The 72,089-nt window shown below is 41.6% G+C and overlaps 2 protein-coding genes across 2 annotated transcripts; both read left to right on the forward strand.

The window, feature by feature from the left end:
• The first annotated feature begins 19,526 nt into the window (after window positions 1-19,526).
• On the forward strand, window positions 19,527-49,141 carry fndc5b (fibronectin type III domain containing 5b). Its single transcript, XM_085377314.1, has 5 exons — window positions 19,527-19,602; window positions 23,212-23,330; window positions 29,284-29,482; window positions 37,934-38,023; window positions 49,002-49,141. The coding sequence occupies exons 1-5, from the start codon at window positions 19,527-19,529 to the stop codon at window positions 49,139-49,141; spliced, it is 624 nt and encodes a 207-aa protein (XP_085233440.1).
• LOC146613975 (E3 SUMO-protein ligase ZBED1-like) lies at window positions 46,287-48,419 on the forward strand. The gene is made up of 2 exons (XM_085377315.1): window positions 46,287-47,580; window positions 47,744-48,419. The coding sequence occupies exons 1-2, from the start codon at window positions 46,514-46,516 to the stop codon at window positions 48,417-48,419; spliced, it is 1,743 nt and encodes a 580-aa protein (XP_085233441.1). The 5' UTR covers window positions 46,287-46,513.
• Window positions 49,142-72,089: the final 22,948 nt, after the last annotated feature.

Here is a 72,089-nt window from a genome sequence, read left to right on the forward strand (position 1 = left end):
AACCCCTCCTCTGGCGCCAGTGCCCACCTCTCAATTTTAAATCCATGTAGACATTGAGGAACCCTCGGGAGGGGCCGTGCTAACACCTGCTGCTCTCTGGCAGCAGCACCATGCTCTCCCATTTTTTAAATGCACCTTAGAACAACACGCAGCAACACTACACATGAGCGAGAGGAGGGAGGTTTGGGGTCTTCACACACCCCCGTTCTCTGCTGGCCATCGGGGCGGGGGGGCTGGGAGGAAGCGTTGGCCGTTCGATTGGGATCTGGGATGCGGGGCCTCCCTGCTGCTGCGGAGCCCGGGGCGGTCTGCTTGCCTCCACCCCGGGGGAAAGGGTAACATTTCCTGGGTCTAGGTGCCGTTTCCCCCTCTGGGGGCGAGGGTACCTGGACCCGGGGTATAGAGTATGTTTGGGGAGGGTGATTGTGTGTACATGTCCATTTATGTCTATCCTTACGTTGGGTGAGTGCTGAGTATTTGTATATGTGTGCATGAGGGTGGGAATGCATGTTTGTGTCTGTGTGTGCCTGTTTGTCTGTGTCTATGTGATCAGGTCAGGTCTTACACTCCACCTCTCTGGGAACTCCCAGGCCCTCCAAAGTATGGAGGCCTATCTCCCCTCACCACACTCCCTGCCGGTGACTGATGCCCTCAGGGGTCGGTGCGTTGGTGGTTCTTGGTGTCCGGGGCTGGGCACTCAGGTATGTACCAGCTCACTCCTGGTGGCTACTTGGCAGGGCCGGCGCCTGTTGCTCGGTCAGGGCTCTGGAGTAGGGGGCCCTCCGGCCTCTGGGCCTGCGGCTTGGTTCACTCTGGCACAGCTGGCTGCCGGCAGAGCCGGCGGGCATGCCAGTGCAGCCCCCTCTAGTTTCTGCTCCGTGGCTACTGGGTGACCCCTCATCTGGGGCTCTCCTCAGCTCTTCCCAGGAGGGTGGCACGGATGCCCCTCTGGTGGTCCTCCTTGGGCTCTCACACTCTGGGGCCTCTGGATCTCTGGAGCCTGCTCCAGACATCCAGACATCCAGCCTCCATGCCTGCTTCATGCCCTGGGGGACAGGGCTATGGCTCTCTACACCCTATAGCAGACCATTACATGGGGAAACCTTTTGAATACAAGCGCACTGATCCACATGGGTGTGCACACGGGTGTTCACTGTTCATAGACATAAACGACACCTTTCTTGACTGCTACTTCAAAGCACATTGTGCGCTGTCGGTCCTAGATTAACGTGATGGTGTTGTGTTTAGTATGTTGCTCTGTTTTGTTTTGCTTGTTTTCTCTTCTTTTTCTCTCAACAGGTGATCCAGGAAATTTTTTTTCTTCTTTCTTTCTCCCTTTCCTATCCCTCAGTCATGTCTGTCCCATCTGTAACAACTGAAAATAAAATAAAATAAATAATAACAGCAAAGGTCGATCAAATGCACCAATACGGCAAGGCCGTCATGATCCATTTGAGAACCAAATGGGACAGGCAAAAAAAATGTTTGTATTTACACTCACTCTTTCAAATAGAGTCAAGTAAAACACAGCAGAAAATAAATAAAATCAAAGATTCAGCAGCAGTCCTGTCGCTCTTAAATCTATTTTCACCTGTTTAGCAGGAGTGGAGCAGGCAGAGGTTTGCTCTGGTGCATGTGTTACATACAGTACACTACAGTTATGATAGTAAAGATTATAGCTTAACTCACAAAACCAAACTGGGTCAATTAAAGTCTCGGTTGTTTGGGGTTCTCATCATAGTGTGATATGTAATATATAAAGTTCAGGTGCCAGCAGTTGATTTCATAAGAATTTTTCAATATCTACAACTTAAATTAGTGGGTGCTGTTTTGAGGGAGGCATAATAGTTTTTATTCACGTATCTGAAGTTTCCTTATTATTTTTAAATTTCAGAGAAATCTGCCCTGAATAAAATCAGCATTAGGTTACAAGATGCTGTTTTATGGTTTGTTTTTTTTATTAAGTGCCATAGCCCCAGAACACACCTGTGCACCTGTGTGAAGACAAATTGCTATCACAAAGCAAACAAAGCAACATACTTATTACCATTCGGTTTCATCATACCCACAAAAGTCACTTTATCTCTTTTCTGAAGTTACCTGGGGACTAAAAAAAGGCCAAGACTGTGGTTGTTATTGAAGTTATTAATGTTATGTCCTTGTAAGCTATGCAGCATCCTCACTGGTATAAAAATAGGCTGTGTGTCTTTGTTTACTGTAGCAATGACTGTATGATAAATTAGGCCTTGCTGTTCATTAAAACAGAAAGTGTTTATGAGTGCATATAATATAACTTTTTCCCCAGTGACACAAGCACCATAACGCCTGATTGTGAAAACAAAACTAACCTGGTTTATATCACTACCCCCACCCCTACCCCAACCTACCCCCCACCCCCCTCCCTGCACAAATTCAGGCTGTTCAACACTTAAACCCCCGCGGAGCCATCATTTTGCGTTTCTACCTTTAAAAGCCGGAGAGCAGTCAAATGCTGGAAGTGGAAGCTAAATTGGCTAGTCATTCATATGTATATTAGGTTGTTACCTAGGAATTCTGGAGGGAGGGGAGTGGGGGTGTGTGAGCTAAAAGCTGTGAACTTCCCTTTTGTGTTTCATCTTGATGCATTCTCAATCATCCAGGGAAATAAATCTCCAAAAGTCACCAACTTGGAGTGTTACAGTTTGCCATCTTAGGGAGAAATCAACACACATGGGTGTATGTCCTTTGTTGCTGAGATTTATTGATAAAAACAGTACAAAAAACCAACCATTTGTACACATATTTACAAATAATAATAAAAAGCGAGTGAGTACATTACAACATTTTCAGCAATCACTCACAATCCTGATGACAATTGCAATAAATGCCATTAGTTCAGGGAGGTCCATGAACCAATGAACATGCTCCGTTTGCTGTGCATGTTGAATAGTCCATTCTTGAATGCTATGAAGCATGTCAAGAGTGATGAAACACAGGAAGCTCTGAAGGCGACTCGAGATACTTCTCCTGGCCTTAGCCGTTGGCTCTCCATCTGCAGCGTACGCTTCTATTGGGGTGAAAGGGAGACAGGTCCCCACCTGTTCTTCACGCCACACTGTGCCATCTTTCGCTGTCTCAGTCCCCAAACAAGCTCTCTTTTTCGGTGGAGAAGCAGTCTCCTCATCTGCAGTGTGAACAAATTCAAATTGTGAGCAATGGGAAGGTCAAGCAGCATGCACAGCGTGGTTCAGACTGATAACACTACCAAAAGGAAGCCAAACACTGTCACCCTTTACAACAAAACAAAGTGTGGCGTGGATGTGATGGATGCCAGGATTGTGAGTGATTGCTGAAAATGTTGTAATGTACTCACTCGCTTTTTATTATTATTTGTAAATATGTGTACAAATGGTTGGTCTTTTGTACTGTTTTTATCAATAAATCTCAGCAACAAAGGAAATACACCCATGTGTGTTGATTTCTCCCTAAGATGGCAAACTGAAACACTCCAAGTTGGTGACTTTTGGAGATTTATTTCCCTGGATGATTGAGAATGCATCAAGATGAAACACAAAAGGGAAGTTCACAGCTTTTAGCAGCTCCCCCACCCCCTCAATCACACACCCCCACTCCCCTCCCTCCAGAATTCCTAGGTAACAACCTAATATACATATCTTCCACTTCCAGCATTTGACTGCTCTCCGGCTTTTAAAGGTAGAACGGTAGAAGCCTGGGACTCCAGGTGTCAAGCAACTGATCTGCTTGCTCCCTTTTCCCATAAGTATTTCAATCGACGCCCTTTAATGGGACCAGTAATGGATTCCAGTTGACACCAGCTCAATCACCATTACATATAAACTGCACTCCAGCCCGCCTCTCGCCGTTTCATTTGTGTTCCATAATGTATGTTTAATGACGGCGTTTAATTGTCATTCTGAGATTCTGTTGTCATCTCTCAGTCATTTCTGTTGTGGCTGATTATGACTTTAATTGAATATTGGCTCAACACACACACTCATTAGTGTGTTGAGTTGATAAGGTGCAAATTGCAAAGTAACTTTGCCAGAAGTCAGTTGGCAGCCCCGAGCATCAGCCAGAGAAAATAGTGGGAGTGTTTGGCTGCCAAATCACACCAGCTCTAGTGCGGCTGACTGCATCCCTCAGCAGTAAGCAGTGGGTTGTTGCCATTTGCATCCTTACTCATATTTTGACTTTAGGCTAATACAAATGTGAAATGCATCAAAAAAAAAAAACATTTACAAACCGAGCAAGTATGAAATTAGTGGAATGGGGGAAAAAAATACTTTCCACCTGTCAAAGGCACCCAGTGAGTCACATTTCCTGAACATTTTAAACGAGCGCTGATTTGGTCTCTCAGAACATCTCCGACTTTCTCAAATTCTCAGAAAGACAAAATGCAGCTCTTTAAGTGCACAGAGTGATTCCTGTAAAGCATATTTAGGTGCTTCAATACGAAACATTAACTGTGCTGCAATTAAGCCTCATTTCACCACACTTTGCACAACAATCACACGTGATGAGCACCATTCAGAGCTGTCACCCCGTTCAGCACCGACACTTCAAAAGCCACTGCGTCATCATTCGGTAACAGTCAAACTGTGAAGCCCCTTTGATGGAGCAAACGTGGCATGCAATCTGCTCCTGTGTCACCTTTCACTCGCCAGGCTGCTCGATGAAGAAAAGACCGTCTGAATGATAAGTAGAGAGCAGGGTGTTTCAGTACGAACACTGTTTATTTTATTGTTAAAAAATACCTGTAAGATTGGCTTTTTAAGCTTTTCAGGGAATATCTGAGTTATTCATTGGAGGGAAAAAAGATCCTAGAATCTCTTTAAAATCTAATCCATGCTGACCGAAGGCAAAAATACCAACATTTGTATCTATCATGACTTACATTTTCTAAAAGCACTAATTTGTACTTATATCAGGTGCACATCTGCATGTAAGTAACACTTGTGCTTGCATGTGTTTTAAACCTGAATGTGTTTTTCAGTTTAATTCCAAGTTTGATGTATAGATGGACAATTTCTACATGTTTAGGGCTGCTGTGCATGTCTCCAGCTTTCTATCCAAACTCTGTCCATCAATATTTCTGCCAATGTTTATCACGCTCTCTATAAATGAAGATCCACTGATATTGTATTGTTGTTGTGTATTGATATTGAAATCCACGTGCTTCTTTTGCTTTTACCCCACTAAGCATCACTCAGTACTCTTAATAAATTTCTGTAGATATTAATGTCTTTCTTTAATAGTAAAAACTATCAGCGCAACCAGACTGAGACGGGCTTTGTGCATGTTTAGAGAGACTGGAGGTTTTACATGACTGATTCAGTTGCCTTCACAAAGTGTTGGTTACTAATAAAATGAACAGGGCTCCTCTGGGTTGCCCTTCTTGGATCCTTAATAATTTTACCCAGGATGGACAGAAAATAAAGTGACACATTAAAAGAGATTTAATTGTGTCTCATATTAATCTTTCATTTCCAGTTTATTGTTTTGAGAAATTTAAACATACACAAAAGTCTGTACACACAGTGTATCCTGTGTATCCATTGTAAAAAACAAACAAACAAACAAACAAACAAACAAACAAACAAACACAAAACAGAAAAAGGGGGGGAAAACAATTTTTTTCATATTCATTATTTTATTATTTGGGTGTAGCATGAATAACCATGTGGGAGGTTTTTACCAGTAAAGATAAAGCTGTAAAATTTATGAAAATGTATGCCTTCCTTCATGTTTTCTAGTGGGGCCTGATTGGAGTCTGTGCTAGACCGATTCTGGCCCCTGGGCCCTATTTTTGAAGCTACTGTATTTTTCCTAATATTTCAAACAATAGGAAAAAACAACATGTCATAATTTCCAATCTCTAAATCTTATGGAAAATTAACAAATGCTCTGTTTATAAAGTTGTGGAAACCTGCTGAAACCTGAGACTGAAGAAGTCACTTGTGAAACGCTACAAAATGAACAGAATCAACTTTTTGGGATAAAACATTAACCTTTACAAGCACTAAATTTAGGAAAATTAAGATGTGAGGCCTGATGAGTTAAGCAAAAATGTACCTTTGAGTTAACATTGAAATACATCATCAATAGCCTCGAGAGTATATCCTCAACTAGAATATCTTATAAATAAAAAACATATATTTGATAAATACTGGTGTAATAAACATGAAGATTTTTAAGTCTCTAAAATAAAGGAGCAGACAGGGTATATATATTATGTATATATCGTTACTTTTTACTTAGGATTTAAGTATAGTAATAAAATAAAGTAACACTGTCACAATACTAAATAATACTGTTGACTAGTATCTTTCCACCACAAAAATCATACTAAAAAAAATCATACTAGTATATTTTTACGTGTTATTCTAAATGTAATGAGCTGACTACACCTGTGTAAGGCACACATCGTTCTTAATGTAACACAGCACCTGTGAACCTTTTAATACCCTGCTTTCTTTTGCTGTTTGCAGCCAGTTGGTGCGCTTTTTGAGCTCGCCCCCTGCTGGTTACATTTCAGAAGTACAATTTTTACGTGATGGAAAACAGCGAGTAATTCTCTTCCATATTCAAAAATACATGAAAAGCTTCTGGGAAGAAAAGATGTGTGTCTGCATGTGTTCCAGATGACTTGTGACAGCATGCAGTTATCCAATCCTCCCACTTCTCACAGAGCCACTGTTGTGAATTAGTAATGACTCCAGCTGGAGTCCCAGAGCTGCTACCTTTTTGATGTCTTGCTGCCAAATACGGGAGTAGAAAGAAGGGGATTATTACGCAACCGCCGCTGACCTCTACATCTGGACGCGCTTCATCAGTGTACAGTGCAGCACTGCGTGGACTGAGGCTGCACTACTGGTCCTCTGTTTTGATCTTCTGTTAATACTCGATGCGTTTTTTGGCAAGGTGCCTTGAGGGTGGTGGCAGTGCCTCCAGGTGGTGTCACGCGGAGCTGCCGTGGGTTTAGGTTGAGCTAATGCACACACGTTCATTTCTGCTCAGCCACGCACTTACGCTGCCCACGTGTCATCTTTTTCGCTGTCCTGCGCTGTCATGAGTAACATCCTCACATTTTTTCTGTGTTATCTCCTCCTCAGGATCACCTCAGTGTTAAAAAAAAAAAACCCACAGATATATAGAGTCATAGCATACATATGCACTTAAATATAAACGCAGTGTAACACACGTGTAGATAAAAAGAAAAAAAAAGATAAGAAGGCAACTTATCTTGCTTTCTTATCTTTATTATCTATATGTGTGAATGTGTGTGTGAATGGGTGGATGACTGGATATGTAAAGCGCTTTGGGGTCCTTAGGGACTAGTAAAGCGCTATATAAATACAGGCCATTTACCATTTATCTGACAACACATGAGGACATTAGCAAGAATTTATTGTGGGGTTTTGTTTGTTTTTTTTGATCCAGTTTTAATCTGAATCAGTGTGATGGCCTGTGTCTGATGCTCAGGACACCGCTTTAATAGTCCTTTAGATTAAATACGGTTTATGATGATTGCATGGAATTGCTGGACCTTCTTTACATGTTGTTTCCTTCTGTTTTTCACCCTTAAGCACCAACAAAACCCAACTTTAGAGGATTTTCTGGGTCCTGTTTCCATATTTTAAAATGCACATTAGAACTGCAGTGATCAGGTTACAATAGGAAGAATGTCAGCATAATGAGTTACTGCTAAATTTGCCACAGCAGTAAATATAGAATAATAAAAAATTATCTTAAAAAAACAAAACTATTGTTAACTTTCATTAAAATAGTTCTGTAGTTCACTAAGTTAACCGCCCCCTTGAATCTATTGTCTAACAATGTGGCTCAGGCATCAGCACATTTCTTTCTGACACTTAAAAGCTGCATAAAGCGCAGTTAAATACTCTGGATAAGACAGCTTAGTGACAAAGGGGACCCAGAAGTACTTTGATGTCATCCTTAATCTTTATGTTATACGAATGGTCTTGAGTTGGTAAAGCTGGATTTAGAATCACACATTTGTGTGGCTCCCAGGCTGTGCAGAGAAAAGGATTATGGGAATTCAGTCAATGCAGACACAGGAATGTGTTCATTCTTCTATAAAAAACACACACAAAAAACAGACAATGTATGTAAGCGAACACACACACACACACACACACACACACACACACACACACACACACACACACACACACACACACAAATGCAGAGCTACATATTTGGACATAGACAGAGTGACCCACCTCCTCTCTCTCCTCCCTTTGGATTTTATTACAGGTTAAAATTAGACTATTGGTAAACCTCAAAGTTCACTTTTTTCCCACTGCCATAGCCACACCACATACTTGTGCAAGAGGGTGAATTTCTAAGTTAAAACTACATGGGTACATGACACAGGCCAAGAAATTAGTACTATGTGCCTGATTTCACTCACAAAATGATGCTGATGTGAAAACTTGAGCAGTACCTCACAGGTAGCCACATAATTTGGCAAATCATTCCATTAAAATGCACCAAAAGGCACCAACCCCACAAAATGCAGCCGGCAGATACGTTTCAGTGATTTGAATTGGAGATGGTGAGTGATGGTGACATTAAACTGCAAATTGCTCTGTCAAGCAAAAGTTTCCCCAAAGACTAAATTTTTTATTAAACACCCTTTCTATTCTACCCGTTCTATTTTACTACACTGAGATTGCACTTTGTGTTTTCTGTTCATCGTGCAGTACTGTTGAAAATGTGCTTCTGTGCTTACATCTGTGATTCTATTAAGTTTACAATAGCTAACAAAAGAAATGAATTCTCCCTGATGCTGCTTTGCTTTGTTGGCAATGATACAAGGGCGAAAACCCCCAAAAAACTAATGCAGTCGTTGAGCCAAACCAGTTGTTTTAATTGTTAATTTTAGCTGACTGAGCACAACACATCCAACTGGGCATATTCACAGTTGAGTTACTGGTGGCTTGCACCTTTTGTCCATTTCCATCATTTGACCTAATGGTCAGCCCCACAGTGTGTTCAGCTGAAACCTAAAAACTCAAACGCTTTGTTTTGAAAAGTAAACTTCAGAGTTATGTCAGTAATTGTCGAGCTGCCGGCAATAATACGCAACCCCTGCAGATGAAGATGCAATGGTAATGATTTGTACTCCTGAGCAAGGAGAAATCATACAGATCGTATGATTTCTCCTTGCACCTTAATATGATGGACTGAAAAAGGCTCTCACATCAATACGCTGTTCCCAGCGGCTGCGACATTACTGAAATGCTAATGAAGGAAACGCTCGGTGAATAGTAGGATCATTAAACTGTGTGGAGAGGGAGGAACAGAGTGGAGAGGCAAGGAAAGGAGCCTGATGGTGGGGATGATGATGATGGTGATGATGATGGTGATGTATGGATGTTTCCTAGATATGAAGCCCCAATTTAAGCTGTATTTGCTCAGCTCAATCTGGCAAAGATGCTAAACGTGCCCCCACTCCACCCACCTAATGAGAGGACACTGGCAATAATGTTCAAGCCTGGAGCCAGAAGAGAGACAGAGAGGGAGAAAGAGCACGATGGCATGTGTGTTTGTCTCTCGGAGGAATCAGTGGTGCGTTAGAGATTGGAAAACGGGCCCGTGTAGTGAACAGATGAGAAAATCAAGATTGCTCAGTGTCAGCCTGTGCTGGTGCTCGAGTCTTAAGAGAGAAAGGTGGGGAGGAAGACGAAGGAGTGAGAGTCAGGATGGTGGGAAACTCCCATTCATCAAAAACTCTTCAAATAGTCGGGAATGAATGCTGGAATTGGTTTAAAAGCAGATATGACGACAGCAGAACCAGTACTGATGGATCCCTGGTTCTCGTCTGATAGACAGAGACACACAAACAGACACGCACACACACACACACACACACACACGGTCTCTTACTGAAGTGTGCTGTCAGCATCAGTACCGCAGTTATTCATCAAAGGCTCTCCCCCCCTTCGTCTCACCTCGCCTTCTCTCCTCTTCTTTACACACTTTCACATACATGATGGTGCAAAAAGGGGGCGAGAGGACACCCGTCTCCAATAAGGTTAGCGTGAAAGAGCAAAATAGCATCAGACTGCAAGGTGTTACAGTAGTCAATTTCAAAGTCAGTGAACACGACTGTTTGCTAAGCCCTCCCTACCCCCAAAAAGAGTTATTTTACTGAATTAATATTACATACGTAAAATTGTGAGTGCACTGAAAACTCATCTCTGGCTGACTTTTAGTGTTTCTATATAAGCGAATGAGTTCAACCTTTGGAGGCATCAGTCACACAGACCTAAAGACTCCCTGGCAACCTCCAGCTCCCAGTTGACGACTGGTTGCTGATAGCTGCTAGGTGAAATCAGTTGCAAATAGGTTCTCCCCCAAAAGTCTCCTTGTTAATACATGGTTGCTGCACCTGAAATTTTATCCTAATTTCACTCTTATATTGAAGGATAAGGCCTAAGTCCATGGAGGACCACTATAGAAAACACGAATGCCTCGTTTTTACCAACCCCTAAAAAGGTTTTAGGGTATTCTTCCAAAAGAACTATGTCATCATTTGTGTAAGATGTTACAACCACAGACTGTTTATAAAGGATGTAGTTATCACCCATTTTTTATTAAAGTCTCACCTTGAAGACTGTGTTTTGAAACCGTAAGCAATGAGTGAGGGGAATCAGTTCGAGAAACAGTACACCCTGTCAATCACATGACAATAAAACCAAGAATAAACCAAAACAAGCATGCCCTGCTTTGTCAACTCAGACAATGAACACCATTTTGCATTAAATAACACCTGAAGTTCAGGTGAAGTTATTAAGACTATGAACTTATTAAGTAATGAAGGTACTACAAACTGGTTTCGCCTTTTAAATCTGGAAGCTACATACAGCAAACTTATACTTTGACACCTTTGTACCAGAGTGCAAACATGTTAACACACCAGTTTCCCTCAGAGCTCACCTGTTTTGTGTTTTGTTGAGGCTTAGGGGCATGCTTTGAATGACAGGTGTGCCAAAATAGGCTTCCTCTGATTCGAGCTAATTAACTGGATCGCGCCACAGTATTTGTGGTCATGGAGACTTTAAAAGCATTTGTAATGCAATTATCTGGCTAATACAATGGGCTGCTGTGTGGTACAAACTAGAGATGGACCGATCCGATATTACGTATCGGTATCGGTCCGATACTGACGTAAATTACTGGATCGGAGATCGGAGAGAAATAAAAAAATGTAATCTGATCCATTAAATATAAAAAAAGCACTCTGCTCATAACCGTAGCATGTCGGAGCAGTGTGCTCACATCATAGAGCGGCTGTGTGTATTTGAAGCCTGCTACCAAACCAGCATTTCATCTCTGAGAAGGTTATCCCAGAGAGAAGTAAAGCAAGTGTGTAAGTTCATCTCTGAATGTTTGTAAAGCGTTCCTGCGTTAAGCTTAACAACCAATACCTGGAGCGACTGCCTCTTCTTGCTGCTACTTCAATCATGAAACTGCTTAATGATCAGCTGATCGGCTTTTCTGTCACGACTCCGTCTCTCTTGTTTGTTTATTGCCCACTTCGCGCCAGAAAGAGGAAACCAGCGGCTGAACAACAGCAGCACGTTTAAGCTTGATAAGCTGTTGTTAGAATTTATTTAATATTACTTTCTACACCAGGATCTTTTTCTATGCAGCTGACGGCTGGTAACTGTCCAGGGGCGGATCTAGCAAAGTTTAGCCAGGGGGGCCGATAGGGCATGAACAGGGAAGAGGGGGCACAAAGACATACTTTTCTTTCTTATTCTCATTTAAAATGTCTGGCTTTTAATCAATAATTATCTGAATCTTACACCCAAAGTCCATTACTGTATATAATAACTGTTAAGTCTAATATACCCTAGTAAGCTATATTACTTTTTCCTTTGGGAAGATACCATCTGTACAGTCTGCAGTTCTGTTGAAGGAAGATGTTGAATCTATTTAATTATTTTTCAAAAATAATTTCTTTCTGTGCATTTTTTTTCCACACTGCATCAAATTAAAGTTGATTACGTCGATTAAGCATCATGAGGTGGAGGTTTGGGGGGTGGTTCCCTATTTTTTATTTTTTTTTGCTGGGAGTTTGCAACCCTATTAGTTAGGTTGCTTAAGATTTCTGCTAAGTACTCTTTAAAATACCAGAATAGGAAGGATTGAGTAGGTTTACGTTTATTAGATTGATCAGTATTGCTGAACTATGAAATATTTTGGGTGCAGTGTATTTTTTTACATACAGGTATAACAGAATAGCTTTAGTGTTGTTGTTTATTTAAACTTGAGTATGAACTTATACAAAATTCAGCAAGATATTAAAAAACAGTTTTATTGATTAAAAAACACTATATCGGATTCATATTGGTATCGGCACATATCCAAATTTATGATATCGGTATCGGACATAAAAAAGTGGTATCGTGCCATCTCTAGTACAAACCACCCAGGAGAGTGAAATTCTAGTAATTTATTAGTCCATTACTTAAGCTGCATCCATAAACTGTACACACTGATCCCTTCGACTGTTGTTATTTAAGCTGGTTAGTGTTAGCTGGTAACTTTGCCCTTTACCCTCTCATCCAGGTATGATCATTTCTGACTCCATTAAAACCACACATGGCTCACCTGGAGTCAGATTGTAGATTCCCGAAACAAGCAGCAGCATGGTGGCTTGTCCATCTTTTATATACAGTCTAGAACCAGCCACCTCACTATGCTCAACATTAACTTAGCTGTTGTGTTAAAGTGGGAAAAACTTATTATGCATACTGCCCCAGAATGCAAAGAAATCCAGAGCTTTGCAGGTCGGTAAGGGCTTTAGTGGGAAAGCCATTTGGCTTGAATAAATCTTTGATGGGGGATTAGAGGGTTGAAGATGCTGATATGAGAGTAGCTATATTTGCTAAAGAGGAATTCCAGGTTGGAGGGGGCTCCTGAGGGGTTCTCCCAGCAAAATGAGTTTAATTCCATAATAATTTCATTTGCCAGAGCATATCCCATTAGAGCCTGAATGAGGAAGGATGATTTAATAATAGACATCAACATTAGTGGTATTATATCCCTGGATACATAGCTAACTGTTCTACAGTTTAATACCAAACAATCAACTATAGTGTGATGTGAGGGTTCAGGGGCTAATTAGATCAGTCTACTGGGCCTAATCTCAGATTAACTGGAAGGCCAAGTTTAGCATTTTTTGAATATAGGGATCGGCAGACATGCAACATTTCAGTCCAGCTCCATTATAGTTACAGTTAAACCTTTGAGTTTGGAAACCCTGCACGAGTTGAAAGTGACTTTAACATGTCGACACAACGTGATCATGCTATCGCACACATGCATGAAATGTGACAGCACCCGAGCCAGCGGCTTCCTGTTAGGTAACACAGGGGCTTCCACCCTCAGCGCTGGGCATCTGTCCTTGCAGGAAGAGAGACATAAAGGGATGCTAAGAAAAGATGCTTACGTCAGGAGCAACCGTGGACTTCTCTTTCTCTCTTTCTTGCTCTCATATGCTTTCTAACTCATCGCGCTCTCTCCCCAGCTTTCCTTGGTTTCTCCTTCTAAGGAGGACAGCCTCTTTAGCTGATGCCAGCACTTCAATCGGAGCCACTTAAGAAAATAAGCTGTTGCCATCTTTGTGCTGCTGGTTGGTGCTACGGTCACATGCTGTAACACTCTCAGGAGGCAGGTGCAGAATTCCTCATAGGAACAGTTTCCTGTCCAAGAATGAACTAAAATGCAGGTTGTTTACCACAAAACAACTGAAGAATTGTATGTGCTCATTATATTTGGTGCATCTCATAATGTCAAGATAAAGCTATATTCACTGAAGTGTAAGCGGCTGACTGAAATTATGATATAATTTATAACTTAGACTAAGATTGTGGCTCAAGAGTTGGGAGTTCGCCTTGTAATCAGAAGGTTGCCGGTTCGAGCCCCGGCTCGGACAGTCTCGGTCAATGTGTCCTTGGGCAAGACACTTCACCCGTTGCCTACTGGTGGTGGTCAGAGGGCCCGGTGGCACCAGTGTCCGGCAACCTCGCCTCTGTCAGTGCGCCCCAGGGTGGCTGTGGCTACAATGTAGAGTGGGAGTGACCGTGTCCCAGTACTGAAAACCACAGTATTAATGAAAGTATTGCCCAAAGGTAATGTTTCCACCTCTCTGCTAGACTGTGAGAATGGCTTTCTTTGGTTCATACTCAGCATTTTCCAAAATACAGGGGGGTTGAGTTGATGCCAAAGACTTTTACTTTAGTTTCATCTGACCACAGCACTTCTCAGAATCATTTAAATGTTCTAACCCTAAGATTGGCCTGTACATGCGCTTTGCAGGTTCCGGAAGATTCCATTATAGCACAGGTACGATCTGATATTGTTGTGTTGGAGTTGTTTCTGGATCAACGGCGGTAATGTTGATCCAAGTTCAACATTTCAAGGAACTAATCACATTGTAGTGATGTCATAGTTTAGCATCTTGGAAACACCATCACACCAAACCATAACCCTAACCCCAGAACTCTAACCCTAACCGTAACCACGATCATATCTTAACCCCAACCCTAATTTTGACCCTAACGGCTCCTTTTTTGGATTTTCTTCCTGAGTGGACATCGGCAAGTATTCTTCTCTAAGTCGCAAAGCTATGACATCGTAACAATGCGACTGGTCAGATGAAATGTTGATCCAGGAACAACACCAAAACGAGAATATCAGATAGAGCACAGCGTATTGTGTTACCAGGGGTGTTCTTGGTAACAGTGGATCCAACTGCCACATGGATACACAGCCGATCTGTAGCTCCCTCAGATGCCTCCCTGGGTAATTTCACAGAAAATCCATTTCTAGCTTTTTTTTGGCTGAAGTATTATTATGATTGTCTCTCTATATTAAAATTAAACTGCCATAAAAATTAGAGACTGTTCATTTCTTTGTATGTGAACAAATTTACAAATTCAGCAGGGGATCAAATTATTATTTGCCCATGTGTATTTGAGAGTTTTTACGAAAGGATGCAGAGGATGAATACATGCATAGACTTATTCAAAACGGTTTCATAACATACAGCATGTAAATACCATACAAACACTCTATACATAACAGGTAGAAGTTTACCGCATAAAAACAGAATTCAGAAATATTACAAGGAAAAAATTGAAATAATGAACCTTTTCAATTTCAGTTCAATTAAATTTTATTTATATAGCGCCAGATCACAGCAACAGTCCCCTCAATGCTTGGTAGACCCTACAATAATACATACAAAGAAAAAAACCTCAAAATCATATGACCCCCTATGAGCAAGCACTTTGGTGACAGCGGGAAGGAAAAACTTCCTTTTAACAGGAAGAAACCTCCAGCAGAACCAGGCTCAGGGAGGGGCGGGGTCATCTGCTGTGACCAGTTGGGGAGAGAGAAGAAAGACAGGATAATATTACAAAGAAGAACACATTTTTGTTGCCTTTGGTTCAGGTCAGATCATGTTGGGGAGTGCACTTATCCCCTACTGGGATTGCATAAAATTTACACATGCACCCCACTGTCAGTAGCATCCTCGGGCAAAACAATAACCTACTTATGTGACGTGGTGGAAAGCAGGCTGCATCAGTCCTACATATGACCAACTTCCAAACTTTCCATTTACGGAGAATAGTTAGTTAACAAAAGCTGTATTACCAGTAATTTATTATTGATGGGTTTTTTTGGCAATCCAGAGAGAGTGTAAAAGGCAGTGTACACTTTCAGAGCAACTAAATTCACTTGCAAACACAAAATATGTTTCCGTGTCCCTGCTGTGCTGCCTGCTCGCTCACCTGCAGGGAAGACAGGAGTAAGGTGAATTGCTTTAGTCTCGTGAGCCTTAAAATTGAATTGCATCGCCAAGGAGAGAAGGGCCAAATATTCAAGAATGAGAAGAGATGTGATGATGTCAGCAGCTCTGAGGCAAGCACTTTTCCCCTTTTTTTTCAGGATAGCAGCATGCATGGATGATGTGCATGTGTTTGTGTGTCATTGTAGAGATGCCTCTATGCTGAGTTGAACAGCCGGATGGGTTCAGGTTGTCATTAAGGGAAAGTTGAGTAAAGCAATGGGCTGAAACTCATTTTTATTATCTCCATATCACACTCTTGACACTTTTCCTTCTGCTTTTTTCCTCTTCCTGACCTCTCCCACCATTATTCCCTCTGCTGGACTTAAATCTTCCTCGCTCACCATCTGCCTTCACTTTTGTGTTGTTCGAATTTCTTTCAAGTCATTATTTTCCGTCCAATTTCCACCACAATTTCTCACCTCATTTCACTTGAGATCCTTTTTCGTCTTCATTTGCATGGCTCAACCATAAATATTCCTCTGTCCTAAACACATACACACACGCACACACACACACTACCATACACTGTAATTAAACTCCCCCAGGGGCAGTTTGGGGGTTAGCAGTGAGAAGAGATGAGGAGAAAGTGAGCGATAATGCCACTTCAAAGCGGCTGCAGACTGGCTCATTCCCCTCAAGCTTCAGATGGATTAAGGCCACTTCTAGCCTTTTTTGTACCCCATCAGCTCCACTTGAGTTCAACACAGAGCACCCTCTTCGACAAATGTATCCCGGTACACTCCAAACTCAACAGGCAACGGAAAACAACTCCTCAAGAACAAAAAGTAGGCACAATGAGCCGTACTTTGAGTGCTACACACTAATTGCAAATGTGGGAATAATTTAATGATTTGTTATTTTACTGTGAGGTTGACGTGATTCAGTCCAGATTCAACAAACATTTTTTTATAGCTTATCTAGCAAGCTAAGTAGTGAGATAAAGCTAATTCTCGCTAAGCTAAAATTGATTGTATATCCACACAGCTATCTAAGATCATCAAAACACTCTTTAACACCCACTGGACAACTGTTTTTCTCATGTTGTCCAACAAATCGATCATATTAAAGCTTTGTTCCTGCTGCCTGTGTCTGTAAAGTGAAGCCAGCAGTTTTATATAAATCACTGGCAGCTGCAGAAGCACCTTAAATCTGCATTCTTTCTAATGAACAGTAGGGGGCGACGTCTTTGTTTTAAAAAAAGATAAGCTCCAATCAAGTACCAGATCCTACATAGGACAAACAGTTGATAAGATTTGCCTACTAATTAGGCAATATGCTTGGTTTATTGACAACTACATGTGAAGCCATATTCTTTGATAACTGCATGCAGAGACTGCTGAGATTACAAGTTTATTCCAGTTTGCAAAGACGTTTGTATTGTTCATGTTCAGCTCAACGACTCTACACAGGGGGGTCATAATAACTGTGTACTGACAGTAAATGTAATACTATGACTGCAGTGTTGATCTTTACCATCTCCCTCTGATCTCTGGTAAATGATGAAGTATTCCTCTTATTTTAAACCTGACATTAAATCTGCATATGATTTCTTATCATTTCTCCAAACACATTAACCTCTAAAAAGAAGTTCTCCAAAAATAAATCTGTCAGCATCATGCTTCATGAAAACAACTGGCGTGACCACCAGTAAGGTGAAGATTCAAGGGTGGGGTTTTTTTTTTGTCTCTTCTTTTTTTATTTTGCAAGCTGAAACCAGAGGTCACTGGAGGAGACTGTGCTCGTCTGAACCTAAGTTGAGTGATAAAACTGTCAGCGGCACAGCAAAGAGATATGAATGTTGTCATCTTAAATTGTTCTTATAACCTTGAAAGACACTGAAGAGCAAAGAGAAGAAAGGAGAGGAGCAGGGCGTCACATCGGCATCTTCTCCCTGAAGCAAAAGAGACGTTAAAGGGGCGTCTGTTGAGAATGTTAATCATGTATTGATCTGTGTAATCTGTGTCCCTGAGTACCTATACATGAGCACAACGGACAGCATTTTGCCACACTCCAGGAGAAACACTGGCCCAATTTTATTCTTAATAAGGTGCACAAGCTTTGCAGGACCCTTGTGTCCCCTTTATTGACCTACTACTGCATGTTATTCTCTTTAAGAGACCATATAGGATACACAATTAGTAAGATTTTATGTGCCTGCCAGAGCCCTTTCATTTGATTGAGTGGGTATGGGATCAATAGGTCCTTCGATTGCACATAAGAGCCCTTTTACTGACAAATCGCACTCACAATTGATTTCCTGTTTATAGATTCATTCCTATTATTAATTTCTACACATATACAGTTCATGTTTTATTAAACGTTGCATGGGATCACTTTTTCCTTCCTTTAGCTTCTGGAATCCCATTCCAGCTTATGTAATGTTAGGAATCATTAAATGTCTTTAGAAATGTTTTACCTTTGTGTTGCATCATTTGTAAATGATGTACAGAGGATTCTAAATTAACGGTTGTGTCGCAAGGTCTAAGAGAGGCTGAAGCTATGGCATTTAAATGCATTTATTGCACTATCATAGACATCAGTGTTTCTCTTACATCCACAGGAAAGTGAAAGTTTTTAGTGCAGTTTTACTATTGGAAGATCACTGGCACCAGAATTCGGTAAGGCTGTTGGTGCACAAAAGATGATGGGGGGGGGCAAACTAACAATCCTAAACAGCAACAGTGACATCATCACATCACAAATGCATTTTTTTATTTAGATATTGTAACTGTCCATACATTCTCACCCAGCTACTCTTCGGTTAGGGTCAGGCATGAAAAACTACTTATTTGACTTGGGAAATCATAATGTAAGGCATAATATGCATTATGTGTTAAAAACTTAGCTTAAAGTGGTGTTAAGGCAGCAAGGTGACATGGTGGATAGCACTGTTGGCTCACAGCAAGAAGGTCCAGGGTTCAGATCCACTCGGATCCAGTCTCTGTGTGGCCTTTCCAGCGTCCTCTCAGATCCAGATGTATTGATATTGCAATAACACATGTGCACAGATAGAACAGTGAACGTCTGTGCTTTATAAATGATTGATTGGTTAAAGCGTTTCAGACTGCTTCATTAAAAATAGCTGACAACAGGCACGGATATGTTACTTTTTGTCTAAAATGATGATTTCTCTTTGGAGGATTGGTTTGTTTTTCGCAAGTAACTTATAAGCGAGGACTGATGCAAGTGTGTGCGTGTGTTTGTGAGGGAGAGAGAGAGAGAGAGTCATAAGCCGTGGCTGCACGTTGCACTCTGCAGCACTTGCGCACTTCTTCCACCTCTCCGCATACTGAAATCCTCTCTGCGCCGACTTTCCATCACAGCCAGCCTGGAAGTCCGCCGGTGGTCGAAGGGCCGTCGTTGTGAGGTGTCCACCGAGACAACTGAGAACGGCATCGTGCACCACCACCACCCCGTCCCTTTCCCCACCCTCCCCTTAACCCTCCTCCTCTCCTCTGGCCGTTGTTGCGCTTCTGCTGCTGCAGAGTCCAAGTTCAGGTGAGCCCGGTCTCCGGTACAACAAGTACCTCCTCTCTCCGGTACCCTAACCGGGGGATGCTCGCCTCCTCCCGTTAAACGCCATGCTATAAATGGGCCGCACAGGATGTGAAGCCTCACCAGAAGAAGCAGGAGGATGGCTAAACCAGGCTTGTCTGCGGCGGTGCTGCTGCTCCTGCTGGGCTTCCTCTCAGCGTCCTCCGTTAATGCCGGTGAGTTTTACCACAGGTTGATGAGCGATCGTTGCGAGTAAATGTGAGTTGATGCAGCGGGCCGATTAAACACATGTCGTTGTGCTTTTATTTTAGTATTATTTGGCAGCAGCTGACTGATGTCATGCATTTGGTGTGCATTTCATCCCTTTTTGGGAAGCCACCTGACGTGACACACTGCATGTGCGTGCATCAGCTATAGGTGGACACGGTGAGCTTTAGTGATGCCAAAAAAATGGCTGACACAAGTTGGTCTCACACTGCATCAGAGTGACAGTTTAATCCCAGTTTGTATAAATGTTTCTAGAAAAGTGTCATTCAAAAAAAACCCAGTCTTTGTGGCACCGTGTGATTGGCTCAGTAAGTTCTCAGATGACTGTTAAATTCAAGTAAAGACTAAACGAGCATTAGAGCTTTACATTTTAGTTGACTAACTGACCAATCAGTGGTCATTTTCTCAGATGTGAGTATTTGCCACTTTCTCTTGTGTCAGACAAAACAAGATATTAGTGAGCATCATTTTGGCTCCTGGAATATTTCAGTTGGCATTTTTTCACCATTTTCTGAAAATTCTTCATTGTTTGGGGAGATAATCTCTAGTAGCTGCTTTAAAAATGTGCAGGTTCATCCATCCAGTGTCCTGAAGGGATGTGAAATGTGATTGAGTTACTTCCATGTAAAGCCTCTACGTACAGCAGGTCCAATCCTCCTATATGTTCATGCGTGTGTGGGGTTGGGGGACTATCTCATCTATCTTGTACGATATCGCATGTTTCTAACCTGCGGCAACATATGTTCATCTCATGCGTAAGATCTTGGTTACACTGCATCCTGATGATAAGCTGATAGATGACAGTCGCGTGAAAAGCCCAAATCTTGGCAATAAACTCATGTGGGATTTATCTCGGCCTCTAGAGATTTGATATTTTGGCTTCCCGAGGCTGGGAATGGATGTAGTTTTAAGAGGGAATTTTTGTTAATCTGCAGCAAACGCTTTAAGAATGGACGGGAATCCCTCTCTGCCATTGCATTGTTTCTGTGTCTGTGTGAGAACAGGAAGATAAACAGCGAGAAAACGGCCAGTCAAACAGGGAGTCATAGCGATGGATCATGCCCGTACAGTACTTGGGAACACATCACACATTTACTCTGCATCAGCAAACACACACATACACACACTTTCACATGCAGCCTTTGGGAGCCACTCAACTGAGTTTGTCGCCTACCAAAAATGAATTTCACCAACATGATGTAACACACTGTACTGTGATGATTGTGTTATCAGCAAGCAGAAAGGGAGGGAAGAAAATAAAGTACATTCTTGTTTTTCCTGTAACAACACTTTTTAACTCCAAGAACAAGTCTCAAGATTGTGTGCTCAATATTTGCAGCGGTTTAATGCAACAGTGTCACATGACTGACGGCGTTTCTCCTGGTAACAATATTTTCAAAGAAAAAGCTTGAAAGGAGCTTGTCCAGTCAGAGCTAAAAAATGGTGCAAATAAAATCAAAAATTGTTTTTCCTGTGCAATTGTGCAACAATGGGCTGACTTCAGCGGGAGGACAGATGGTAGAGCGGCCAGGAGTTATAATAATAATAATAATAATGGATTGGATTTATACAGCGCTTTTCAAGGCACCCAAAGCACTTTACAATGCCACTATTCATTCACTCTCACATTCACACACTGGTGGAGGCAGCTACAGTTGTAGCCACAGCTGCCCTGGGGCAGACTGACAGAAGCGAGGCTGCCATATCGCGCCATCGGCCCCTCTGGCCAACACCAGTAGGCAAGTAGGGTAAAGTGTCTTGCGCAAGGACACAATGACCAGGACAGAGAGGCCAGGGATCAAACCGACGACCTTCCAGTTACAGATGCGATTCCCAACCCCTGAGCCACGGTCGCTCAGGGGTTGGGAATGACCATTAATTTCCTTTTTTAATGGCACGAAATGACAAAAATAGATAGTGAAGTACAAACTGTGCACAGGCCAGAAACAGCTATCCACTGCTGCTGACCATAGACTGTATATAAAAGACAGACATAGCAGTGGCGGCATCACCCATTGATTCCTTGCTCTCTGTTTTTTAAAGTCTTCTGGCTGCCATCGTGTTAGTTTTATTAGAGCCAGAAGTGAAGATATATGAACAAACACTGGTGTTCAGTTCACCGGTTCACCTTTTGAAATGTGTTTGGCTGCAGCAGTAAGACACAGGTTTCACTCAAGTGGTCTCCAGTTCTGGTTTTCACCTCATCTTTTCCACGTTTTACTACCACTCAGCAAGCAGTTGATGAATATTTGCAGACAAATCCTTCATGCAAGTTACAGACAGCCACCACAGTCTGCAAGCAACCAAAGCGATTACAAGGATTTTTTTTGTAAACCCATGGCATGAAGCTCCTGGTGCACAGCTTTTATGCTGATGTTAATATCAGAGGTTTGTAGCTCTGCAATTACAGAGTCAGCAGAGTGTTGGGTCGAGTTGCTGTGGTTCTTAAATATATATGTGCAATAATACTGTGTGCAGTTTATTGTTGAGTATCTTGAACTGGAAGAAATTTCAAAAACGGACTTGTTGGTATCATCCTATTACAGCGAGCTCTTTAGAATAACTTGTGCTAAAGAGGTAGACTGCATGAATGGGTGCTTGACCTTATTCAGCTATGGCCATGGGACTGAAAACACCTGAATTCAGAGATAAAGAGGTGTGGCCAAATATTGGGTATATGCAAATTAGTGCCAACTACCAGACTAATAAGAAGCACAAAATTCTTGAATGGTTTTTACTCCTCATAAACATCCACTAAAATGTCTCCAAAAGACTCAGCAGAAACACAGTGGACAGTTCAGTGACTCCAGTTATAGTTTGCAGGTGTCATTTAATCTATCAAAGATTTTGATTAACTGGAATTTCCGCGTATTCAACAGAATATTTATGTGACAAAATAGATAAATGTCCCTCTCAGTGACAGTTTCATGTGTGTGTGCACATGGGCGTTATCATCCTTGTGTGTACGATGTCAAGGTCTGATTCTGATGTTGCTTTACAAGTCAGGCTCATGGGAAATACAACTCTGTCTGTAATCGTAGAAGACCATGAGTTGGTCTTAACTCTCACATAACCATACACACTTTACTCTCTGCTACCTTCGCAGCTAAGAAATGAAAAATGTTAAGAAAGACTGTAATTTAGTCCGTCAAAGTTAATTTTCTGATTGATAAATGCATCGTGTTTTTGTTTTTTGTTTTTCCTCAAGAGTCATGGTTTAATGAGATATGTGGAGGAGAAAGAAGAGAGGAAAAGTTAAAGATGCGAAAGTGTGCGTGAAAGAAGAACAGAGAGAGAATGGAAAAAGTGTTTTTTCAAGGGAAACACCAGGAGACATGTATGTGCTTTATTAGGGCCGGTATTAATGAAAGGAGAGGGATTAATTTGTAGGAGGTGAAGAGAAGATCTTAAGGAAGGAGAGAGCGAGAGCACAGCGAGAGAGAGAGTGAGAGGGGGGACGATTTGTTCAAGTTGTAGCGTTTATAGTTATAAAGTGTAAAGAATATTTATGGCCTGTCTCTTTTTATTTCTTTCCTCTGGCCGTGCATGTGCGTCAGACACCCTGCTGTCAGCACCGCTCAATGTGACCATCAGAGAACTCGAGGTTAACTCTGCTGTGGTTACGTGGGAAATCTTGGAGGGAGACCCTGTCATCGGATTTGCCATCACCCAACAGGTACCGCTACATGTGTTGTAAAGCCCAGCAGGACTGATATAAATATCAATATTTGGTGATTTAGAGATGCGATTTACCGGCCGATATATTATTTTTTAACTTTCAGCATACGTAACATAAGTAGTTTTCGCTAACGTTTGTTATGTGTAGTTTCTTATAAGCCACTGATAAGGTAATATGACGATGCAGTTTAAAAATAATCTCATTTCATTGTCACAAGCCATGGATTGCGCATTTACATTCTGCCCAGCTATGCTCGCATCAGCTGGTTTGTGTTTGCGTGACAGAGTTACAGAGTGCCCTCTGGTGGACAAACTATGCAACACATATATTTGCAAATGCCTAATAACGCCCTACATATTGCCGATGCTGATATATTGTTATATAGTATATACAGGGAGTGCAGAATTATTAGGCAAATGAGTATTTTGTCCACATCATCCTCTTCATGCATGTTGTCTTACTCCAAGCTGTATAGGCTCGAAAGCCTACTACCAATTAAGCATATTAGGTGATGTGCATCTCTGTAATGAGAAGGGGTGTGGTCTAATGACATCAACACCCTATATCAGGTGTGCATAATTATTAGGCAATGTCCTTTCCTTTGGCAAAATGGGTCAAAAGAAGGACTTGACAGGCTCAGAAAAGTCAAAAATAGTGAGATATCTTGCAGAGGGATGCAGCAGTCTCAAAATTGCAAAGCTTCTGAAGCGTGATCATCGAACAATCAAGCGTTTCATTCAAAATAGTCAACAGGGTCGCAAGAAGCGTGTGGAAAAACCAAGGCGCAAAATAACTGCCCATGAACTGAGAAAAGTCAAGTGTGCAGCTGCCAAGATGCCACTTGCCACCAGTTTGGCCATATTTCAGAGCTGCAACATCACTGGAGTGCCCAAAAGCACAAGGTGTGCAATACTCAGAGACATGGCCAAGGTAAGAAAGGCTGAAAGACGACCACCACTGAACAAGACACACAAGCTGAAACATCAAGACTGGGCCAAGAAATATCTCAAGACTGGTTTTTCTAAGGTTTTATGGACTGATGAAATGAGAGTGAGTCTTGATGGGCCAGATGGATGGGCCCGTGGCTGGATGGTAAAGGGCAGAGAGCTCCAGTCCGACTCAGACGCCAGCAAGGTGGAGGTGGAGTACTGGTTTGGGCTGGTATCATCAAAGATGAGCTTGTGGGGCCTTTTCGGGTTGAGGATGGAGTCAAGCTCAACTCCCAGTCCTACTGCCAGTTTCTGGAAGACACCTTCTTCAAGCAGTGGTACAGGAAGAAGTCTGCATCCTTCAAGAAAAACATGATTTTCATGCAGGACAATGCTCCATCACACGCGTCCAAGTACTCCACAGCGTGGCTGGCAAGAAAGGGTATAAAAGAAGAAAAACTAATGACATGGCCACCTTGTTCACCTGATCTGAACCCCATTGAGAACCTGTGGTCCATCATCAAATGTGAGATTTACAAGGAGGGAAAACAGTACACCTCTCTGAACAGTGTCTGGGAGGCTGTGGTTGCTGCTGCACGCAATGTTGATGGTGAACAGATCAAAACACTGACAGAATCCATGGATGGCAGGCTTTTGAGTGTCCTTGCAAAGAAAGGTGGCTATATTGGTCGCTGATTTGTTTTTGTTTTGTTTTTGAATGTCAGAAATGTATATTTGTGAATGTGGAGATGTTATATTGGTTTCACTGGTAAAAATAAATAATTGAAATGGGTATATATTTGTTTTTTGTTAAGTTGCCTAATAATTATGCACAGTAATAGTCACCTGCACACACAGATATCCCCCTAAAATAGCTAAAACTAAAAACAAACTAAAAACTACTTCCAAAAACATTCAGCTTTGATATTAATGAGTTTTTTGGGTTCATTGCGAACATGGTTGTTGTTCAATAATAAAATTATTCCTCAAAAATACAACTTGCCTAATAATTCTGCACTCCCTGTATGTTGTTCAGGCTCTAATGTGTTGTGTGAGTATGTTATGTGTGGAGAGCGAGTCAAAAATGATGACTTAATCAAACGGAGTACGACTTTTATATAGTGTAGCCCCATTCCTAGAATATCAGTACTCCTGGAATTCTGAGTACTGATTTGGTACTAATACTTTGACTTTGGGTATCTGCTAAATATGCCAGTGATGCACTTGGATCCTGCAGCAGGCCAATGATCTGAAACACACCAGCAACCTCGGAGTCCTCTACCTTTAAATCTGGTTTAAGTCTGACGTCATTAGCCGTGTACAGGTCCAAACTCCTATTCAGGTCCCAAAGTCAAATGAACACTGCGGCATCACTGAAAGTTAAAAACTGTCTAAATTTTTTTATCTTTAATAAAATGATCAGTGTGGCTGCTTTACCAGGTGCAACAATTAAGCTTAACATCCAGACATCCATGAAAACAGAATTTATGAAATTTAGCAGTTAGAAGTTAGCAGGGAGCTAGCTCGCTAGTTTCCACCTAAAAATAATGCATCACGCTCTGACTGAAGGAATTCTGAAGAAATTAAAACGTACAGCTCTGCTATCGCTTCCGACTTAAATGAAGACAGAAAACTAAACAGTAGTGACGTTTGTAGGGTTACATGAAGTTGTGCTACGTGGTGGCTAGCTGCACAGCTGTGGTTAGCATAATATAAACACATTAGCACAGTGAAGCTGGAGGATGAACGCTAACTTTTTTCCACTCGATAAAAGTTAATGTGAGGGTTCCCGAGGGTTAGGGACAAATGCAATCGCATGGCAGGATGCTGTAAACGGACCAAACTTCAGTCAGGAGAACAACTGAGATAATCCATCCACAATACGAGGTTAGTCATTCATATACTGCTGGATTGGCTGGGCTCTAGTTACATTGTAAGGTTTTAAAATGAATAGTGGTAGATCGAGAGAGGCCGACAGTGATCACTGACTTTTTTTAGGGGCTTGGTCAGATTGAATAGAACAAAATACAAAAGCATTAAAACATGTTAAAAACACAACAGCCTTAATAAACGCAGAGTAGTTTGGACCCGGAAGCAGGATTCATACGTCACTTAAAGACCAGGTAGCTTAAGAAAAACAAAATGAATACCTTGGAGTGTCAACGTCTTGACCTGAATCCGATTGAGAGGCTGTGACATGACCCTAAAAAGGCAGTTCATGCTAGAAAACCTTCCACTGTGGCTGCATTACAACAATTCTGCAAAGATGAATGAGCCAAAATTCCTCCACAGATGTAAAAGACTCAATGCCAGTTGTCACAAACGCTTGATTGCAGTTGTTGCTGCTAAGGGTGGCCCAACCAGCTATTAGGTTCAGGGGGCAATCACTTTTTCACACAGATCCATGTAGGTTTGACACAACTGAGGAAGCTCCTCAGTTGTGTCAAACAATTTGAAAACTGTTTCTGGCTTACTCAAAAACGACTGCTTAGGAAAAACAAAACACTATAGGCATCGTAGGCATGAATGAGCCCTGCAAACTGTTCTCCTGCTCCCAAATGGTGTATTGTTGCTACAGTACAGAACAGATTTGAGTAGATTAGACCGTTGTCATCTTGGGTTAAATTGGGCTGGAGCAATTCAGGACCGCATTCTGGTATGGAGTTAAATACAAAATAATGTCAAAAAAGTTCATTTTTCATGCAGCTGATGCCATGGGGACAGTTAAGTCACCACCTGGTTCCACCTGCCCACATAGTTTTCTCTTTTTTGTCACTGTCACTGCATCCATGCTGCAGATGTCAGTAAAGTTGAGTCTGTGGCGCTTCAGCTCTACTCAAGGGAAGTGAGAAAAAGCAGAGTAACTTTTTTTTAAAAATTTAAATGCAATGTGTCAAACAGTTCAACAAACAAACAAACCATTTCTGTGGTAGGTAACGACTGCTCAGCAGGTGACATTTGATGAACTGGAAATGTAAATTTTAATCACACATCAGATCTCTACATGTGATGCTTATTAGGTTATTTCATATTGTGAAATGGCTTTGACAACACATTAAATGATCATTTAAATGTTATTCAGAGGTCATATATCGCTGCTACTTTAACCTCCTAGGACCTGGCGTCCACATATGTGGACATCACATTTTAGGGTTGTCTAGACCAAAATAATACATTTTTCTCTACAAGGGCCTGATATCCACTTACGAGGACATTATACTGCCACTGTTCTATCAAAATATAAAGCGAATGTCCTCATATGTGGATCTCATTTTTCTCAGAAACGAAAATCAGGTAAAAAAAAAATCACGTAATTCTTTGTTTTTACATACCATCAGGTCCCAATCAGCCCAAATAGCAAAGAGAAATTAAAAATGCATGCCGTGGAAGAGTTCGGGTCTTAGGAGGTTAAGTCCAGGATAGCTGCAGAGATGTAAGAGAGTGAGAGAGAATAAAGATGGTGGTAAAAAAATAACCCCCACAAGGAAAAAGCTTTAAAAACCTTATTTGTGGGCAAAGTCTGCAAAACCTTAAATTATTTTTGACAGTTCTAGACATAGGATAGTCTAGACATGCAGTTTTTGACCACAAATGGAGTTCATTTAGCTAACGCTTGAAAATAACAGGACTTAATTTTAAAAGGAGTCATCAGTCTTCTGCTTTATGTTGTAGAACTGAACCCATAAAGAGCAGCATACCTCAGAACAAGCAGCCAGCTAACCACAGCCTGTTCACCAAACAAATCTACTAGAGATCACAGTCCAGTGATTATGTCACTTATTACTAAGCGAGTCATATCCCCACTTTTACTGTTACACCAGAACTTAGGGTTGCACCACCTGCCAAATCACATTTTAACCCCTGTTTGTCACCAATGTCCAATTATTGTATATTCGGATCCCTACTTTAGATATCAATATCAAATAAATACCCATGAATCTGTTTAAAATTATTTTTTAAAAGTATTTGTATTACGACAGGAAAAGTTGCCAGAAGATCATCACATTTGAGGTTTTCTTCACAGTTAAAAAGGTCCAGGGATAGTTGTCTGTACATCTATTGGCTAATGGCTAATTCCATATATAGTGTGAAATATGGCACCTTCAAACCACAGGTTTAACATAAATAAACACCAAAAAAAAAAGCATGTGAAATCCAAAGTCAGAAAATCATAGCTTAAAAAAAATATCAGAAACTTGTATTTGGCCGTATTGCCAAATACAAATCCAACCTTCCCAAATGCACATGTAGATACAACATATGAGGAGAAGCTGGCATGAAGGTGGGTTGCAAAGAAGCTTGCAGATGCACGGCCACTGTGGTCAAGCCAAAGCGACTAATGTGCCATATATGAGATTTTCCAGTTGGTTTAATATTAGAGGGTTCTCTAGGCCAGTTTCTAGTTTAGTTTCTGAGGCCACATTAAGAAACACTTTCAAATGTACTTTTTCAAATGCACCTCTTGTCTACATGAAGTTTTAATGGTTTAAGAAATCTGCTTCTTTAATTGCCTGGTAAACAAAAGTGCCCCCAAGGTGCCTTACTTTTAATCTAGCAGGAGCCAATTGACCTGAGTAAGCAGCCCTAGCTGGATAATAATGTACATTTCTAGCAGAGTGTACACTGCCAGAGAGGCTCTCTCTCTGTCTGTCTCTCTTTCTTTATGCTTAATTACATTGTAAAAAAAAACAAAAAAAACCCCAGAAGGCTTTATTTCAGCATTTTCCTTTCTATTAACCAAGAGAGACGTGTTTGCATTTGCACCACATCAGACCTAACCAGGAAAATTGGACTTTGCCACTAGAAATCTGAACTTGATAAAGCGTGCACCCTGGGAATATTCACTAACAAGAAGAAAGGAAGTATTGCTAAGCCTATTATTTTAAGTGGAAATATACGGAAATGTATGGAAATGTCACCCTTTTCATGCCAAAGAATTCACAAGTGGGTACTGGCATATCGGGGGAAAAAACAAATACAAAATGTACACTTCTGCCTTTCTGATCTTTGTGCTTCTGCAGAAGAAGGATGTACGCATGCTGAGGTTCATCCAGGAAGTGAACACCACCACACGCTCCTGTGCATTGTGGGATCTGGATGAGGACACCGAGTACATCGTCCACGTTCAGAGCATTAGCATGGGAGGAAGCAGCCCTCCAAGTCAGCCTGTGCTATTCAGAACGCCAAAAGAGTCCGAGAAGATGGCTTCCAAAAGCCCTGGTGAGAGAGAGAGTAATACTTTTTTAAAAATTTCAGAATCTAGATATTTTAAAGTCTAACCCTGGGTGAAAACTTTACCACTGCCTTGTCCCCAATTTTCTCTTTGCTTGCGTAAAGTTTCCCAAATTTTTCTCGTAGTTTCTCATTCGAATCTGTCCCTTTGAAGTGCTATTCTTCAGACGTTTCTCAGCCAGACATAACCTTCGTATGCGTGCTTTACTTCGACAGCACGCGCTACAAACACACTCGTACAAATCAATAATTTTAATTCTGTGCATGCTGGGCTCGCAAATCTATAAAAGCACGCTGAAAAAGCAATCGTGCATCAACATAAGGACACTCGAAGGGAGGAAACCAACATTCTGCTCGACTGTCCTTCCCCTGCTGACGAACATAGATCTAAATCTGCCCGTTCACAGGTAGGAGCACTTAAATAGCAGCTTTTAAACACAGACAATAACGTGGAGGGCTAATCTTCTCTTAATGTTTCATCGTCACAAAAATAGTCTCTTTTTTGACAGTTAAATCCAACAAAACACAGGAATTGCCATCTTTGCTAGAGTCCCTCCCACCTCCTATTCGATGCATTGTTCTCACTCTCAAGCACAGAGGCTGCTGTTATCAGAAGCGCCTTGCACTGCTTCCAATTTTATCATGTCCGACCCAGTTACTGTGCCAAAAGCAGCTGCTTCAGAGGGACACGGCGAATGCTAAATGCTCATCAGCAGCAAAGTGATAAGAGTGGAAACAGGAGACATTAGGGAGCGGTGGATTCCCTGGAAACATCACAGTGAGGGAGCTTGCTGAGGGTCTTGTGAGGCAGGAATGTGTTGATAAGTGGTCTAGAGTATAAAAAATCAAAGAGAAATCTATCTGAACTTATGTAAGCAGTAAAAAAGCAACATATTAGTACATTTTTCACTAGCGCAGACAAAGAGTCATTTTTAAGCCAGCTGATTGTTATATGACTGTTAACATTTAATTTCTTGCTGTTTAACGGCAGCAACAGGGGCAAACTTGAAATTCTTGGTGATTGATGACACAGTAGGTTCTTAATTTCAAGATATGCATGCGGGTAGACGTGGGCAGATTTATCAGCTCTGCGACCACCCATTTTCTGTGGGCGGATTTTGTCCCCTGTAGCTAGGCAGGTAATTAAGTTAAGCTGTGTGAGCTGGCCGCGTCCAGCTGACTATATAATGCTTCCAGCTGACTTCATTTTAAATCGAGACTCATGTAAAAAAGGGTCTCACATACTTTATGGACTTCATGAGCAACTGCATGTCCCTGAATAAACAAAAAGTTATTTTTATCACATGACGTTGCACTTAAATGATATGGAAATGATACTTTTGGCTATTTAACTCATTCACTGCCAGGGTTTTTGAGCATTTTTACTCATTTTTGAAGAGCCACAGAAAACTGTGTGTTATGATCATATAAACGCTGAACCTACCAAAATGAAGAACAGACTCTCTTCTTCCATCCAAAAAAAAGCTTGTTTCTACCATTTTCCATTCTTTAGTAATCAGCTGTAGAAGAGAGGTGGGTTCCACCAAAAATGCCTGTTTTGACCACAAAAAGGGAGAAAACGAGCTTTTTGTGAAAAATACATTTCAAGCAGTCTGATGTTCACTGACAAGCTGCCCGAGGTTGTATTCTAGCCCCTCCCATTGAAAAACGTAATTGACGTCTATAGACGTCAATTGCAGTCAACGTAAGTTTTTCAATTGACGTCTATAGACGTCAATGGCAGTGAATGAGTTAATTGTCATGGTTGGCTGTGTGGCAGGCAGGCAAGCAGGAGTGGTGGATCCAAAATGCAGGACTCAGACACAGAAGTACAACTTAAAGCGCAGCTTTATTGCTGGGAAAACCTCTTACTAAACTAAACTCACCAAAAGACAAACAAAAACGCTGGTGGACTAAAACACTGTAGCAGAAACACTGAACTGGAGCTGGAGACAAAACACTGGCAACACGGAGGCAAAACACACAGCTTGTTGAGGGTACGACGCAACACTGACTCAGAGAAACACAGGGACTAAATACACTGGGAAGTAACGAGGAGAATGAGACACAGAAGGAGAGCACAGCTGGGGGAAATTAGAACTGACGAGACAAGCAAAGCAGGACACATTCACATAAGACACGGACCTTCAAAGGAAAACAGGAAGGATCACACAGAGACGCGAACTTGACACAGTGGAGACAGCAACTAAGAAACACAGAGACATAAACCATAAGGCAGAGGACTCTAAGAACCGAGAGACAGAGGGGAACTCAAACATGCAGACACAGACTTACACAGAACAGAGGGGACACAGAGAAACGAGAAGGGCAAGGGATCGAAACTAGAAACCATAGAATAACTCACACCAAGTACAATAATACAAAAATCACAAAGAACTAAAACGCTGGGTCAGGAGACCCAGGACCCTGACATTAATAATATCCTGTATATAAAAGATGGACATCGTAACATCACCCATTGGTGTATGGACTCTTTCTTTTTTAGACTCAAGTCATTTTTGAATTCTTGGCCTTTTTTTGAGCTGCAAGTGACCAAAGTTTAAAGACAGGCTGTGCAGCCTTAGTTAGTTATTAGGTAACAATATCTAACGAGCAAAGTGTCCTGTGATTAGATATTCGCTAATTCTTGTTAACTACAGCTGGGCGATATAAGATTTTTTCATATCACGATATGTTTTTTTCATTTCAGGCGATAACTATATCTATCACGATATAAGCCAAATAACTATATTTGTAAGATTTAAATGTGCCGTTGCTCACAAGTAAAATGTGAAATAATCAGCAGCTTGTTTTTATTTAAATATTTATTTCCCATAATAAGTTCAACAGGGTAGATGTACTTAAGGAACATGAGACTTTTTCAGATAAATAAAGGCAAATATTGCAAACTACACAAAAGGCAGCCGCTAAAGCGTTTAAGTTTCAAAATAGAACAAACGAAACAGACTAAATTGTCAATTCCACTTAGAAACAAAATATTAATTCTAAAAATAAATCTTAGTTTGTTTTACAGAAGAACAGACAAAATTGACTAACTTTTGTCAATATCAAATAAACTGAGAACTAAAAGGAAATTCTCAATCTCCCCTTGTTGTATAGCTTAGCTTTTCAAACAGTTTTAACAGTTACTTTAGTCTGACAAAAGCCTAATGACGAATTAGCGCTTCCAGTCAGAGACCGAGGCTACGTCCACACGTACACGGGTATTTTTGAAAACGGAGATTTTCCGTTTTCGTTTTAAAAAATAATCCCGTCCACACATAAAGGCAGAAATGAAGGAAAACGCTGCTATGAACATGACAAAGTAGCAGGTGGCGCTAGATTCCTAACCGTGTAGAAATGTTGGCCAATCAGAAGTCTAGAAGCCTCGGTGGGAAAAAGTAAACAAAGCTGGGGCATAGAAGCAGAAAGAAAGAAAGTGTACTTTATTGGTCCCCGTGGGGAAAATCCCTCTCTGCATTTAACCCATTCACTCAGTGAAGCAGTGGGCAGCCACTGGGCGCCCGGGGAGCAGTGTGTAGGGACGGTACCTTGCTCAGGGGTACCTCAGGGTAGTTGTTCAGGGGAATCGAACCCCCGACCTTCCGATCATGGGGCCACCACTCTACCTACTGAGCTATCCCTGCCCTGAACCGAGTCGTATGTGTGGAGGGACAGTAACTGTGTGTATATGTAAGCATTTAAACACTGCAGAGAGTAGAATTAACAGTAACAGTATTGTAGAAATTCATTTCACCGAAACAATAACGTGGTGCACAGTGTGACGTCAAAAAATGCGCACAGCTTTGACGCTGCGTTTTCTCCGTTTTTCTAGTCCACACGTAAATGCAAAAACGGAGTTTTCAAAAATATCCACCCTGGCCGGAGTTTTTAAAAATCTTCGTTTTCAGTGACCAAAAACGGCGTTTACGTGTGGACGAAAGGTGCAAACGCATAGAAAACTCTGCGTTTTCAAAAATACCCGGGTACGTGTGGACGTAGCGCATGCACCAGTTTATTGTATTTCCAGACTTGCTTTCGGCACAATTTACAGTGCGCGCTACTCTGTTTTTTGTCAGACTTGAAATAGCCGAAATACCTTCACACTACGGAACTTCTATGGCTCTTCAGTTCGACAATCTCTCCGGCATTGGAACCATCATCTGTTTTCTCTTCGGTAACCTTCGGTCACACTCGGTTGATTTTTCTAGTCGGCACACTCATTTCCTCCATTACCCGGGCGGTACGGTGGCTGGCTGCTTCCCAAACAAATACACATGTGCGGCTTGGCACTTGTGCTGTACGTAACAAGTCATGTGACGTGACGCTGCGGCTGTGATTGGTTCGGCTCTGCGCTACTTAATTTGGATTGGCTGTTCTTTTTTTCTTTTCTTTAAGAGGACAAGAGCGGCGAGGTCTATCGCAATAGTTACATTTTTCTATCGAGAAAAAGTTATATCGTGATACATATCGTTATCGTTCTATCGCCCAGCTCTATTGTTAACATATGAATACATAAAAATAGAGAAAAAATGCAAAAATTTCAGTCACTAAAAGTGGTCCACAGACGTCTTGGATGATCTGTTAGTAAAGTTAACCAAGACATGTTATTAGTCATATTAAAAATACTTTGAATTCTCTTGAATTAGCTGACCTGTCACTCAAAGCACGCGTGGCCCTACTAATGCATAAATTTGAGCCTTAAGCCTAATAAAGTTTTATACCCTGTGCCGTTGCCTTGAAGAGAAAATTACCCAAAGAAACTGAAACAATGTTTTATACTTGGCTGATAAAATGCTTATTTTGGTTTTTAAGTTCAAGAGAAATTGGCTTGCTTTTAGAGTCTGCCACAAGTGGCCATCCAAGGAACTGCATTTTTTTGCACTGTGTTGGGCCTCGTTTTATTACTAAAGTCTGGCACTTAGCTTAAATAAGTACATAATTAAAAGAAAAGAAAAAAGATCTAAACTAAAATTTTCATAATCTAACTGATTTCACGCCGTTTTAGCATAAAGAGACACTCAAAGCTTGGCAAAACAATCTGATAATCAAAAGGTTAAGGTTGGTAAACCCTCTTTGGACAATTACTGTTTTGAATAGAGTTTTAATTGTTGGTCATAGTGACAAAGATTATGGACTAAATTTAGGGATTTCTCAGAATGGCTACGGCTAATGTCTTCAGCCTTGTTAAAAAATCGAGGTTACAAATCTTAATGGCGATGAACATTTTTGTTATGTTTCAGTGTACGTGAGGTCATGTGTGGCGATGTGTAGCACGAAAGTTTGTCTTGATGTTTAGGGGCTTTGACTTTGATGGAAGTTTCTTGTCTGCCTATAGTGTCCTGCATGTGTGTGTGTTGGTGGAAGCGTTCATTAGCTGCCCTGATTAAATCTCCCAGCCATTACTGCTCTGCTCCCCTTCTAAGCGGGTATTAATCAGCCTGACAGGATTTAGTATCTGTAGGTGCAAAGCAACACAACAGGAAGCCTGCTTGGGTTTCTCTCTGTTCTTCTTCTTCTCTCGTGGAAGTTTTGAATGCACTGACATTTTTTATGTAGCAAAATCTTTTAATTCAATTTAACTTTTCAATTTCAGTTCATTTCAGTGTTATTTATACAGCGTCGAATCACAACAACCACCACCTCAAGGTTCTTTATATTGTAAGGTAGAACCTAAAATGTAATTGTAATGTGTTCTTTTTATGTTGTTTATTACATTTTATAGGCTGCTGAAAAAGCCAAAGGTTTAGTAAATAAATCTTTTTCAGCAGTCTGATTACTGTCAGAACTGTTTTTACATTTAATTTATCTCTGAAATTGTGCTGAGCACCATGTTGCTCTGCAGCAGCAGATTGCTCTGTAACACAGCTGCACTCATTCATGCAGTCTGGAAGCTTCCCACTAAAACCAGTGCCTTCCCATTTAAACTGCAGCAGGTTTGGACTTTTGCCTCAAAATAGAATTTTGAAGTTTTGACTTGACAAAATGATCAATAATATTTTTTTTCTCTTAATGCAGCCAGAATATGTAGTTTCACATGAACGCTACATTCTGTATTTTCTTTGAATATTTTGATCCTACATACAACGGCATTAAGCTAATGCAGAAATTCCACAAACTGCATTTCCTTGAATGCTCAGTTGAGGCTAGCTCCCAAAACAGATTGATAGCTAAAGGCTCTCTTATTAAAATAACCTGCAGAAACAAACATGTTTACATACTGGTATAAAAACCAGTTTGGGTTTTCATAGCTCATTTGTTTAGGGCCTAAGAACTGCATTTTCATGGGCGTGGCCAAGCTAACTCAGGCTGCGAGGAGCATTCCTGCCTTTTGGAAAAATATGCAACTTCTTTTAACCATCTAAAAAATAATGTGGCTTTCTATTAGGGGTAGGGGGAGATATTGATACAGCACAGTATGGCGATAGTTTGTTTGGTGATATTGTATCACTACAGAAAACTAAATATCAGTATTTTATTAGGTAATTCAAATATTCTGGGAACACTATGAACAAGAAGGCTCATCTCATTCACCAGCATTCTGAGATAATGTTAGCTGAGCAAACTTGAATTAAATCTGCTCACCTGCAAAACCATCCAACACAGAATCCGAACGAGGTTGTAGGGACTGACTTCACTCATTGATGTTAAAATCAATCCATAACATTTATGTGAAGTGGGGGGGTTTTCACAGATTATTGGTTGATATTCTGTCTCTCTCCATTAGATTTAAACTTTTATAAAAATGTAGAGACTGTTTTTTTGTAATTGAGCAAACTTACAAATTCAGCAGTGGATCAAAATTAAAAAATGTTCCCACTCAGTCACAGACTGATATCTGACTGACTTATAACAGCATTTGGCAGGTTTTAGTAGAAGAAAAAACTGAAATGAAATAACTTTATCTTATTGGATAAAACAGAAACTGAAAAAGTTTGACTTCATTTACATAATTTGCAGCTGAAAAACATGATAAATTGCAATACTCAGCATATTGCAAAATTCTTAAATAATGTCATATTTTGAGTACTTTGATAATACTTTTTGTGTACTTAACTGTACTAACAGCCTTTCTAAGAAGTCAAAGTTCTAGTTGTGCTGAGTGAAGCTGTATTCATTTGTATGCTACATACCATTAATTAGCAGGTATTTCCTGTAGCCATTAATCTGAAGTAGAGAGCTTACGCCTGACTCTTCATGTCTCAAGGGGCTCGATGGCTGATGCTAATGTTACCAACACTTGCCAAGGGAGCAACCTCAAGGCTGCCGAGTGTTCAGCTCGTCTGTTGGCTGATATCTCCACACCTCTCCTCGTAGCTTTGGGTCTGCCCTCGCAACATAAACATATAATCTGCTCCTAGCAACTTATTAGAGTATAACCTTTCCTCTGCGCAACCCTAGGGACTTAGTTTGAGCTTAGAGGGATCACCATGGAAACAGCAGAGTTTTGAGCAAGCCAGAACACAGAAGTGTCAAAATCATCATCCCCGACTCCAAACGGCAAAACGGTGACCTGAAGAGACCACAAGTGGGGATGAAACGCACCCCTTCCTTAGAGGCCACAGCTGCACTTACCTGTCATAGTTTGAAATTTAAAAAAAAAATAGCGGACAGCTGTGAGCAAATCGAAGACTTCCCAGTAAATAACTAAATTGCAATAAAAGTGATGCTCGTCCTTAAACACGTTCAGATGGTAGCCTGTTTGATGAATTGCTGGTTCTGTCACGTTTTATCACTTCAAAGTGTAATAGAAATCAAACATATCAGTGTCTTGTATTGTCAGCAACGGCTGGTCCATTTGGTTTTATTGCACCGAGGTTTTCTTTGCTGTCAGCTCCATAAAGAGTACTGTACACCTTTAAGATCAGCCCCCTTCAACCAGTGTGTGGTCAGCACTTCCTTTGGGGATATGCACATCAACTTAGGATGCAAGCCCAGACAAAGTATTGACAGTGATGTCTTTATTCAGTTTTTTTTTCATGTTTTTTACCCTTTAGATAACAGACTGACCCAGGGGAAGCAGGCTGGGGAAGAAGGTGGAGGAAGGAAGGCTGCTTGACTAAGGGTATATGGGAGGTAGCATAAGGCCTTGTGTTGGCAGCAGGGAGGAAGCGGTTGTAGTCCAAACTGTGTTCAAACCTTTAACCCACTGATTGGTTTTAAGCTGCGGCTGCCAGAGTGCTGTCAGCAAGAGGAACACAGTGAGTGATGGGGTAGGGATCCTGCTTACTCTGTCTCTGCGGACCTCTGCTCTCACTTAGCTTTAATTACACTGACCAGAGTGGGGAATTTACACCAGTCAGCCTCTCTGCTCTCTTGTCACCCTGCTTGATTCTTTTATCTTTCCCTGCAGATTTTCAGAGTATGTGGGACGATGAATCGCAGCATCCTCACCGACGCTCTGTTGACTGTGCTCACGTTTCTGTGTTCTCTCTCCAGACGAGGTGACGATGGAGGAGGTCGGCGATGCTGCCCAGCTGAGGGCGGGAGAACTCATCATCATCGTAGTGGTGCTCGTCATGTGGGCAGGTAATATTTCTGTTCAGTGATGCACATTTGTCACCACGGACCTCGTAGGAATCCACTGTCTTTGGGCAAATGTTCCTGTTAAGAGAAACAGTGGCTGCGGTATCATCCCTCTGTAATGAGTGCCAGACGCCTGCAGGGCCTTCGAGATGATGTAAAGATAGCTAGTGTGAATTTGGGCGGCAACGCATCAAATCCAAGTCTCAGTTTGATAAACTCATCAACAGGAAACAACTGCAAAAAATAAGCTAAAGGCTTATCAGCAGACAAGCAGCTCTTATAGGAAAATGCGTATCGAAGATGTGTTTATGTAAAGCAACATACATACTTCCTTTATTATGTTATAAATGGTGCTGGTACATAGCAAGTCTCCTGTTATTATCAAACCTGACTGCTTCCTTAATATTCCCATGACATGGATAATGCACGTAAGATGGACGGTACTTATTTATGGTACCTTTCTATTCAGTAAGTGTTTCTTATTACAAGTCTCAATCATTTAAACACAAATTCACACACATTCAATTCAATTCAATTTTATTTATACAGCGCCAAATCACAACAACAGCCACCTCAAGGTGCTTTATATTGTACAGTAGACCCTACGATAATAGATACAGAGAAAAACCCAACAAGCATATGACCCCCTATGAGCAAGCACATTGGCGATAGTGGGAAAGAAAAACTTCCTTTTAGCAGGAAGAAACATCCGGCAAAACCAGGCTCAGGGAGGGGCGGGGCCATCTGCTGCAACCACTGGGGAGTAGTGATGGGATTTCCGGCTCTTTTTAGAGAATCGGCTCTTTCGGCTCTGCTCACTAAAAAGAGCCGACTCTTTTGGCTCCCAACCTGCTCTTCAGGTTGTTTTGTTGTTTTAATTAATTTATTATTAACGACAATATAAAATTATACACAAAAGGAATTACTAATGCAAAAAATGTGGTTTTATTTACACTCAACAAAAATATAAACGCAACACCTTTGTTACTGCTCCCATTCCCCATGGGATGGACGTAGAGACCTAAAATTCATTCCAGATACACAATATAACTATCCCTCCCAAACAGTGGTCACAAATCAGTCCAAATGTGTGGTAGTGGGCGCATCTGCTATATTGAGATAATCCATCCCACCTCACAGGTGTGCCACATCAGGATGCTGATCTGACATCATGAGTAGTGCACAGGTGTACCTCAGACTGCCCACAACAAAAGGCCACCCTGGAATGTGCAGTTTTTTGCGCTATTGGGGGTCTGGGGACCCAGAACCGGTCAGTATCTGGTGTGACCACCATTTGCCTCATGCAGTACAACACATCGTCGCATGGAGTCTATCAGATTGTCAATTGTGGCCTGTGGAATGTTGGTCCACTCCACTTCAATGGCTGTGCGAGGTTGTTGGATATTCGTGGGAACTGGTACATGCTGTCGTATACGCCGGTCAAGCACATCCCGAACATGCTCAATGGGTGACATGTCCGGTGAGTATGCTGGCCATGCAAGAACTGGGACATTCTCAGCTGCCATCTGCCCTGAACAATGTGAACCATGATTCATCCGTGAAGCGCACACCTCTCCAACGTGCCAGACGCCATCGAATGTGAGCATTTGCCCACACAAGTCTGTTACGGCGACGAGCTGGAGTCAGGTCAAGACCCCGATGAGGACGACGGGCATGCAGTTGAGCGTCCCTGAGACGGTTTCTGACAGTTTGTGCAGAAATTGTTTGGTTGTGCAAACCAATTGTTCCAGCAGCTGTCTGGGTGGCTGGTCTCAGACGATCTTGGAGGTGAACCTGCTGGATGTGGAGGTCCTGGGCTGGTGTGGTTACACGAGGTCTGCGGTTGTGAGGCCGGTTGGATGTGCTGCCATATTCTCTGAAACGCCTGTGGTGACGGCTTGTGGTTGAGAAATGAACATTCAATGCACGGGCGACAGATCTGGTTGACATTCCTGCTGTCAGCATGCCAATTGCACGCTCCCTCATTGCTTGTGGCATCTGTGGCATTTTGCTGTGAGACAAAACTGCACATTCCAGGGTGGCCTTTTGTTGTGGGCAGTCTGAGGTACACCTGTGCACTACTCATGATGTCAGATCAGCATCCTGATGTGGCACACCTGTGAGGTGGGATGGATTATCTCAATATAGCAGATGTGCCCACTACCACACATTTGGACTGATTTGTGACCACTGTTTGGGAGGGATGGTTATATTGTGTATCTGGAATGAATTTTAGGTCTCTGCGTCCATCCCATGGGGAATGGGAGCAGTAACAAAGGTGTTGCGTTTATATTTTTGTTGAGTGTATATATGTTTATATATAAATACAGTGGGGCAAAAAAGTATTTAGTCAGCCACCGATTGTGCAAGTTCCCCCACCTAAAATGATGACAGAGGTCAGTAATTTGCACCAGAGGTACACTTCAACTGTGAGAGACAGAATGTGAAAAAAAAATCCATGAATCCACATGGTAGGATTTGTAAAGAATTTATTCGTAAATCAGGGTGGAAAATAAGTATTTGGTCAATAACAAAAATACAACTCAATACTTTGTAACATAACCTTTGTTGGCAATAACAGAGGTCAAATGTTTACTATAGGTCTTTACCAGGTTTGCACACACAGTAGCTGGTATTTTGGCCCATTCCTCCATGCAGATCTTCTCGAGAGCAGTGATGTTTTGGGGCTGTCGCCGAGCAACACGGACTTTCAACTCCCACCACAGATTTTCTATGGGGTTGAGGTCTGGAGACTGGCTAGGCCACTCCAGGACTTTCAAATGCTTCTTACGGAGCCACTCCTTTGTTGCCCGGGCGGTGTGTTTTGGATCATTGTCATGTTGGAAGACCCAGCCTCGTTTCATCTTCAAAGTTCTCACTGATGGAAGGAGGTTTTGGCTCAAAATCTCACGATACATGGCCCCATTCATTCTGTCCTTAACACGGATCAGTCGTCCTGTCCCCTTGGCAGGAAAACAGCCCCATAGCATGATGTTTCCACCCCCATGCTTCACAGTAGGTATGGTGTTCTTGGGATGCAACTCAGTATTCTTCTTCCTCCAAACACGACGAGTTGAGTTTATACCAAAAAGTTCTACTTTGGTTTCATCTGACCACATGACATTCTCCCAATCCTCTGCTGTATCATCCATGTGCTCTCTGGCAAACTTCAGACGGGCCTGGACATGCACTGGCTTCAGCAGCGGAACACGTCTGGCACTGCGGGATTTGATTCCCTGCCGTTGTAGTGTGTTACTGATGGTGACCTTTGTTACTTTGGTCCCAGCTCTCTGCAGGTCATTCACCAGGTCTCCCCGTGTGGTTCTGGGATCTTTACTCACCGTTCTCATGATCATTTTGACCCCACGGGATGAGATCTTGCGTGGAGCCCCAGATCGCGGGAGATTATCAGTGGTCTTGTATGTCTTCCATTTTCTGATGATTGCTCCCACAGTTGATTTTTTCACACCAAGCTGCTTGCCTATTGTAGATTCACTCTTCCCAGTCTGGTGCAGGTCTACAATACTTTTCCTGGTGTCCTTCAAAAGCTCTTTGGTCTTGGCCATGGCAGAGTTTGGAGTCTGACTGTTTGAGGCTGTGGACAGGTGTCTTTTATACAGATGATGAGTTCAAACAGGTGCCATTCATACAGGTAACGAGTGGGGGACAGAAAAGCTTCTTACAGAAGACATTACAGGTCTGTGAGAGCCAGAGATTTTCCTTGTTTGAGGTGACCAAATACTTATTTTCCACCCTAATTTATGAATAAATTCTTTACAAATCCTACCATGCGAATTCATGGATTTTTTTTTCACATTCTGTCTCTCACAGTTGAAGTGTACCTCTGGTGCAAATTACTGACCTCTGTCATCATTTTAAGTGGGGGAACTTGCACAATCGGTGGCTGACTAAATACTTTTTTGCCCCACTGTATATGCGGTGGCCCCTTGAGACAAAGCACGTACAAACTCCAAAACACATTTCTAGCGTTAACTGAACTTCCAAAACAGAGCTACCTAGATCACTTAAATTACACAATTGAAAGCATATGTGTATTGTTTGTGTATTTATACACAAGCACTCATATATATATTCAAATAATTCAAAAAAATGTTCATTTACCTGTTACTACCACACACCAAATCCGGTCGTTGGTACTTCCTGGCTTGTGTAGCCACTAGGTAACAAAAGCTTTTACGTGTTTTGGAGTTTTTACGTGTTTTGAAAGCAAAGCACAAGGCTCGTGTGCAGAGTGAAGAGAGTGCGAAAGTGCGAGAGAGAGGGTGAGAGAAAGGAGCCAATAAGGAGTCGGCTCACGTCGTTCTCTTCAAAGAGTCGGCTCTAAGAGCCGTTTCGTTTGCAACCGACACATCACTACTGTGGAGAGACCGGTCTCCCCAACCAGTCACTGTATTCCAGTGGATACAATGGTGTGTGTCAGGATTTATTACTGGATACGTTGGCACGAGGACTGTAGGAGTCAGGGATTGATTTCTAGCAATCTATAACCACCCGTCTGTAAAACATTGTCTAGTAACAAGACTAAACTTACAGCCCTGCTAGCAGCTCTGTGATGATGCTAACCTTAATGCTGCTTCAAGCTAAATGCTAACATTAGGATTCTACCATATTTACCATTTTCTCCATTTTGTTTTGACCTTGCTTCTATGCTAAATGCTAAATGTAAAGCACTGATGGTTCTGCTAGATTACATGTCAAAAGATCTTTGACATTGTGACGGTGAGACAGTTTGCTTGAAATCAGTTGAAATCATCATGTGAGAAGGAAAATTCTGTTTGTCAACTAAACCTTAAGAAAGGTTCATCTTGGAACCATGAGTACGAGGGTTGCGTCAGGAAGGATATCCTCCATAAAGCCCTGTCAAATCAAACATCTGGATCAGTCTGCTGCGGTGAGCCATTGGAAAGATAAGGGAAATAATAATAATGACTAAAAACATCAATGTGTTGCTAGTTTGACTCTGGAAACTCTGGAATAGCCGGTTGTAGTTAGGTAGAGCAACTCAGATCATAACCTCAACAGGAAATTACACAGCTGACATCTTTCTTCTCTTTACTCTCAGACTGCAAGCTTACTTATGATCCCTGCAGGCTTAGTCTGCTAGGCATTCCCATGATGCATTGAGTATTTCTTATTCACTCTTTTTTACTTTCCTGGTGTTTTTATCACTCATTTTAATTCATTTTCATCTCTGGCTCTCTTGCATGTGTGCATTTTCCCCCTCACCCCACTGGTCACTACTGGGGTTTCTTCCTGTTAAAAGGGAGTTTTTCCTTCTCACTGTCACAGAGTGCTTTCTCATATGGGGATCATCTGATTGTTGGGGGTTTCCTCTTTAATATTTGTAGGATCTTTATCTTACATTAAAAAAGTGCTTTGAGGTGACAGCTGTTGCCATTCAGCACTGTATGAATTGAATGGATTTGAATATCTGTCTTCTGCAAACAATCTGTAATCTGTGTGCAACTCTCCACTCAGTGTCAGAACCAAAAAATAAATATATAAATAAAACTCATCCTGTTATCACTATTGAGCAGAGTTACATAAACTAGTGTAATGTATCTGTCTGTTAAAGGGGCAAAGATTCATCCTCTGGGGATTACCCACACAGTCCCATAAACCAGCGGTCCCCAACCTCTGGGCCACGGACCGTACTGGTCTGTGAGAGTTGAGGCTCGAGTGTGAAATTTATGGTTTTCAGGGTTTTTCATCGTTAACTCGGTTTCCCTGGTTCTTTTCCTGTGTTGTAATTGTGCGTCTTATATTGAAAGAAATATTTACGCGTTACCATAGCAACCAGAGCGCATTAAGGGGCAGAGAGGAGGATGTTACTCTCAATATTGTTGGTGCATTTCAGGAGGACGCTGCTAATAAAGTTACACAATTACACAGTGAATTTGTGTTTATTATTATATTTACAAAATACCACAGTTTTTGTCTCGGTCATATCATTTTATTTAGTTGTATTTATCCGCAACACCGGTCCGTGAAAATATATCTGACATCAAACTGGTCCATGGACCAAAAAAGGTTGTGGACCGCTGACATATACGACCATAGTCAGTTGTACTTCCTACCAGCTGCAGAAACTCTGACTCATTCTTTATAGCGAGCTGTTGCTCAATAACAGAGGACTTTACATTGAAATGAATTTTATATCACAGTTCACTTTTTCACTCAAGGTTAAGTGCTTTGCTGTGGAAAAAGTAGACTAAATTACACATCCACATACAAGAATTGTTACTTCTTCTTCTAGTTATTAGTTGTATGATGCGTCTCAACACTGTTTCACACATGCAGCTATAAATATCGCTTCCTAACCCACTTCACCAAGTGCAATGATATACAAATATGGCCCAAATACTGTATAAGGTATATACAGTACACACAGTACTCTGCAGGAGACCTGGATCTCCACTGCCTATTAGCCGTGAGAGGACATGAGACGTGGATTCAAAGACAGTTGGGAGATAGAAAAGAGAGAAAAACTGAGTCAATCGAGTTTTGAGAAAAGAGGAAAAAAAGAAAAAACGAGGGCATAGTGAAAAAAAACTGAAAGTGAAGGAGGCGAATTATGTTTTTCACTTTTTAATTGGGCCTGTGGGGAATGCTTGGGGGATATCACAGCAAGATATCCCATCTCACTCTTTGGTATTGCAGTGATCAGATGAGCGGAGGCTGACATAAGCAGAACCACTGAGGCTGGAGCCCATTCAGGCCTGGATTGCACCCTCCACGTGCTCCCCCACCTTCATGAATTATTCCCTTTCTCCTTTTCTCCGCGCTTGTTCGCTATCTGCCGTCGCATCTGTAACTCCTCTGCCATGTTTTTAATCTCCCTGACTTGAAGGCAAGCTCCATGTGGCTATCTCAACATCACTTTCATATCACCATCTGCTCATTTCACGCTGCCTGTGTCTCTGTTTCTCTCAGCCCCATTTGAATGGCTTTATTGACACATCAGTAGCATGTATCATATCTTGCAGCTGCTGAAAGAAAAATATTTTCATGTTTTCACGTTTTGGTTTAAATCGGGCTATTTTATCAGCTTGTCAGCAAAGTTTCTAACAAACTGTTTTACAAGAGGTGATCAATGTCTAACTGAGTGACTAAAACAAGACTTTTTCTGTCTTATAACTATTTATCTGTTACTTAATTACTTTGGTGTAGTATGAATGGTCTTTATCAGTAGGAAAAGCACTAAACGTATTAAAATACATTTTAAAAGTCCAACATTTACACTCTCCGTCACATTTTCTAAAGCTGTCCAGTGGGCCAGATTGGAGTCTTTGCTGGGCTGACGTCTGACACCCTTTCGCAGTCTTTATCATCAGGGATAATATTAAATGACCCAATATGAATTGTAGCACTGAAGTTTTTCTCAGCATTAGCCAGTGGAGCTGTGTTTGCCATATAACAAGAATAAGGCTCTTAATGTATCTACAGCAGAAACAGGAGTCAAGAGTAATACAAGGGAATGTGCTCATTTAAAAAATAAAAATAAAAAGCTGTAGCTCTTTCAGATTAATTTCATCTATTATGGCGAGAAGCAAGTGTGGAAAAGCATGAAATAATACCATGCTGGATTGATTGGAAGGAGGATGTTCTTGGACAAGAAATCAGGCAACACACAGAGTAATGTATTTTTTTCTGCTCTTTGCACCTTTCTGGTTAACATCCAGATTCACATTTAGAAATGATTGCCTGGTGTTCATGCCTCTCTGAATGTGGTAAGCACGAGAGGCGCCGTAGCCTACAGCTTCCTAGTGCTGTTATTAGCGTCTTCTGCCACTAAAGTATAGCAGACCCATGGGACGCTCCCCTAAGTATGCAGAACATTTCATTGCAGTGCATTTTAAACCTCTTATGGAAAAGGCAGAGAACTTCATGGAGTTATGATTTTACATGCACCCACCTGCCTAAGACTTTGTGGCATCCATATAAAGCAGCAGTGGGGGTTTTTTTTATTACAAAAATATGATTTGAATTATGAGATCGCACTGCCACTCAATAATTTTTGGCAAACAAAATGTGTAAAGTGATCTCCCTCAGTCCCACAGCATCTCCTCCTTTCATCCAGATCCAGTTTTGCTTTCTCTTGTTGCTAATGTTTTGGGTTTTTCTCCCTCCAAATTTGGGTTATATTTAACTACGTTCATAAACTTTGTTAAGTGTATGAAAAATTAGATTTGGTTATGTATAGATACTAAATATATATATATATATATTAGTGCTGTCAAAATTATCGCGTTAATTGTTAAGATCAACGCGAAATGTTTAATGCATTAAAAAAATTTAACGCTGATTTTGTTTTTTTATTAATTTCCTGTAATCTAAGACCTTTAAATTCATGAGCACCTCTGGAGGAGGGGGCAACAGTGTGCTATGCTGGCGTTTGGCCTGACAGAAATGATTAGAAGAAGAAGTGACACCATGCTACTATCTAGCTAACACTAGCTAACACACGCAAGCATGGACGAGGGCGGACTTTTGGGTGGAAAGTTTCTCTTTAAGAAGTTGCCTGATGGCTTGTTGGACAAAACGAGAGTAATATGCACAATTTGCAAAGCTGAATTCAAGTACCACAGAAGCAGTTCATCACTGGCGTATCACCTGAGAGCAAAACACCCAACTGAATCCACCTCTACGGGACCTCGCCAGTCTATGCTTCAGGAGTATGGTGCTTGTGGACGAATAACAAAAAATGTGAGAGAAAAGGTAACCAATTCCTTGGTTGTTTGGATAGCTAAAAACTGCCGACCAGTTAGCATAGTAGAAGATGATGGACTGAGAGAAGTCATTCGTGCTGCATCAGGAGATGTGTGTTACAATCTGCCCTCGAGAGGAACCATTGTGTCGAGACTGCACACTTTGTATGGGGACCAGAGGGCTCAGCAGTCCAGCAAGCTTGTGCAAGTAAGGAATGTCGCTCTCACCGGAGACCACTGGACTTCGGTGAACAACGATAATTACTTGGGGGTCATGGCGCATTTTATTGATAACGACTGGACTATGCAATCGTTTGCACTAACAGTGAGTAAAACTGAAGAGAGACACTATGCTGAGGCGTGTGCTGACCATTTTCTGAATGTTGCAAACGAATGGAAAATCAAGGACAAGGTAACCACGCTTGGCACCGACAGTGCTCGTAACATGGTTGCAGCCGCCAGACTACTTCCATTTGAACACATGCCCTGCATGGCCCACATTCTGCAAAGAACGGTCACAGTTTCTCTTAATGACAGCGCATTTGAAAGGGCTCTGGCCAAATGTCGCAAGATTGTTGGACATTTTAAGCATAGTCCAGCAAACGCTCAGGAATTAAAGGCACAGCAAGCTGCACATGGACATCAAACAGAACCGCTTGTTCAGGACGTTCCAACAAGATGGAACTCCACCCTAGAGATGATCAAGCGGATCCAGAGAAACAAATTTGGGCTGACCACCATCCTGACTCAACAAAACAGCAAGGTGACTATGTTGACTGACCAGGAGCTTGACAGACTGCAAAAGCTGGAGGAACTACTGGAACCTTGCAGGTAAATCATTTTGTTTCTCATGATTGTGTGTCTATCTTTGCATTCTAGCTTTGTTTTCAAGTATGTTCTCCACCTCCACCTCTCTGTGTATTTTCATATGTGGTATTTATGTTTGTCTCTGTGTGATTAATAGAAAAATACAGACTTGATCTTTCTATTGCAGATATGTTACCGAACTGCTGGGAGGAGAGCGGTATGTCTCTTGTTCCATGGTGTTGCCAGCCTTGTGTCATTTGTTCAGGATTATGGAGCCCTCAGATGATGACCCAGTCTACGTTTTGAGGTTTAAGAAGATTTTTACCACAGACCTAGCTCAGCGGAGGGACAGCAGCAATCTCACATGGCTGAAGATCGCTACTGCCCTTGATCCCAGGTTTAAAGACCTTAAATGCCTTTCCAAAGATGAAAGAAGAGAGGTGTGGGCATCAGTACATGACCTTCTGATGTCAGAGACGGATGCACACCAACCATCTGCTCAGACAACAGAGGAACCCTCACCAAAGAAGAGCAAGATGTCCATCTGCTTGCTGGGTTCTCCTGATTCAGATACAGAGGAAGAGGAAGATGCTATAGACTGCTGTCTGAATCTGTACAAAGCAGAGCCCAAAATTGACATAGGAGAGTGTCCACTACAGTGGTGGTTAAAGAGAGAAGGAGCACATGCCAGGCTGGCACCTATTGCACGCAAGTACCTGTCAACCCCTGCAACCACAGTGCCTTGTGAGAGATTATTCTCACTCTCAGGTCACATCATTCAAAAGAAGCGTGCTTCTTTGTCATCAGACAATGTAAACAGAATAGTCTGCCTCAGTAACTGGCTGAGTGCAAAGAAGGACTAATCCAGATTGCTCCTTTGAAGTGAAAAATGTTCAACATTCTGGGTTTTCAGCCGTGTCTTTTTGTGTTTTAAATACTGAGTTTTGTGCACCCTTTATTGTTATGATATTCACTTTAACCTGTAGGCCTGGGTTCAGTCACTGTTGATGGCCTTAAAGGTTTTTTGTAAGTTTTCACTGTGTTAAAGATTGATGAAAACCATTAAAATTCTCTTTGAATTTCAGCATACATTCTTTGTTTTTATTCTGCATTTACTTCATTGTGTTGCATAAATGTCTGTTACAATCTTAAAATATAAAGAATGAAAAAATGTAATTGGAGCCAGGCTATTAATAAAGTAATTGAGATTAATCGCAATTAATAACAGAAAATTGTGAGATTAGTTAGTTATTTTTTTTTAATCTATTGACAGCACTAATATATATATATATATATATATATATATATATATATATATATACACACACACACACACACACACACACACACACACACACACACACACACACACGTAAGGTATAAAATCATATAAATGTTACTGTTATTATTTTACCAGAAAATTACGATGTACATTTGTCTCTCAGGTGTGATCGCCCTGTTTTGTCGTCAGTATGACATCATTAAGGATAACGAGCCCAACAACAACAAGGACAAAGCCAAGAACTCCTCAGAGTGCAGTACCCCAGAGCACCCGCAGGGGGGGTTACTGCGAAGCAATGTCTAAGATCAGCCCTGCGTCACCTTCTGCAATAACCAACTCCTTAAACCTCAGGACAGGTGAGAGACTAGAATTTTTTTTTACTATTATCTGCAAACGATCCCATCGTACGTCATACCTCAGGGATAGCTCAGTAGGTAGAGTGGTGGCCCCATGATCGGAAGGTCGGGGGTTCAACTCCACTGAATGGCTACCCCGAGGTACCCCTGAGCAAGGTACCGTCCCTACACACTGCTCCCCGGGCGCTGCATTGGTGGCTGCCCACTGCTTCACTGGGTGAATGGGTTAAATGCAGAAGAACTATTTCCCTATGGGGACTAACACATACACACATTATATTATTATATATATTATTACATACCTCAGAAATACCCGTCTTATTGTGTTTTTATGATGTATTTATGTCTTTTTGAGGCAGCAACCTTAATTAAGTTACGATATCAATGTTTTCTCTTTGACTGACCATTTATTGATCCCCTTTGCTGATGTGTCATTGTATCATTGTGTTTTATTTTGGTTGTGGGCGTAGATGGTATGTAAAGATGGATGTAGTCACTGCAGCAGGTAGATCCTGACTGAGTTATCAGGAAGCTGATATTAGCGAACGGTCAGTCAGTTGAAACAAACCTTTGGAACAACAAACCTAAAGAGACACTTAAAATCACCTTTACCCAGATGAACATGGATCGTTTTCAATGAGCAAACAGAGAAAATGTGAAAGCTAAAGCTAAGCTATTCAAAATTTGCTAGCCACAAGCTATCAGCCTCAGTATGAGCAAAGAATAAGATAGAGTGGTTTATAAACATACTGGAAAATGTAACCTTACATTTTTTTTAGTTATATGAATCTGTTGCAGCTGCTTGCTTTGGTAAGGTAAAACATATCAGATGAAGGCAGATGTGCAGCAACTCATTTTCAGCTAATAATTCCAATAGCAGAGCACTTTGTCTTCAGGTCTTTGGTAAGAGAAGGTCCAGTAAAAAATGTAATAATTTATTCTTTTTGCATCAGAGAAAAGTTAATTTTAAAAAAAAATCGGAAAAGTAGAAACAGCCTTTGATCATTTTATGAGTGATGTTGCATAGCTTGTCCGCTAAAGGGAGCTCTGCAACTTCCCTGTCGGCTGTTTGGAAAGCCACAAACAACAACCAACTAACCTGATCAGAGTCAAGAACGACGTAAATTAGTAAAAATAGAACAACGCATTATAATTTTTTAAAAAGTTGTTTATGTTTTATGTGTCTGAAAGGAAAAAAATAGCCAATATATAATAATATTGGGCTTTTAAAATCACCAAATATTGGTGTTGTTATCGGTCTTGCAAATCCCATATCCTTCAGGCTCTAGTGACATCAATCACCAATGTTGGGCAAGTTACTTTGAAAAAGTAATTAATTATAGTTACTAGTTACTTCTTCAAAAAAGTAACTGAGTTAGTAACTGAGTTGCACGATTCTAAAAGTAATCAATTACTTGAAAAGTAACTAACTTCCTAAACAACCAAATGTCATGTTACCATATCATCTTTTGATTGGTCAACATGGTGCCAATCAGGAACCATGCCCGTTCCACCAACACGAATGGGCTGTTTTTTGTTTTGTTTTGTTTCTTGTTTTTTTGCTCATAAGCAGAGAGTGCTTGTTAGCACTGTACTTAAACAGTAAATGTGACGAAATTATTGAGGAAAAAACCCTGCGTATATATTGTTTATCATGACTCTGGTTTATCAGCACAATTTAAAAACTGTTTGTTGTTGCTTTGTCTTTAAGTGGTCATGTAATTGGCTTACCACGACTACTTTATTCTTCCTCAGCGAAACAGCAGCACTCATGTGATTGTTTTGCCCCTTTAGCTCCAGGTGTTGTGCCAAAAAGTGATTACCGTCCGCGGGAGCGCGCGCAGCTGCTTAAAGCTGTTGCGCCCAGATTACTTACGTAGACAGCTACTTAAGATGCGGTAAGCTGAACACAGCTTCAGCCGTCTGTTTGTTGGAAAATAGTAACGCGACCGCACCGCATTTTCTTGTTAGTAACGGTAACAGCGTTGTAACAATAGAAATAGTAATTAGTTAGATTACTCGTTACTGATAAAATTAATGCCGTTAGTAACACCGTTACTTGTTATTATTCCCATCACTGTCAATCACTAAGAAGCAAGGCTGCTTTATGAAGCCATCGACACGCTTTTGCTGTGGTCTGACTGAGAGACAAGGCCATACTGGACTTTTATCAGTTGGCGACTTGTCAGTAAAAAACACAGGCTTACTCTAAACTCATACCCTGCTTTTTTAGTGGTTATGGGGACAGTTATTTAAAAAAAACAAGATCGTGCTCTATTCAGCAAAATCCAAAACTAGTGATTAAGACCATAAACTCATTAACTAATTGGTGACTTGGGTCATATTGCAAGCGAGCAAAAAGCAAATTTTGAGTGCAATTATCCACACAAGAAAGTACATTTTGAAAATGGCACAAAACAAACATCATCCAGACTAATCTTCAGCCTTTTGGTGTTTAAGTAAAATGACTCTGTTTCTTTCAGATCCTGAAACCAACGGAAAGCCATTCTCAGAAAATATACTCAAGAACAGATAATCCATTACAGAAACTCTTCTTGACACAATGGAGAGCTCTGCAGCTACAACAGGCACAAATGTGAACTTGCAAAATGAAAAGCTGCAAAACAGTGAAAGAGGAAACACCAGATGATAAAACTCCTTTCACTTTTGTAGCAACCCAAAAATGGATCGCGGCTGATGCAGACACGAGATATTAAATGGCTGTCGGTCAAGCTCTTCTTGACGAGAACTGCTTAACCCGTATGTTCCAGTTACTCCACATCGGTGGCATCCAATCCCAGGAGTGGATCATTAAACATGAATGTCAGCTTCAGGTTTGTATCATCGGTCAGAGATGGCAGAAGTGCAGACTGCCACACACGAATAGCTGGTCCAGGAACCAGTCGGCACACAACAAAACAAGCTAAAGACTTTCTCTTTTTCTATGTCTGTCCATCTGCATCACCTCCTTTCTGTCTTTATAACAGCCCTCTGTGTAGCAGCTCATCTCTCTCCCTGTCTCTCTGTGTCAATGTCTCAATGATAAGCACATTGCTGTTTGGTGCTTCTCCTGTCGTGATTGTTTTAGCCCTTACAATCCCAGTCCTGATTATGGAATGATTATATTGTTGGGTCGGAAGTATTAAAAAACGCACAGTTATTTGTTTTTAAGGTTAGATTTAGGAGTTTTCCTTCTCGCTTAAAGGGACTCTTAAGTCCAGCTTGTTAATTCGGGGATAAAAGATCAGGACAACGTGAAAAACCATGCATGTGCACAGTTGCAGCCAATTTGTTACCACTTTGATTGACTGACGATGACTGAAAACCTGGATAGTGATATAATCTATGTGCTACTAAGTGTATTTTTCAGTTGTTACAATAACTAAAAATACAACTTAAACATGTGTCATTATCTTTAATACTCTTGACAGTTGAACAGTTCAAATTCATATTCATGTCTAATGTAACAACCAAACTAATCAGTTTTATGTGGCCCAACGACGGAAGGATTAAGTTTTTGTATTGATCCGATACCAATTAATACATAACAGGTATTACCAATACTAATACTGCTACTCTTGACTTATGAAGGCAGCTTATGTAGGGCAGAGCAGTGTGTCAGGATTTATGAGATGAATCGTTAATTTGCAAATTTTAAACACTAAATCATCATAATTTTTACTTTCCGTAATAATTAGTTAACACAACGAAACACAACCTTCAGCTTTTCATGTATTTTCAAAATGAATTTTTTGGAGATCTGGAGTGTAAATGTGCCTGTCTCTAAAGCACCGTGGGTCAACTTCTGCTGTTAAAATGGGCTATAGGATATGAATAAAATAGACATGACAGTCAACACAAAAAAGGGAAGACACTTTTCATAGTGTGTGTTTAAAGTATTTTTTTTTATTTCCCAAAAAAGTTATTGGGCTCCATATTGAACTTAGATGACGGAATCAAAGTATTGATCGTATCACACTAGTATAAGTGGGTGGATCCAACCGCCTCGACTCAAGATTCCAGCAGGGTATTTTATGCAGGAAGGAGTTAATTAACATGTAAAAAAAAAATCATTAAAAAAAGACCAAAATCAACAATCAATTAGTCCTGCTACAAAGTATGTCTAACCATAGCCTTTTATAATTAGCTTTGGGGAGGGTGTGGCTCAGGAGGTAGAGCGGGTCATCTACCAATCAGAAGGTTGGTGGTTTATTCCTGTGTCTGTGTGTTGAAGTAACATTGGGCAATATGCATCCATCGTGTGCGTGAATGTTAGATGAAGGCACTTGTCTAAGACTTGTCTAACAAGATCTAGAAAAAAGAGTCACTGGGTGAATGAGGCTTGCGGTTACAACCGATGTCAGAGTTAAAAGAGCGCTATTTAATAGCAGTCGCCAACCTTTTTTGCGTAGGGTATGAATAACCCTATTCATAACACACTGGAAAAGACCCAGGGAAACCGAATTAATGATAAAAACGATAAAAAATATCGATAAAAACTGATAAAAACCCTGAAAACAATCAATTTCACACCTGAGCCTCAACTCTCGTGGCCCATTACGAAACGCCTCACAGACTATTACCAGTCCGTGGCCCAGGGGTTGGGGACCACTGTTATATAAGTACCAGTCCATTTACCACCAGTGTGTACTTAACAGCAGCTGAAAGTAGTCCCCAAAATATATAATCTGCTAATTCCTGATTAGGCAACATTTGTGGGTAAAAAAAATCATAATTGCCCAGATGTTCCATGTTTAAAAACAGAAAGTAGATGTGTTTATGGCAGTTCTAAAGGTTTATGTCTTCAGTCGGAGCAGATGGATGAAAAGTGAGCGCTGCGGGCAGATTAGCGAACAGATTGTTGGTTTTAGTCTTTTCTCGGGATTTGCAGACAAAAACATATATATGTAAAATAAGAAGAAGCTAATTCTCAAAAGCAAAAACAAATGGAGATTATATTTGAAGTGAAGGGAAATCATAATTTGCTACCTAAGCTTTTAAGCAGATGTGGATACAATATTAATAAATGAGAAATCCAGTGTACATTTTCATAGTGTTACTATTCCAAGGGATACAGAAGAAGGAGCGAAACACATCATCTGGCTAAAGATAAAGGCTTCTTTTTATTTTAAAGTTTCCTGTTGAATTATATTGTATTATCTGCACAAATATATTGGACAGCAGCCCCTTTACACCGATGCTCTCTAGTTGAGTTCCCTCAAAAAGTCGACAGAAAAATGCTGCGAAGCTGAACTCAGCAGAGTTGCATCCTTATTAGAGATAATGAGTGAATGTCTGAATGCCTCGCTGGTTGAGATGGCTGCTAAAAAGGAGCACGTATACGCACATATACGATTTAAATACTGCCGCGTGCTGAGAGAGAGCAGGGCTTTGCGTTCTCATCAAAATCAATTCTGCCAAGGCCTCGCCCTGCCATCCATTTTTCACCCTCTCCCTACTTTATCGGCCTTTCTTTTTTCTTCCTCTGTCCCCAGCCACCTTTATCCACCTACATTCTCCCCCATTTATGACTTCACCCTCACTTTCAATCCCTCTGTCACAATACTCTTTTCCTCATATATCACATCACCCTTCCTTGTTTCTACCCTTCACCAGTCTCGTCCTCGCTCTTCTTTCCTCTCCCCTGATTCTCATTATATCCACTTTCAGGCTCCCGTTAGCTGCCTTCTCCCTCTTGGCATCAGCTCTACTCTCTCTCATTCATTCGGCGCCGGCCCACTGCCTATCCCTCGCTTGCTCTTCTGCCCATTTATCACCTTTTTGTCTCAGACTGGCTGAGATGGACACTTTACCTGGTAAACAAGTGAAAAAAAAATTGACTAAAGGGAGGAAGAAAATGAGAGATTCAGTGAAGGAGAACTCTTGAGGAAAGGGAAAAATAAGATAAGTAGAGGAATTTTTCACTGATAAGCACATTTAAGTATAGCTTAAGAAGCACTTTTTACACAGTTTGGGGCTTTTCTAAAACAAACAAACAAAAAAATGTATTTACTCTAATAACTGTTAGCATGTCTGGTTAACTAGCTAACTAGACAGTCCTATTCTAAACCAGCATTGTGTTTATGCAGCATTTCTGACATTGTGGATGCTAGCATTTCATAGTTGCTAATTAGCTAGCCTGCACTCTTTATTGGATTTGAGTGAACAGCACCAGCCGCTAAACGTACCAAGCACATTGGTTAGTCTTTATCCTTAAAGCCTTTTTGTCTTTTGATGTGAGAATGGTTTGAATGTAATAGTAAGGCCTTTAATATTTCTTTATTAATACTATATAACTTCTAGTATATACCAGACCAGTCCTCTGAAAACCACAAGTCTTTAGGCATGAAAACAGTATAGGCATATAGCCAGTGTTGCCAACTCCTCAGTAAGGAAAATTGCTACTGGTGGTCCTAAAAGTTGCTAGAAGTCGCTAAATGACATCATCGCCTAATTGCATAATTGGTCATGCTCATGTAATTGTAACTGAGCCATAGGAGAGAGAAATAACATCGTGGAAGAGACATAAAATTAGTAAAAAAAAAACCAAAAAAAACATCCTAAATACATTTAGAATATATTTAGAACTACAAATTAAATTTCTTTTAGCAATTATTGTTTTTTTAATGTCCCAATTCCAACCCTCCTCCTTTATTCAGGCTTGGGACCAGTCAAAAGTGACTCTGGCAGAGTTACTTCTTTTGTGTGTGTGTTTTTAAGTAGTTTTGTGATCCACAAAAAGTAACAGTTAAAGAAGAACTGACTGCATTACAGTCATGGCGAGAGCAGCGGCTTCGCTCATGTGTGATTCATTTGCAGTTTGGACGTGTAGGGGTGAACATGTCCTGCTCTGACAGCAGATGGGGGTGACTCCTGTATGAGGACTACCTGCTGCCAAAGGCACGGTGCCCACGGCAGCACCCACTGCTTGTTGAGAGTAAGATCGATACGTGCTTTCACGTCAAAAAATCGTCATTAGTCTTCCTAATAACGCCAGCAAAAGTCGCCAGATTTGTTGCTAGTTGCTTTTTAGAAAAAATGTCGCTAATGGGGTCTGAAAACTCACTAAATATAGCGACAAAGTCACTAAGTTGGTAATACTATAGCCTTCAAGGCAAGGTTTTAATTGGAGCTAACTTTAGCTTCATTAGCTTGATAGCTATAGCAAATGTTGTATGCTAGCATTCGCTGTTTTTCAGGAGCCAAACTCAGCAGCCACTGGTTAGAATCCAGTGAACTGGTCACTCTTGAATGAGAAACCGTTGTCATCTAAATTTGCAGAATGGTTCAAAATAATTAACAATAATATCAAATGGTTGTACAGGGAAGACAAGTGTAGCTCAACAGAGGAAAGGTTTATTGAATGCACATTGGAAAGGTGTTCCAAATGAAAGAAGGAAAAATCCACAAAAGTAATTTAACAGCAGCTATAAAATCTCGTCTTTGCTGATCTTTGGTGTTTAATTTATATGCCTGTGATACTGAGGCATTAGGCTTTACACTTTTGATCACAGAAAGCATTGAAACATTGGTTACTCTTTAATGTGGGATGAAGATAAAAAAAAATCAACAAATTCGTTCACATATCAGTTTCTTAAACTATATTGATGCAAAACAAGCGTGTCTACAGAGCAGAGGGATTTAAGAAATTACTTCGAATGAATAATAATTTAGTAGAGTATAGGGACAAACTGTCTGACATTAAAGAAACGAAATTAAGTGGTACAAAGGCAAACATTCAAAGAGAAGACTGGTGATTTTGGGGAGCATATGATACTTGAGGCGATGACAGAAGTAGGGCACCATGACCAGCACTGTAGAGCACAGCAGAATTAAAGAACAAGCATGTCAAACAAAATAGACTCCAGGGAAGTGAATGTCAGGCTTTTTCAAAGAGCAGTGTAGCTGGTCTTTTAGAAACTTGTGTTAGACTTGCTGTTGTTGCTCTGTCTGCACATGTGGACAAAGAGGAAAGCAGAGAAAGGTTTCAGTCAGCAAATCTGGAAGTATTTTTAAAAAGCCCTCTTGTTTCCCATTTGACATCTTTTTTAAAAGGTCTGCTAAAACTGCAAAAAAGAGGACAGGAAGGATATTCCTGTTGTGCTGGTGGTAACCTGACCATGCTTGTAGACCTCTCTATTATTCTAATATTTTCTCTAAGACATTCTGTGGAAAGATTGATTCTGCTGAAGTAAAACATTGTTTGTCCGTGTACATGCCGTCATGTGAACGGAGGAATCTGCGCTTTGTGTTAACATCTTTCGCAGAAGTTATTTACCTGCTCTTTAATTGTTTCTTGTTTAAACTGATTGGTGGTAATCAAAATGATTTTGTGAGCGTTTAGCTGAGATTCTGATGTCATACATGTCTATATCTAAATGACAGTGGCACAGCCTGTGAAACCCTCTGACCCTGGTATCAGGGGCACTAGGGTTCAACGGGTTAAGCTAAACTAATGATTGGTTTTAGAACTGAAGAAGTCCAGTCACCTTGTTTTCAAGATCCCAAGACAGTGTTGGGCCATATTCCAGTCAGCACACTGCTTTCTATGTTGAACAAACCAGGCTAACGCAGGTGAATCCTCTCTAAAGTCATCAATAATTAAGTTGGTGCCCACTGATGTGCTTTTCATTTGATTCACCCTCTCCTAAGCAAGGCAGTATGTGCACCGAGATAAGATCAGGCTTTGTAAAAACCAGCTGGTGCAGTCAGCCCCAGATCACTGCACATATCCCCAATTTTACTCGAAAACTAGTGCTACAGCTCTGGTAGAAGTAATTAAGTACCAGTGAGGTTTGTAGGCGAGCTTAAACATGAGAGCATCATCTTGTCTACAGACTAGACCCCAAGGAAACATAGAGTATAAAATGTGGACATACTGTAATGTCACGCATTGATTTGCAAAGTCCCTTCTTCTACTGAGCATTTTCATTGCAGTCTTGGTGTTTTGAAACCAGCTATGGTGAGAAAGAAGCAGGTCTGACTGTGAAACTGCATGCTCATTGGCCAGCTTATTGTTGACAAGTTATTAGCCAATGAACATACTCTGAAACAAGATTTATAAAAATGACCTTGTTTTTGTTCATTATGGCCCAAAATGAGTAACCACAAGCACAGCAGAGAACATGTCCAGAGGTCAAGCTCGATGGGACCAGGAGTCTTTTTTGGTGTCCCCCCCCCCCCGATGGCCATTAAACAAAGCAAATATTTAAGGCATGTCGTATTGGCTTTACTTTTCAGACCTGGGAAGCTACGCCCATCTTTTATACTGTTTGACAAAATAGCAAAACTGACAAAAACTATTATAATGCAAATTAAACAAATCTAAATCTGCTCTTCTTTTTAACATCGCTTTTTTATTTCACTTGTAATACGTTCCTCTTTGTGATCATTGAGAAAAAAACTGAAACTTTTAACAATACTTGATTTTAACATTAGATTAATTTGACATAATGACATTTTTTTATTCCATTTACGAGCAGCTATTACTGCAAATGAAACCATAAATGTCCAAAAACTATGATGAAATCCTTTTTTTATTTTGAATGCACAGATCCAAATTGATATTAGTTTTGACTCATGAAGAAATAAAGAATTAAGCTATTTGAAAGTACTGACTGTTTGATATTCATGTCACGTACGTGACGTGGGAACTTTCCCCTAATCAGGGTGCACAGGGGTAAACACTAAATGTAATCTGAGTGTGATAAAAGTACAAATATACTTAGTGACTGTGCAGATACCGAAGCTGAAGTGGTCATTTTCATAGCGGTCGAATCAAAGCACACATAGAAGCACACTCACTCATCCACCACGTCTATTCTCCAACTGGCTGCAGTCCAAACTGACACATGGGGAGAGAAGCAGCAGAAGGTAGGCCTGTCCCAAACAGCTCAGTCTCTGTCTATCTGAGGCTGCAGGAAGCCACTGAACAGCTGCTCAAGGTGAACGTCCAATGAGGCATGTGCAAATATGAAGCTCGAGACTGGGAGAGAGACCTAAAGACAGAGACCGAGTGAGGCACACACACAGAGGGGAGGATGAGTCAGAGAATCAGAGGGAATAGGCTCATGAGTGACAGACGCAGAGGGGCAGGAAAGATCATTATACCCGATAGGGTTCGCTGAATCGAACCTCCGATTTCAGTCACGGCGACATGTTTGAATCTTAACAGGGGTGTCTTTTGTTTGCAGCGTGACAAGAGTCTCAATTTGGATTTGAATGTGTCATCATGGACAGAAACTGCTCTAGCGAAATTGTAAAAAAACAAAAAAACAATTGCACCACAGAAAATCTGACAACTTATCACATTGGCCAAACAGCATCCGATCCACTCACCAGTTCTTTTTGTGTCCATAGGTGTCCTGAAAGCAGCTATACTTGCAGCAGAGGACTTTTAAGTGCTCATTCACACTCGCAGCCTCCCTCCTTTGTACGTCATAAACCCAGATATAACTATGTAATTTAAATCATTGTGACATGATGAATATCTGTGAGCTTCTCAGTAACCCCGGCCTTAAATCCAACTCCTGTTCATCTTCAACCCGAAGCCTATGGCTAAAAAAGAGCCAATTCCCACTTGTTTGCCTGTACTGTAGACTGGATGACTGAATACTGAGAACCTTGAATAAGGCCCTACATAGTGTAGAGAAGAATAGGGCCGTTTACTTATGGCATATATTGTTCATTATGTCAAAGCAAATAACCAAGAAGCATGGATTTACAGCAGAATAATGTGAGTCTGTGTTTTATGTACACCATGTCTGTTGAACTATTTTGATGTTAATGGGATAAAACCTGTTCATGAGGGCTAGCATGACTCTGCTATTGTTCACACCCATGGTATATATATATATATATATATAAATATACTATTTCTATGAAAATATAAATGTCTAATTATGTATCAACACGGAAAAGAAATAAAATATTTTCAAAGCACCATGTATGTGTCATCTTGTTTGCTGCACTCGCTGTACATCTGTAATAATTATACGTTTATACAAAATGGTAACTATTTACAGCTTTTGATTCATTCACTTGATCAGTTCACTTTTATTTATTTTATTTATCACTGTATATACCTCCAGTCCAAAATAACAATCATCTTGAGACCCTTTAATATTGTAGGGCCTTTACCTTACAGTATAGAGTTCTTGGTGAAAGTGGGGAGAAAGAACTCCATTTAGACAGGAAGACATTTTGACAGAACCAGTGCAGTAGTGGAATATGGATATTTGGGAAGTAAAAGAAATGAAACAAGCATCCCACTGGTCATGTAGCTATTTTTGAGTGCCCTTATTTTATTCTTGGATCTACTACAGTAGCTTAGCATGAATCACACAGTTTAAAATAATCCTTATTGACCTGGGACTAGGCCTTAGCCCAACCTCTGTCCGAAACAAAGCATTTTAGTAACAGTACTTTCTCCCAGGCCAACTTTCTTGTGACTGGCTGCTCTTCCAAACAAAAGGTTTAAAGAGCAGGTGGGTGGGGCTTCTGTGCTCACAGTCAGACTTGGTTGTTTTGGATTCCATGGAAACCATGCATTCCATGACACAAATTAAGGAAAACTATTAAAGTTTTATACACACACACACACACACACACACACACACACACACACACACAGAGACATATATATATATATATATGTGTGTGTATATATACATATATATCATTTTTAGCATTTTGAGACGTCAAAATTCTGATGCAATTCAGTTTAAAAAGGGCACTCTATTCAGTAAGAAGCCCTGCCGCTTTTACTTGCTTGTATTCATGCTGTGAAGAAGAAAAAGGTATTGAACCAAGCCTAACACTAGCCATCACCAGCACTAGAAAAGTGGAGCCATCAATACCGAGACATCATGGATTCTAAGCTGCTGCCACTTTTCGCAGTAAGGCTGAAAAGCAGAATATGACATAGTTAAGAAATAATTTTCTGGATTTAACATATTTAAATTTAAACAAGCTTCATTTTTTTTGCCTCCGAAGTTCAAAGCTTGTTTCCTCCTCTGTGAGAGAAGAAGCTGTTGGATGCACTATGATTTATTTTGTGACTAAGTTGAAAAGTAGATGTGACAGTCTTCTATCCTGAGCTCCATCCTTGACAGCAGCAGAGTGAAATAATCCCCAGTATCCACTGTGCCTGGCCCCAGGTTTGTACCAAATTAGTCTAAGTTAATCTCATTAAGTGTATAACATAAATTTAAAAAATACGTCAATGCAAAGATGTTGAAATATATTATTACCCGGCAGTTTTTTCGCACTTGGAGAGGGAAAGACTAACAAATGCTTAAAAAAGGTACTGTTTTGGGGATTTTTTTTTTTTTTTTTTTTTTAAACAGTCCATAAATTTAAGCTTTCACCCTTACGGGGCAGCATTTTGCCAGCAATGTAGTGAGATGCATACTGGATTTAACATTTCATACTTCTTTTAGGTTTCCACCCGTTACCTCAAGCCACTTTGCCGGGATCATCGTTGAACTTGAAGTGGCTCATTGCACCATCTTGTGGTATTACATCAAAGTACAGCCTGGCCCTGTTCAGTTTCAGTTGATTTCTCAGCAACATCATACACAGATTTTTTTCAACAGGTTCTCATCCCAACACATACCGACGCTATGTGACAAATCGTCAGTATGTTACGTGTTCGAAGGCATGAGAGCCATTTATACGTGTAAATGTGTTTTATGTTCTGATTGTGAATAACTTTGGAAAACACCGTCTGATAGGCTTAAGGTTATGGTTAAGGTTGGGGTTAGGGCTGGAATGGACGGCTGGAGCGTGTGTTACTGCCGTGAGTGGCATTCTATTGGATTCAACTGAGAATTCCGAGCATGTTATAAAGACGCCGAAGGGTACCTTTCTCGTTACTATGAGACGCCTCAGGTCGGTATGTTACGTAATGGGAATGAGAATGCTCTGATTTTTTTTTGGGACATAAAGTCAAGGTGATTGTTTCTTCACAATCCTTTGATAGCTTTAGCTATTTTTAAAAGGTTTTAAACTATTTTTAAACTTTTTTTAAAATTAATATGTTTTACTGTTGCAACGCGCGTTGCATCTTCTTATCTGGTGCGCGTCTTTTATTTTGACAGCGAATGCGCACCTGCGGACCACTTATGTGCACCCCTGCATATAACATGTGTCCAATATATTAGGATCAAATTTATTTAGTTTTATAGGGGAGACATATGCTCCTCCTTGAATCGCTACCTTATCGTGGTGGAGGGGTTTGTGTGTCCCAGGGATCCCAGGGGCTATGTTGTCTGGGGGGGCTTTTGCCCCCTGGTAGGGTCTCCCATGGCAAATTGGTCCTGGGTGAGGGACCAGACAACGAGCGATTCAGAAGACCCTTATGAAAAGAATATCGAGGGAACAGTTTACCCTGCCCGGGATAGGGTTACCGGGGCCCCGCTCTGGAGCCAGGCCCAGGGAGGGTCTGGTGGCCGGGCCTTAGTCCATGGGGCCCGGCCGGGCACAGCCTGAAGAGGAGACATGGGCCCATCCTCCCGCAGGCCCACCACCCGCAGGAGGCGCCATAGGGGTCGGGTGCATTGTGTGCCGGGTGGCGGCCAGGAGCGGAGGCCCTGGCGGACTGACCCCCAGCTGCCAAGACTGGCAATAGAGACATGGAATGTCACCTCTCTGCTGGGAAAGGAGCCTGAGTTAGTGCGTGAGGTTGAGAGGTACCGGCTAGATATAGTCGGGCTCACTTCTACGCATGGCTTGGGCTCTGGAACCAGTCTCCTGGAGAGGGGCTGGACTCTGTCTCAGTCTGGAGTTGCCCCTGGTGAGAGGCGGCGGGCTGGGGTGGGTATTTTAATATCCCCTCGGCTTGCTGCCGGTACGTTGGGGTTTTTCCCGGTGGATGAGAGGGTTTGTTCCCTGCACCTTAGGGTCGGGGAACGGGTCCTGCGCTTACGCGCCGAGTGGCAGTTCGGAGTACCCAGCCTTCTTAGAGTCCCTGGGGAGGGGGGGGGGGGGGGGGGTGCTGGAAGGTGCTCCACCTGGAGACTCTGTTGTCCTGCTGGGAGACTTCAATGCTCACGTGGGTAACGACAGCGAGACCTGGAGGGGCGTGATTGGGAGGAACGGCCTCCCTGATCTGAACCCGAGCGGTGCTTTGTTATTGGACTTCTGTGCTAATCACAGTTTGGCCATAACGAACACCCTGTTCGAACATAAGAGTGTCCATAAGTGCACGTGGCACCAGGACGCTCTAGGCCGTAGGTCGATGATCGATTTTGTAATCGTATCACCAGACCTGCGACCATATGTTCTGGACACTGGGGTAAAGAGAGGGGCTGAGCTATCAACTGATCACCACCTGGTGGTGAGTTGGATCAGGTGGCAGGGGAGGACGCTCGACAGACCTGGTGCACCTAAACACGTAGTGAGGGTGTGCTAGGAACGTCTAGCAGAGGCCCCAGTCCGCGAGATCTTTAACGCACACCTCCGGCAGAGCTTCAACAGCATTCCGAGGGAGACTGGGGACATTGAGTCCGAATGGACCATGTTCAGCGTCTCCATTGCCGAAGCTGCTGCATTGAGCTGCGGCCGCTAGGTGGTTGGTGCCTGCCGTGGTGGTAATCCCCGAACCAAATGGTGGACACCAGAGGTGAAGGGAGCCACCAGGCTGAAGAAGGAGTCCTATCGGGCTTGGTTAGCCTGTGGGACTCCGGAGGCAGCCGACAGGTATCGGACAGGCCAAGCGGAATGCGGCTCGGGCAGTGGCTGAAGCAAAAACTCGGGTGTGGGAGGAGTTCGGAGAGGCCATGGAAAAAGACTTTCGGACTGCCTCGAAGAGATTCTGGCAAACCGTCAGGCGTCTCAGGAGGGGAAAGCGGTGCTCTACCTGCACTGTGTAAAGTGCTGGCGGAGCGCTGCTGACGTCAACTGAGAAAATTGTCAGGCGGTGGAAGGAATACTTCAAGGACCTCCTTAATCCCACTGACACGTCTTCCGAGGAGGAAGCAGAGTCTGGGGATGAGGGGAATGACCCGCCAATTTCCGGGGGCGAGGTCACTGAGGCAGTTAAACAACTCCTTGGTGGCAGAGCCCCTGGTGTTGATGAGGTCCGCCCCGAGTTCCTGAAGGCTCTGGACGTTGTAGGGCTGTCCTGGTTGACACGCCTCTGCAATGTTGCGTGGAGATCAGGGGCAGTACCTGTGGACTGGCAGACCGGGGTGGTGGTCCCCATCTTTAAGAAGGGGGACCGGAGGGTGTGTTCCAACTAGAGCAGGGCGATATGGCCAAAAATATTTATCACGATATATATTTGAAAATTTGCGATAACGATATAACTGACGATATAATTGATGCGAGACAAAATACAACTCCACAACATTACTAGCGCAAAAAGACAACCTTCCATTTATTTTCACTTAATCAAGAAGCTGGTTTTTATGTACATTAAAGCTTTATAAAAATTTAACAGTGCAAATGCAAATTCCTTGCTGAAAGTTTAACCAAAAGGCATTTCCAGTAGAAATGGGCTGACATATCCTGAGCATAACCATGTATAATATCCACTGAAGTTAAAAAGAGGTGCTTTGCAACATTAAACTGCAGTGTGCAGTACGTATTTTTCGGACCATAAGGTGCACAGGATTATAGGGCACATTAAGCGAAACAAAGCAGTCAGATAAATCAAACTTTATTAAACTCATTCTTCTTGCTTCCTTCACTTCTGTACCATTGATTCATTAATGTTGAATTCTCTGGCAGCTGCTCTATTCCCATGTTGTTGCAGTATATTAAAGACTAACCTCGTATTGTGGATGGATTATCTCAGTTGTTCTCCTGACTGAAGCTTGGTCCGTTTACAGCATCCTTCCATGCGATTGCATTTGTCTCTAACCATGAGGAACCTTCACGTTAACTTTTATAAGTGGAAAAGTGTTAGTGTTCGTCCTCCAGCTTCACTGTTTATGTTATGCTAACATAGCTGTGTCGCTAGCGATCACGTAGCACATCATTATATACCAGCTAGCCCAACTTCAGTAACCCTACAAACGTCACTGCTGTTTAGTTTCCTGTCTTCATTTATGTTGGAAGCGATAGCAGAGCTGTACGTTGGATTTTTTTCAGAAATCTCTCAGTCAGAACATGCAATATCATGCTTAGGTAACTAGCGAAACTAGCGAGCTAACTTCCGCTAGCTTCCTGCTAACTTCTAACTAGGGTTGCCAACCGTCCCTTAAAAAACGGAATCGTCCCGTATTTAGAAACAAAAGTACACGTCCCGTATTGAGCTTATAAGGGACGCACTTTGTCCCGTAATACAGTGAGAATCAAAAGAAGTCTATAACTTTTAATGGAATTAACGCTTTGTTTGAAAACATAATTCCCAGCCCCTCTCCTGCTTTGTGACCAATGAGCTGACAGCACACTTATGACAATGCGAGTATGACAATTCAGATTACCGCTCATCTCATTTTTTCAGTCACGTTATTCAGCTCCTGCTCAAACTGTATGATTGACTCGCAGGGGTTAGAAGTTCATAGGCCACGATGCAGGGTCTCACACTATACCGCCCGATGCTCTGATGCGACCTGAGTGCTCACACTGTGCCTCCATAAAATGAAGGTTATAACAGAAAATCTGTCGCTCGCTCTCTCCCTCTCTGTCTTTCACTCACACAGACACGCACACCACCACCATCAACTTTGCTAAATTGCTAATGAAAAACATTGATCAGGCAGCTGTGATTGAGCAGCAATGTAGATCCAACTATTTTCACGGTTGTTGTGGTCGTGATAATTTTGTGATGCCACATCGAAAAGGCTCGGATGAGCTTTCCAAAGTTCTACAAGTTGTGCCTCCATCGCTTGTGTCCAGATCACACGCTGCACTGCCGTGCTGCGCCGTCTTTTTCACCGACGTTTACGTGTTTGCGCGTGAGCAGTGTGAGCGGCTGTGTCACCACAGCCGCTTCTCGTTACCCCACGTATACTAAACGATGCACGATGAAGGCCAAAATTGGGCCGATCACCAAATCGCCCGAAGGACCTCAACAGCTACAGGCCGGTGGCTCTGACATCCCACCTGATGAAGACCCTGGAGCGGTTGGTCCTGGCTCAGCTTCGGCGCCTAACAAGCTCATCACTGGACCCACTTCAGTTTGCCTACCAGCCTGGCATTGGAGCGGATGATGCCGTCATTCACCTCCTACATCGTTCCCTCTCTCACCTGGAGACCGCTGGGAGCACTGTGAGAATCATGTTCTTTGATTTCTCCAGTGCCTTCAACACCATTCTTCCCTCGGTTCTGAAGGACAAGCTGGAGAACTCTGGAGTGGACCATCACCTCACTACCTGGATTTTGGACTACCTCACCGACCGACCACAGTATGTGAGGACTCAGGGCTGTGTGTCGGACAGGGTCGTCTGCAGTACGGGGGCCCCACAGGGAACGGTTCTGGCTCCGTTCCTCTTCACCATCTACACTGCAGACTTCTCCCACAATTCCACCCAGTGCTTCCTGCAGAAGTTCTCTGATGACTCTGCAATAGTCGGCCTCATCACTGATGGGGACGACAAGGAGTACAGAGGACTGACTCAAGACTTTGTGGACTGGTGCCAGCTGAACTACCTCCAGATCAGTGCCAGTAAAACCAAGGAGCTGGTGGTAGACTTCCGCAGGCACAAGCATTCTCCACTGCAACCACTGAACATCCAAGGTATGGACATTGAGGCTGTGGACAGCTACAGGTACCTTGGTGTTCATCTGAACAACAGACTGGACTGGACTCATAACTCAGACGCCCTCTACAGGAAAGGGCAGAGCAGGCTGTACCTGCTGCGGAGACTCAGGTCGTTTGGGGTGGAGGGCCCACTCCTGAAGACCTTCTATGACTCTGTGGTGGCTTCTGCTATCTTTTATGGTGTGGTCTGCTGGGGCGGCAGCATCTCTGCTGGGGACAGGAAGAGACTGAACAGGGTGATCCGAAGGGCCAGCTCTGTTCTAGGATGCCCTCTGGACCCAGTGGAGGTGGTGAGTGACAGGAGAATGGCGGCTAAGCTGTCATCCCTGTTGGACAACATCTCCCACCCCATGCAGCAGACTGTGACAGCACTGAGCAGCTCCTTCAGTGGGAGACTGCGGCACCCACGGTGTGGGACGGAGAGATTTCGCAGGTCTTTCCTCCCCACTGCTGTCAGACTCCACAACAAAGACTTTAACTGAACAAACACACACATCCACACATGTGCAATAACACTAAGTGCAATAATCTTTTCTGGCATCGTTGTATTTTTACTCAGTTGTATATAGCATTCGTATTCTATTTTTATCTTATTGTATATTTTTATTCTATTTTATTCTACTGTATATAGTATATTATTTTATTCTATTCTGTACAGCTGTGTACTGTATTTATTCTTATTGTATTCTAATTTTTGCGTCATAACTTTTGCACTGTCCACTTCCTGCTGTGACAAAACAAATTTCCCACGTGTGGGACTAATAAAGGTTATCTTATCTTATCTTATCTTATCTTATCTTATCGGTCGCATGACTCAAAAATCGTCTCAAAATGGGCCAAAAATCGCACAGTGTAAGCCCAGCATTAGAGCAGAAATGCTTGTTCCCTTCACAGAAGGAAAAAAAGGCTGCAAAAGTACTGGGAGGAATGGGAAAAGGAAAACACCTGGCTGGAAAAGTGCACGATAACACCTTTAAAGCGCACTGCACTGTGTGCCGGCGCACTTTTTCCATAGGCATGCTTCTAATGGTGGGCACATGAAGAACATGAGGGGCGTGAAAGCTCGGGGAACCCTTAACCAATTTCTTGTCCACCAGGCCACGGCAGAAGCAGATATGGTATGTAAACACTGGTTTGTTTTTTTAAACCCTCTGGTTAAGGTTAATATGGACATGTGCAGTGAATATCAGTGCTATGTGGCCAGAAGTGTGATAATATAATTTATTTTGTGTAGGGCTGCCACAAACGATTATTTTGATAGTCGACTAGTCACCGATTATTTTTGCGATTAGTCGACTAATCAGATCATCATCCATTGGACGTACAGCGTACAGCTTATTGCACCGGCAGCATCTGGTCTTATATAACTATCATTAGCTTACAGCTTGAAGTGTTTGTGCTAACTAAAAATAAAGACAAGATGGTAGTTTATTAATTTTTAATGAAATTTGCAGATTGTTTCGGTGAAGTTTAATAAACTCCTTGCTTTCTAAAATATAACAGGACACCGGAGTATATTCTCCAGCGTCTCACACTTCTGATAATCAGCTGTCTGCTTGACAGTTTTAGCTGTGCAAAAAACTATAACTTTAATCTCAGCCAAACCGATTTACTCAGGAACAAATAAAATACTAAATCTTTAATAACCTCTCTTTCTAGTTCTCCAATTTTAGAGTCCAATTCATTTGTTGTCTGTCTGAATTTATTAAATTTAGGACTGGTGAAGCTTATCATTTGTCCTCTAATATATGCTTTAAATGCTTCCCATTTGGTGGTTGCATTGGTTTGATTTTTATTTATTGAGAAGTAGAGATCAATGTGTTCTCCTATAAATTTTATAAAGTCAGAATCTTATAACCATTTAGGATGTGAGCGCCAGTTAAAAGAGTGTCTGTTCACTTGTACCACATTATAAAATAGCGAGACTGGGGCATGATCTGACAGAACAATACAATTGTAAATACAGTCAGTTACACTAGGTAACAAAGATGAGGAGATAAGAAAAAAATCTATTCGAATGTGGGTTTTAAATGTTGAAGAGTAGCATGAGTATTCCCTTTTGGTAGGATTCTGACTCCTCCCGGGGTCACAGAGATTCAAATCTTTTATATATTGAAGTAGTTTCTTTCTTGTTTGAGAATGTGAGGTATCTGTCCCTGACGAGCGATCAATCTTCGGGTCTAAGGCACAATTAAAGTCACCTGCCAATATTATTTTACCAGGAAGGGTGGCCAATAACAAAAACAAATTCTCAAAAAACAATAAGTTATCATCATTGGGGCCGTAGACATTAACCAAATTTATATTTTCTTTCAAAAAGGTGCCCTGGACCACCAACAATCTACCCGCTCTGTCATAAATAGTGTTATTTACCTGAAAGGGCACTGAGTTATGAATTAACACCATAACCCCTCTAGAATGAGAGGGGAAACAGGACGCTAATACTTTGCCTGGTCATCTCCTTTGTACTTTCACCAAGTCGTTTCTGAGTAGATGGGTCTCCTGGATAAAAACTATTGAGGACTTCAGATGATGATTTACTGTTTTTACTCTAAATGATGTCAGTGAGAGTAGACATCTCTATTTAGTCACTCTGATTTAAAACCTGTTGGTTATGAGGGGCAGCCAATCAGACAAAAATTTTATTGAAAGGGTGTCTAGCCTGAGAGGGAACATTCTTAAAGAGCTTGTTTCAGAAGGAGGCTGCACCGAGGCCAGGCAATACAATAAATAAGAATGATATTGGTCCACTTTAAACTGTAGAGAGCTTCACCCAACACACTACTTTATTTCCTTAAGATGCGTGAAGAGTTCCACAAATGGACCCTGAGTTAAAATAATCAGTATCTTAATGATCAAACTGTATCATATCCATTAAACAGCAGGCAGGTGACACTTCATTCCAGCCTTGATGTGATCTTAATGAAAGATCGGCCCAATATATCAGAGCTTTTGGAAAAGCAGATGTTATCGCTCTGAATGCTAATGAAGGGTGTGGGTGGCCAAAGTTGGCCTCCAGCATATGGGGTGTGACAAGGTTAGATTGCAATGGATGTGGCCCAGGCCTTCAAACTCAAGGCTGGTTTACTGGGCTGGATCTTCAGTTGCCATGCATCAATATAACAACCCAGGAACACTCACACACACACACACACACACACACACACACACACACACACACACACACACACACCCAACTATCCAGGGCATCATGCGGAACTCGAAACATAAATTAGACTGAGGCTACAGAGAGTTGCACACGACTGCAGGTGTTCACACACACATATACATACACACACACACACACACACACACACACACACACACACACACAGCTGCTAATGGTTGCTGTGTCAAATAAAACGGCGATATTTGCTTTATAATGAATGGGGTAAACAGCGGTGGCAGATGACGACTGCAAAGATTGTCAGAGGAGGCCGATGGAGCCTAATGATGCGGTCGGTGCCTGGCTTGGATGGCTGAAGCTTGGATGGTGTCTGTCTGATGTGCCACGGATGTCAAAGATGAAGACAAGGACGCGAAGAGGGACACACATTCATTCTTTATCTGTGGCACCCCCACCCTCTCACTGCTGCTTCCCTTTGCAGCCACTGAAGTCGACTGACAGAGGGAAAAAGGAGGTGAAATTCAAATCAGTTTCTAACCCGTGGACTACAGCAAGCAGGTCCCCTCATGGATGAAATTTATCAGATATGCGAATTAAAATACGAATCAATTGCAGCCACTGTAGATTAATTTTCTCCAAAGCTATGGATTAGTTTGTGTAAATGTTTACTCGATGTTTTGCCAGCTTTACTGCAGTGCTTGTCTCAGCTATTCAATTACACTGAGCACACACTCTGTGAAGTTATTTGTGTGCGTGCGTATGACATAACCACCGTATACCCTCGTTGACTGCTGCAAAGTCTGTTTACCCGTTAGATTTTACTGTTGAGTATAAACTAGCAACTTGTATTCAACATGCTTATGACCATCGTCCAGTCTAGTCCCTCTTGCAGCGTGTTTGCACTTGCATGTTTCCATCAGCGTGTGTGATTGAAAAAGGGAAAAGGCCATGGCGAGCAGCATGACAGTTAAACAAACTGACATTTAGGGAAATACTCTTAATTGCTTTCTTTCAGAGAATGAGAGGACGGGGTGCTCGGTGCATGCTCGGTATGAAGCTGGGGTTAGGGTAACAGGGAGACATGGTGCTCAAACAATCCTGAATAGAAATCTTTTTGGAAAATTGCAGCTTTTTTTAAAACTTTATTTTGTTTTAAAGTTTGCACATTTTATGATCTGTTTTTATTAGATTTGAATGGTGATTTTATCCTGTCCACTATCTTTAATCTTGCGAACACAACCATTTTAGGCTTTAATGACTTTAGACACCTACAGCTATGAGATGATAGAGAGGCCTCAGCTAAGCAAGTGATATTCATAAACAGAGACAAAGGATATGCGCTGTACAGACCTTCAGAAAGTAAATGATGTTTAGTGTGCAACAAGAATTTCATTCATTGCTATTTTCAAGTCAAAATAGAACTTTAGTGGAGGTCTCTCTGGACATGCTGGTAGGCAAGAAGTGAAGCAGCTGATGGTGGTGAGAAGTGACCGTCAGGGGAGAGCAGAAACAACCTGACCACTACCGGCACGCTTTAGCGCCGGAGGTTTTCGCAAAGCTTGTATTTTGGTATTTCTGTTGATCCATACAATAAATTTGCATGTTAGCTAATTTATTTAGATTTAATATTTTTTGTAGGGTTTTGAGCTAAATGTGGAAAGATGTTGCTGTTAATTTCAGCATGTTTCAGTTTACAAATGGCACCCTATATAGTCTGTCTGTTTACTTTTAAAATTTTTCAAAATCTGAATCACACATTGACCGTTTAAGTTAAAATCCACTGTGGTGGTGTGCAGGCATTGTTGTTCAAAAACATATGGATTTAACTGTATCTAGCTATTAACAGATATGAATGCTATCAGCCTTGCCCTTGTGAATAAAACCATTTGTTTCTAACAATCAGCAAGTTTAACCTCCACAGCAACAGAGGTTAAATCAGGGTAAAATCAATACAAGGTTAAAGAATTATTATTCATGTAATATTCACTGCTGGTTTGTTTTGGAAGAGAACAGTCAAAAAAAACCCTCCAACAAGCTCCTCTGTCCTAATGTTCAGTT

Source organism: Diplotaxodon limnothrissa, linkage group LG18, assembly GCF_057381915.1.
Source record: "Diplotaxodon limnothrissa isolate DT_005_m linkage group LG18, D_limnothrissa_male_GT1.1, whole genome shotgun sequence".
NCBI lineage: Eukaryota > Metazoa > Chordata > Actinopteri > Cichliformes > Cichlidae > Diplotaxodon > Diplotaxodon limnothrissa.

Bases quoted from the DNA above. Each gene is read 5' to 3' on its own strand.
- LOC146613975 (XM_085377315.1), top strand. From the start codon at position 46,514: ATGGACGAGGGCGGACTTTTGGGTGGAAAGTTTCTCTTTAAGAAGTTG. The intron at 47,581-47,743 runs GTAAATCATTTT...TTTCTATTGCAG, and splicing joins GAACTACTGGAACCTTGCAG to ATATGTTACCGAACTGCTGG.
- fndc5b (XM_085377314.1), top strand. From the start codon at position 19,527: ATGGCTAAACCAGGCTTGTCTGCGGCGGTGCTGCTGCTCCTGCTGGGC. The intron at 23,331-29,283 runs GTACCGCTACAT...GTGCTTCTGCAG, and splicing joins GATTTGCCATCACCCAACAG to AAGAAGGATGTACGCATGCT. The intron at 38,024-49,001 runs GTAATATTTCTG...TTTGTCTCTCAG, and splicing joins GGTGCTCGTCATGTGGGCAG to GTGTGATCGCCCTGTTTTGT.